Genomic DNA, 71,309 nt, shown 5'->3' with positions numbered 1-71,309 from the left:
GCTCCCCACTCTCTCCCTCTGCTCCCCTCTCCCTCCCTCTGCTCCCCTCTCTCCCTCTGCTCCTCTCACTCCCTCTGCTCCCCTCTCTCTCCCTCTGCTCCTCTCTCTCCCTCTGCGCCCCTCTCTCTCCCTCTGCTCCTCTCTCTCTCCCTCTGCTCCTCTCTCTCTCCCTCTGCTCCCCTCTCTCTCCCTGTGCTCCCCTCTCCCTCCCTCTGCTCTCCTCTCTCTCCCTCTGCTCCTCTCTCTCTCCCTCTGCTCCCCCCCTCTCTCCCTCTGCTCCTCTCTCTCTCCCTCTGCTCTCCTCTCTCTCTCCCTCTGCTCCTCTCTCTCTCCCTCTGCTCCCCTCTCTCTCCCCCTGCTCCCTTCCCTCTCCCTCTGCTCCCCTCTCTCTCCCTCTGCTCCCCTCTCTCTCCCTCTGCTCCTCTCTCTCTCCCTCTGCTCCCCTCCCTCATCTTCCCTCTCTCTCCCTCTGCTCCCCTCTCTCTCCCTCTGCTCCCCTCTCTCTCCCTCTGCTCCCCTCTCTCTCCCCCTGCTCCCTTCTCTCTCCCTCTGCTCCTCTCTCTTCCTCTGCTCCTCTCTCGCTCTCTCTGCTCCTCTCTCTCTCCCTCTGCTCCTCTCTCTCTCCCTCTGCTCCCCTCTCTCTCCCTCTGCTCCCCTCTCTCTCCCTCTGCTCCTCTCTCTCTCCCTCTGCTCCCCTCTCTCCCTCTGCTCCTCTCTCTCTCCCTCTGCTCCCCTCTCTCTCCCTCTGCTCCCCTCTCTCTCCCCCTGCTCCCTTCTCTCTCCCTCTGCTCCTCTCTCTCCCTCTGCTCCTCTCTCGCTCTCTCTGCTCCTCTCTCTCTCCCTCTGCTCCCCTCTCTCTCCCCCTGCTCCCCTCTCTCTCCCTCTGCTCCCCTCTCTCTCCCTCTGCTCCCCCCTCTCTCCCTCTGCTCTCCTCTCTCTCCCTCTGCTCCTCTCTCTCTCTCTCTGCTCCTCTCTCTCTCCCTCTGCTCCGCTCTCTCTCCCTCTGCTCCCCTCTCTCTCCCTCTGCTCCACTCTCTCTCCCTCTGCTCCCCTCTCTCTCCCTCTGCTCCTCTCTCTCTCCTTCTGCTCCTCTCTCTCTCCCTCTGCTCCTCTCTCTCTCCCTCTGCTCCCCTCTCTCTCCCTCTGCTCCTCTCTCTCTCCCTCTGCTCCTCTCTCTCTCCCTCTGCTCCTCTCTCTCCCTCTGCTCCACTCTCTCTCCCTCTGCTCCCCTCTGTATTGATTTCTTTGTGGGTTCAATGATGAGACATTTATGAAAGAAGATGACTTTTAATCTAAAGTCTGTTCAACTCTTTTATGCAGCTTTTGCAGGAGACACGATGCTTGTGATGCATCCAGAATGAAACTGAACTAACTAAACTGCCTTGCTTGTCTCGGTCACATGACCTCTGCTGGTCAGGCACAAGCAATCAATCAGGCAACTATGCTGGTAAGGCATGATAATCAAACAGGCAAAAACCATCACTATTTGCTGATATCATTACATCTCCTTTTCTTAAAACAAAAGTATCTTACTTTTAACTAACAACATGTTTTCTTTGTATTAATCTGCATTTTAACTGTAACACTTAATGAACTTACATTATCATTATCATGATCAAGGTTTTTTAACCTTGCTTTGTGTGTTCACATGAAATATGTCAATACACTAGAACTTGAAGAAAGAATAAGATAACATTACTTCCTTCTATAACAATAGTCCTTAAATTTGCTCAATGAATCTCTCAGGAGGCTTCACGTGTCTTGAGGATTTTCTGATTGATTGCCCTTGAATCTGAGTCGTTGCCTCAGATGATGATTTCTCAGCTGTGTGATCAGGTTGTTCAACAGTATCAGTCTCTTGACCTGCTGTGGCTGGTCCCATGGGAAGATCTCGATGATTTCTTCTCAGAACAGCACCCTCATCTGTCTGAATGGTGTATGATCTTGGTTGAACTTCACTCAGGACAGTTCCCTTCTGAGTCCATGTGTTTGTTTTGTCTTTCAACCTTACTTGGTCACCAGTGTGGAGTTCAGGTAGGTTTTGTGTTCCTCTGTCATAGTAGTACTTTTGCTTTTCTTTCTGTTGCTCTTTGAACTTCCTCACTTTTTCCCCCTCTTTTGTTTTCAGTAGGTTCTCCGGGATGGGTAGGTTTGACCTTAGCCGATGTCCCATCAGGAGTTGGGCTGGTGACATACCACACTCGAGCGGCGTTGTGCGGTATACAAGCATGCTTTGGTAGAAGTCAGTTCCACTGTCTTTTGCCTTGTACTTCAGTCTTTTCACTGTGTTTGCGGGCTCTCCTGGGTCAACAGCTCTGGACAACGTGTCTGCTGTATACATCAGCTTACCCGGTGTGTACGCAACATTCAGTTCATCATAGACTGTCTCTCCTTCGCTTTCCACAACGAGGACTCTCTTTACCAGGTTCAGTCTCTCACAGGCTTTTAAACCTAGTATGGCTTGCACATCCTTTGGCACCACGATTAATGCTAGCGTGTGCTCTCTGCCCTTGTGTGTTACTTTGACAATGCATCTTCCTTTCACTGGTATATCAGTACCTGAGTATCCTGTCACTTTCACTTTGATTCCATGTATCTTTGGTCTGGGTCTAATTTTCTTAAAATCAGTCTCTGATATCACATTAACTTGTGCTCCAGTATCCAATTTAAATGGAATGTGTATGTCATTCACTTTTAGTGTCAACATCCAGTCTCTTTCTTCTTTGTTTTCAGACACAACATCTACATAGAACTCCTCTATGTCGCTTTCATCTACTGCATGGACCTTGCTTTGTTGCATTTGGTTCTTACAGCAACGGGCATAATGGTTGTTTTTGTTGCAACTATTGCATTTTTTACCATATGCTGGACACTCTTTTGGTGGATGCTGTGTACCGCATCGACTACATGTCTTTCGATTGTCCCTTTCATTTTCGTTTGCTGGCCACGCCTCTTTTTTCACATTGGCGCTCTTTTTGTTAACCGGTTTGTGTCCGTTCATTCTCACTGCATCCATGTTGCAGCTATTGTCACTGAACAGCTCCTTTGCCTGCAACTTCACAGTCTCGGTAGCCCTACACAGTGCTATGGCTTTTCCCAGGTCTAGATCTTGCTCTCTTAGCAGTCTTTCCCTTAGACCATTATCTGGAATACCACACACCAGTCTGTCTTTTATCAGCGAGTCTGTCAGTCCCCCAAATTCACACGATTTGCTTCTGTTTATCAGTTCAGTCACATACTGATCAATAGTCTTACCCATTTTCTGTACACATGTGAAAAATCTGTGCCTCTCAAACGTCACGTTACGTTTAGGTATGCAGTAGGCCTCAAACTGTTCCATTATATTATCTAGCTTCATTTTGTCTCCATCAACAGCGAATGTGAAGTTATTATACACCTCCAGCGCTTCATCACCCACAACATGTAAGAACAGTGACGATTTCTTTTTATTACTTTTCTCGTCAGCTCCGATTGCTGATAAATACAACCCCACGCGTTGTTTGAATCTCCTTCAATTTTCAGCCACATTACCTGTCAACTGAAGCGTCGCCGGTGGGTGTAAACCTTCCATTTTTCACTTCGTTAGCTATTCTCCAATGGTAAGCAACGATGTTCTCTTTTGGCTTGCTAATTTGTGGAGAGCTGATTTAACTTCAGATATTTTCTCTTCATCTCTTTCAATCACTTCTGACACCATGTATTGATTTCTTTGTCGGTTCAATGACGAGACATTTATGAAAGAAGATGACTTTTAATCTAAAGTCTGTTCAACTCTTTTACACAGCTTTTACAGGAGACACCATGCTGTGATGCATCTAGAACGAAACTGAAACTAAAGTAAATAAACTGCCTTGCTTGTCTTGGTCACATGACCTCTGCTGGTCAGCACAAGCAATCAATCAGGCAACTATGCTGGTAAGGCATGATAATCAAACAGGCTGATATCATTACACCCTCTCCCTCTGCTCCCCTCTCTCTCCCTCTGCTCCGCTCTCTCTCCCTCTGCTCTTCTGTCTCTCCCTCGGCTCTTCTCTCTCTTCCTCTGCTACCCTCGCTCTCCCTCTGCTCCCCTCCCTCTCCCTCTGCTACCCTCTCTCTCCCTCTGCTCTTCTGTCTCTCCCTCTGCTCTTCTCTCTCTCACACTGCTAACCTCTCTCTCCCTCTGCTCCCCTCCCTCTCCCTCTGCTCCCCTCTCTCTCTCTCTGCTCCTCTCTCTCTCCCTCTGCTCCCCTCTCTCTCCCTCTGCTCCTCTCTCTCCCTCTGCTCCTCTCTCTCTCCCTCTGCTCCCCTCTCTCTCCCTCTGTTCCTCTCTCTCTCCCTCTGCTCCTCTCTCTCTCCCTCTGCTCCCCTCGCTCTCCCTCTGCTCTTCTCTCTCTCCCTCTGCTCCTCTCTCTCTCTCCCTCTGCTCCCCTCTCTCTCCCTCTGCTCCTCTCTCTCTCCCTCTGCTACCCTCTCTCTCCCTCTGCTCCTCTCTCTCTCCCTCTGCTCCCCTCTCTCTCCCTCTGCTCCCCTCTCTCTTCCACTGCTCCACTCTCTCCCTCTGCTCCTCTCTCTCCCTCTGCTCCTCTCTCTCTCTCCCTCTGCTCCTCTCTCTCTCCCTCTGCTCCCCTCTTTCTCCCTCTCTTCCTCTCTCTCTCCCTCTGCTCCACTCTCTCTCCCTCTGCTCCTCTCTCTCCCTCTGCTCCTCTCTCTCTCCCTCTGCTCCCCTCTCTCTCCATCTGCTCCTCTCTCTCTCCCTCTGCTCCCCTCTCTCTCCCTCTGCTCCTCTCTCTCTCCCTCTGCTCCCCTCTCTCTCCCTCTGTTCCTCTCTCTCTCCCTCTCTTCCTCTCTCTCTCCCTCTGCTCCACTCTCTCTCCCTCTGCTCCTCTCTCTCCCTCTGCTACTCTCTCTCTCCCTCTGCTCCCCTCTCTCTCCCTCTGCTCCTCTCTCTCTCCCTCTGCTCCCCTCTCTCTCCGTCTGCTCCACTCTCTCTCCCTCTGCTCCTCTCTCTCTCCCTCTGCTCCTCTCTCTCTCCCTCTGCTCCTCTCTCTCTCCCTCTGCTCCCCTCTCTCTCCCTCTGCTCCCCTCTCCCTCCCTCTGCTCCCCTCTCTCTCCCTCTGCTCCTCTCTCTCTCCCTCTGCTCCCCTCTCTCTCTCTCTGCTCCCCTCTCTCTCCCTCTGCTCCCCTCTCTCTCCCTCTGCGCCTCTCTCTCTCCCGCTGCTCCCCTCTCTCTCCCTCTGCCCCCCTCTCTCTCCCTCTGCTCCTCTCTCTCTCCCTCTGCTCCCCTCTCTCTCCCTCTGCTCCCCTCTCTCTCCCTCTGCTCTTCTCTCTCTCCCTCTGCTCCTCTCTCTCTCCCTCTGCTCGTCTCTCTCTCCCTCTGCTCCTCTCTCTCTCCCCCTGCTCCTCTCTCTCTCCCTCTGCTCCCCTCTCTCTCCCTCTGCTCCCCTCTCTCTCCCTCTGCTCCCCTCTCTCTCCCTCTGCTCCTCTCTCTCTCCCTCTGCTCCTCTCTCTCTCCCTCTGCTCCTCTCTCTCTCCCTCTGCTCCTCTCTCTCTCCCTCTTCTCCCCTCTCTCTCCCTCTGCTCCTCTCTCTCCCTCTGCTCCCCTCTCTCTCCCTCTGCTCCTCTCTCTCCCTCTGCTCCTCTCTCTCTCCCTCTGCTCCCCTCTCTCTCCCTCTGCTCCTCTCTCTCCCTCTGCTCCCCTCTCTCTCCCTCTGCTCCCCTCTCTCTCCCTCTGCTCCTCTCTCTCTCCCTCTGCTCCCCTCTCTCTCCCCCTGCTCCCCTCTCTCTCCCTCTGCTCCTCTCTCTCTCCCTCTGCTCCTCTCTCTCTCCCTCTGCTCCCCTCTCTCTCCCTCTGCTCCTCTCTCTCTCCCTCTGCTCCCCTCTCTCTCCCTCTGTTCCTCTCTCTCTCCCTCTCTTCCTCTCTCTCTCCCTCTGCTCCTCTCTCTCTCCCTCTGCTCCTCTCTCTCCCTCTGCTCCTCTCTCTCTCCCTCTGCTCCCCTCTCTCTCCCTCTGCTCCCCTCTCTCTCCCTCTGCTCCCCTCTCTCTCCCTCTGCTCCATTCTCTCTCCCTCTGCTCCTCTCTCTCTCCATCTGCTCCTCTCTCTCTCCCTCTGCTCCTCTCTCTCTCCCTCTGCTCCCCTCTCTCTCCCTCTGCTCCCCTCTCCCTCCCTCTGCTCCCCTCTCCGTCCCTCTGCTCCCCTCTCTCTCCCTCTGCTCCTCTCTCTCTCCCTCTGCTCCCCTCTCTCTCCCTCTGCTCCCCACTGTCTCCCTCTGCTCCTCTCTCTCTCCCTCTGCTCCTCTCTCTCTCCCTCTGCTCCTCTCTCTCTCCCTCTGCTCCCCTCTCTCTCCCTCTGCTCCCCTCTCTCTCCCTCTGCTCCTCTCTCTCTCCCTCGGCTCCCCTCTCTCTCCCTCTGCTCCTCTCTCTCTCCCTATGCTCCCCTCCCTCTCCCTCTGCTCCCCTCTCTCTCCCTCTGCTCCCCTCTCTCTCCCTCTGCTCCTCTCTCTCTCCCTCTGCTCCTCTCTCTCTCCCTCTGCTCCTCTCTCTCTCCCTCTGCTCCCCCCTCTCTCCCTCTGCTCCTCTCTCTCTCCCTCTGCTCCTCTCTCTCTCCCTCTGCTCCCCTCTCTCTCCCTCTGCTCCCCTCTCTCTCCCTCTGCTCCCCTCTCTCTCCCTCTGCTCCCCTCTCTCTCCTTCTGCTCCTCTCTCTCTCCCTCTGCTCCCCTCTCTCTCCCTCTGCTCACCTCTCTCTCCCTCTGCTACTCTCTCTCTCCCTCTGCTCCCCTCTCTCTCCCTCTGCTCCTCTCTCTCTCCCTCTGCTCCCCTCTCTCTCACTCTGCTCCTCTCTCTCTCCCTCTGCTCCCCTCTCTCTCCCTCTGCTCCTCTCTCTCTCCCTCGGCTCCCCTCTCTCTCCCTCGGCTCCCCTCTCTCTCCCTCTGCTCCCCTCTCTCTCCCTCTGCTCCCCTCTCTCTCTCCCTCTGCTCCCCTCTCTCTCCCTCTGCTCCCCTCTCTCTCCCTCTGCTCCTCTCTCTCTCCCTCTGCTCCTCTCTCTCTCCCTCTGCTCCTCTCTCTCTCCCTCTGCTCCCCTCTCTCTCCCTCTGCTGCCCTCTCTCTCCCTCTGCTCCCCTCTCTCTCCCTCTGCTCCTCTCTCTCTCCCTCTGCTCCCCTCCCTCTCCCTCTGCTACCCTCTCTCTCCCTCTGCTCTTCTGTCTCTCCCTCTGCTCTTCTCTCTCTCACACTGCTAACCTCTCTCTCCCTCTGCTCCCCTCCCTCTCCCTCTGCTCCCCTCTCTCTCTCTCTGCTCCTCTCTCTCTCCCTCTGCTCCCCTCTCTCTCCCTCTGCTCCTCTCTCTCCCTCTGCTCCTCTCTCTCTCCCTCTGCTCCCCTCTCTCTCCCTCTGTTCCTCTCTCTCTCCCTCTGCTCCTCTCTCTCTCCCTCTGCTCCCCTCGCTCTCCCTCTGCTCTTCTCTCTCTCCCTCTGCTCCTCTCTCTCTCTCCCTCTGCTCCCCTCTCTCTCCCTCTGCTCCTCTCTCTCTCCCTCTGCTACCCTCTCTCTCCCTCTGCTCCTCTCTCTCTCCCTCTGCTCCCCTCTCTCTCCCTCTGCTCCCCTCTCTCTTCCACTGCTCCACTCTCTCCCTCTGCTCCTCTCTCTCCCTCTGCTCCTCTCTCTCTCCCTCTGCTCCTCTCTCTCTCCCTCTGCTCCCCTCTTTCTCCCTCTCTTCCTCTCTCTCTCCCTCTGCTCCACTCTCTCTCCCTCTGCTCCTCTCTCTCCCTCTGCTCCTCTCTCTCTCCCTCTGCTCCCCTCTCTCTCCATCTGCTCCTCTCTCTCTCCCTCTGCTCCCCTCTCTCTCCCTCTGCTCCTCTCTCTCTCCCTCTGCTCCACTCTCTCTCCCTCTGTTCCTCTCTCTCTCCCTCTCTTCCTCTCTCTCTCCCTCTGCTCCACTCTCTCTCCCTCTGCTCCTCTCTCTCCCTCTGCTCCTCTCTCTCTCCCTCTGCTCCCCTCTCTCTCCCTCTGCTCCTCTCTCTCTCCCTCTGCTCCCCTCTCTCTCCGTCTGCTCCACTCTCTCTCCCTCTGCTCCTCTCTCTCTCCCTCTGCTCCTCTCTCTCTCCCTCTGCTCCTCTCTCTCTCCCTCTGCTCCCCTCTCTCTCCCTCTGCTCCCCTCTCCCTCCCTCTGCTCCCCTCTCTCTCCCTCTGCTCCTCTCTCTCTCCCTCTGCTCCCCTCTCTCTCTCTCTGCTCCCCTCTCTCTCCCTCTGCTCCCCTCTCTCTCCCTCTGCGCCTCTCTCTCTCCCGCTGCTCCCCTCTCTCTCCCTCTGCCCCCCTCTCTCTCCCTCTGCTCCTCTCTCTCTCCCTCTGCTCCCCTCTCTCTCCCTCTGCTCCCCTCTCTCTCCCTCTGCTCTTCTCTCTCTCCCTCTGCTCCTCTCTCTCTCCCTCTGCTCGTCTCTCTCTCCCTCTGCTCCTCTCTCTCTCCCCCTGCTCCTCTCTCTCTCCCTCTGCTCCCCTCTCTCTCCCTCTGCTCCCCTCTCTCTCCCTCTGCTCCCCTCTCTCTCCCTCTGCTCCTCTCTCTCTCCCTCTGCTCCTCTCTCTCTCCCTCTGCTCCTCTCTCTCTCCCTCTGCTCCTCTCTCTCTCCCTCTTCTCCCCTCTCTCTCCCTCTGCTCCTCTCTCTCCCTCTGCTCCCCTCTCTCTCCCTCTGCTCCTCTCTCTCCCTCTGCTCCTCTCTCTCTCCCTCTGCTCCCCTCTCTCTCCCTCTGCTCCTCTCTCTCCCTCTGCTCCCCTCTCTCTCCCTCTGCTCCCCTCTCTCTCCCTCTGCTCCTCTCTCTCTCCCTCTGCTCCCCTCTCTCTCCCCCTGCTCCCCTCTCTCTCCCTCTGCTCCTCTCTCTCTCCCTCTGCTCCTCTCTCTCTCCCTCTGCTGCCCTCTCTCCTCCCTCTGCTCCTCTCTCTCTCCCTCTGCTCCCCTCTCTCTCCCTCTGTTCCTCTCTCTCTCCCTCTCTTCCTCTCTCTCTCCCTCTGCTCCTCTCTCTCTCCCTCTGCTCCTCTCTCTCCCTCTGCTCCTCTCTCTCTCCCTCTGCTCCCCTCTCTCTCCCTCTGTTCCCCTCTCTCTCCCTCTGCTCCCCTCTCTCTCCCTCTGCTCCATTCTCTCTCCCTCTGCTCCTCTCTCTCTCCATCTGCTCCTCTCTCTCTCCCTCTGCTCCTCTCTCTCTCCCTCTGCTCCCCTCTCTCTCCCTCTGCTCCCCTCTCTCTCCCTCTGCTCCCCTCTCCGTCCCTCTGCTCCCCTCTCTCTCCCTCTGCTCCTCTCTCTCTCCCTCTGCTCCCCTCTCTCTCCCTCTGCTGCTCCCCACTGTCTCCCTCTGCTCCTCTCTCTCTCCCTCTGCTCCTCTCTCTCTCCCTCTGCTCTCTCTCTCTCCCTCTGCTCCCCTCTCTCTCCTCTGCTCCCTCTCTCTCCCTCTGCTCCTCTCTCTCTCCCTCGGCTCCTCTCTCTCCCCTCTGCTCCTCTCTCTCTCCCGATGCTCCCCTCTCTCTCCCTCTGCTCGCTCCCTCTCTCCTCCCTCTGCTCCCCTCTCTCTCCTCTGCTCCTCTCTCTCCCCTCTGCTCCTCTCTCTCTCCCTCTGCTCCTCTCTCTCTCCCTCTGCTCCCCCCCTCTCTCCCTCTGCTCCTCTCTCTCTCCTCTGCTCCTCTCTCTCTCCCTCTGCTCCCCTCTCTCTCCCTCTGCTCCCCTCTCTCTCCCTCTGCTCCCCTCTCTCTCCCTCTGCTCCCCTCTCTCTCCCTCTGCTCCCCTCTCTCTCCTTCTGCTCCTCTCTCTCTCCCTCTGCTCCCCTCTCTCTCCTCTGCTCACCTCTCTCTCCCTCTGCTCACCTCTCTCTCCCTCTGCTACTCTCTCTCTCCCTCTGCTCCCCTCTCTCTCCTCTGCTCTCTCTCTCTCTCCCTCTGCTCCCCTCTCTCTCACTCTGCTCCTCTCTCTCTCCCTCTGCTCCCCTCTCTCTCCCTCTGCTCCTCTCTCTCTCCCTCGGCTCCCCTCTCTCTCCCTCGGCTCCCCCTCTCTCTCCCTCGGCTCCCCTCTCTCTCCCTCTGCTCCCACTCTCTCCTATGCTCCCCTCTCTCTCTCCCTCTGCTTCCCCTCTCTCTCCCTCTGCTCCCCTCTCTCTCCCTCTGCTCCTCTCTCTCTCCCTCTGCTCCTCTCTCTCTCCCTCTGCTCCTCTCTCTCATCCCTCTGCTCCCCTCCTCTCCCCTCTGCATGCCCTCTCTCTCCCTCTGCTCCCTCTCTCTCTCCCTCGGCCTCCCCTCTCTCTCCCTCTGCTCCCCTCTCTCTCCTCTGCACCTCTCTCTCTCCCTCTGCTCCTCTCTCTCTCCCTCTGCACCCCTCTCTCTCCATCTGCTCCCTCTCTCTCTCCCTCTGCTCCTCTCTCTCTCCTCTGCTCCTCTCTCTCGCTCTGCTCCTCTCTCTCTCCCTCTGCACCCCTCTCTCTCCATCTGCTCCTCTCTCTCTCCCTCTGCTCCCTCTCTCTCCATCTGCTCCTCTCTCTCTCCCTCTGCTCCTCTCTCTCTCCCTCTGCTCCTCTCCTCTCCCTCTGCTCCCCTCTCTCTCCATCTGCTCCTCTCTCTCTCCCTCTGCTCCCTCTCTCTCTCCCTCTACACCCCTCTCTCTCTCATCTGCTCCCCTCTCTCTCTCCCTCTGCTACTCTCTCTCTCCCTCTGCCCTCTCTCTCTCCCTCTGCTCCCCTCTCTCCTCTCCCTCTGCTCCCCTCTCTCTCTCCCTCTGCTCCCTCTCTCTCCCTCTGCTCCCCTCTCTCTCCCTCGCTCCCCTCTCTCTCTCCCTCTGCTCCCTCTCTCTCTCCCTCTGCTCCCCTCTCTCTCCCTCTGCTCCCCTCTCTCTCCCTCTGCTCCTCTCTCTCCCTCTGCTCCCCTCTCTCTCCCTCTGCTCCCCTCTCTCTCCCTCTGCTCCTCTCTCTCTCCCTCTGCTCCCCTCTCTCTCCCTCTGCTCCTCTCTCTCCCCCTCTGCTCCCCTCTCTCTCCCTCTGCTCCCTCTCTCTCCCTCTGCTCCCCTCTCTCTCCCTCTGCTCCTCTCTCTCTCCCTCTGCTCCCCTCTCTCTCCCTCTGCTCCCCTCTCTCTCCCTCTGCTCCTCTCTCTCTGCCTCTGCTCCCCTCTCTCTCCCTCTGCTCCCCTCTCTCTCCCTCTGCTCCTCTCTCTCTCCCTCTGCTCCCTCTCTCTCTCCCTCTGTTCCCCTCTCTCTCCCTCTGCTCTTCTCTCTCTCCCTCTGCTCCTCTCTCTCTCCCTCTGTTCCCCTCTCTCTCCCTCTGCTCTCCTCTCTCTCCCTCGCTGCTCCCCTCTCTCTCCCTCTGCTCCTCTCTCTCTCCCTCTGCTCCTCTCTCTCCCTCTGCTCCCTCTCTCTCCCTCTGTTCCCCTCTCTCTCTCTGCTCCCCTCTCTCTCCCTCTGCTCTGCTCTCTCTCCCTCTGCTCCCCTCTCTCTCCCTCTGCTCCCTCTCTCTCCCTCTGCTCCCCTCTCTTCTCCCTCTGCTCCTCTCTCTCTCCCTCTGCTCCTCTCTCTCTCTCCCACTGCTCCTCTCTCTCTCCCTCTGCTCCTCTCTCTCTCCCTCTGCTCCTCTCTCTCTCCTCTGCTCCCCTCTCTCTCCCTCTGCTCCCCTCTCTCTCCCTCTGCTCCCCTCTCTCTCCCTCTGCTCCTCTCTCTCTCCCTCTGCTCCCCTCTCTCTCCCTCTGCTCCTCTCTCTCTCCCTCTGCTCCCCTCTCTCTCCCTCTGCTCCACTCTCTCTCCCTCTGCTCCTCAGTTCAGTTCAGTTCAGTTCAAATGCTTTATTGGCATGAAAGTTTACAGAGAACCATATTGCCAAAGCTTACATTGCAAAAAGGTACAGTTTTCCAACATTTGTTGGGTATATACAATATTACTTTTAAACAATATTAATTTTAAACAGTCTTTCTACTTCATTTGGTACGTTCAATATTCATTTTAAACAGTCTTACTTTTAAACAGTCCTCAGGTTGTGACATGTTGTTACATATTTAGCCCCAAGGTATGGTCTGTCTCCTTCTCCTAGGACTAATCTCAATTTTGACAGATCATCCAATTCCTTGAAATCTGGGTTGTTTGGCTTAGCTTGTTGAATAATATGTTTCTTGATGTGTTGAATTTTTCGCATTTTAGGAGGAAATGCATTTCTGTTTCAACCTCGCCAGCCAGACATTGATCGCATATTCTATTCTCTCTAGGCTGCCAGATTTCTTGTATCTGCCTTTTTCAATTTCCAGTTGGTGGTCGCTTAGTCTGTACCTGGTGAGGGTCTGTCTCTGTTTTGTGTCTCTGATGGTCGTGAGGTAGTCTGCCAGTTTATATTCTCTTTTTAGGGCCCGGTAACATTCTAATCTGCTTTGGCTTTCGGTTATTTTGTTCCAATGTTCCAGGTAGGTTTCTTTGCATTTTTTAATGATTTGGTTCACTCGGATTGGTGTTTGGACGGCTGTGTTGGTCTGGGGCTGGTCAGGGTCCGGTTGAGTACTTAGTTTCAGTAGCAGCTGACTCAGGGGACTCTTTTCTGGGTTTAGCTCTTGGGTCTGAAAGGCTTTGAAATGAAGGGTGTCTGGGGGGAGCTAGATTTGAGGTGATTTAGGAAGTTTAGTGCTCGTTTTTGGATGTTTATTATCAGTGGGTATCTGCCTAGTTCGGCTCTGCATGCATTTGTTGGCGTTTTTCTTTGGGTGCGAAGGATGCTTCGGCAGAATTCTGCATGTAGGGCTTCTATTGTGTGTTTTTCCCATTTAGTGTAGCTTTGGTGATTTAGCGGGCCCCATACTTCACTACCGTACAGTGCAATGGGCAGGATTATGCTGTCAAAAATTTTGAGCCAGATTTTGATTGGGATTTGGATGTTGTAGAATTTTCTTTTTATTGCATATAGGGCTCTTCGGGCTTTTTCTTTTAGTGCATTCACTGCTATGCTGAAGCTCCCTGATGCTGTAATAGTTAGACCAAGGTAGGTGTAGCTCATAGTGTGTCCTATAGTGGTATCACTGAGGGTAAACTGGTATTTGTTTTCCTGACATCTGGGTCTTTTCTGAAAAATCATGATGTTGGTTTTCTTTAGATTTACTGTTAGAGCCCAATTTTGGCAGTATTTGTCGAGTAGGTCTAGTTGTTGCTGTAATCCCTGTTCTGTGGGAGACAGCAGAACCAGGTCGTCCGCATAGAACAGGGACTTCACTTCTCCATCCAGGAGACGGAGACCTGGTGACTCGCTTTGCTCCAGCATGTCTGCTAATTCATTTATGTATATGTTGAACAGGGTCGGGCTCAAATTGCAGCCCTGCCGGACGCCTCTTCTCTGGGTGAAGAAATCGGTGCGTTTGTCTCCAATTTTGACCCCGCATTTGTTTTTCAGATACATTGATTTAATAAGGTCATAGACTTTGCCCCCTATTCCACACTGAAGAAGTTTATAATAGAGCCCTTCGTGCCATATAGAGTCAAAGGCTTTCTTGAAGTCGATGAAACAGGCGAATATTTTCCCATTTTTTGTTTGGTGTTTATGTTTTTCAATGAGGGTGTGAAGGGTATAGATATGGTCGGCGGTGCGGTGTTTTGGAAGAAAGCCTATTTGGTTTTTTCTGAGGATATTATGTTTGTTAAGAAAATCAAGTAATCTACTATTTAGAATACTGCAGAATAACTTCCCTAGACAACTGTTGACACAGATGCCGCGGTAGTTATTTGGGTCTGATTTGTTTCCACTTTTATATATGGGGGAGATTAGTCCTTGGCACCAGATATCGGGAAAACAGCCTGAGCGTAATATGATGTTGAATAGTTTGAGTATCGCACCCTGCATCTCCATATTGCTGAACTTTAGCATTTCATTTTTGATGTTGTCTGGGCCACAGGCTTTCTTTAGGTGGAGAGATTTTGTTTTTGTGGCCAGTTCTTTCCATGTGATTGGGGAGTCTAGAGGGTTTTGGTTGTCTTTAATTGTTGCTTCTAATGTGTGGAGTTTTTCTGTGACCTGATGTTGACTTGTGTTTGTTTTGTTTTTTGGGATGTCTTTGTAGAGGTTTTCAAAATGTGTTCTCCAGATGTCGCCATCTTGGATTGGTAATGCTTGCAATTGTGTTGTACTCAGGTTATTCCACATTTCCCAAAATTGTTTTGGATTGGTGGAGTTTTCAATTTCTTCGAGTATTTTGTGGGTATAGTTTTGTGTTTTGTTCCTAATGGTGTGTTTATATCTTTTGAGGGTTTCGTTGTATCTAGTACGTAGGTCCGGGTTGTTTGGTTGCCGATGCTTTTGGTTTGATATTTTTCTCAGGTCTTTTCTGGCATTTTTGCATTCGTGGTCAAACCATTTCATATTTTTATTTTGTCTTTTGTGATGCTTCCTCTTCTGTTTCACGAGGTCGGCTTTTACAGCTGCCTCATGGAAGATCATATTTATATCCTCTATGGCCGTGTTTACACCATCTCTGGTGATCTCATATAGATTTTCTTTAAATTTTGAAATTTTACTTGTGAGATCAGGTGAATTTAGTGCTGTGATGAATTTATCTCCACTGTCTGGGGCCCATCTGTATGTCTGGTTTATTTTATGTAGCTTACTGTGTTCTTTTTTTGTGTCTGTAGTTTGGGCAGAAAGTTTAAGGTACACATTTATTTGGTTATGGTCTGAGAGGGGGGATTGCTGCCTGACAGTGAATGCGTTGATATCGCAGGGGTCCAGGTCAGTGATTGTATAGTCCACCACACTAGACCCAAGAGTTGAGGAGTATGTGAGTCTCCCTAGGGAGTCCCCTCTGAACCTACCGTTAACTATGTACAGGCCTAAGGCTCGGCAGAGTTGCACTACCTCCCTACCGCTTTTATTTATTTCACGATCAAGGTTGTTCCGATTTGCGATGGCTGGTGTGACATCTAAAGGGGTCTGGCCAAACACATGGTTGTTTCCCTGTGGGTCTATGAAGTCAGGTTCACAACCAGTCCTTGCATTTAGGTCCCCACATATTATCACCTTTCCTTGGGCCTGGAAATGGCTGATTTCCATGTGGAGAGTATCAAATAACTCCTCTTCGAAATATGGCGAATCTATTGGAGGTATGTAGATCGCACATAAGTAAACATCTTTTTTTGCTATTCCTATATTTTTATCTAGTTTTAGCCATACGTGTGATTTCCCCTGTTTTACCGGTGAGATGTGTTTGTCCAGTTCTCCCTTATACCACACCAATATTCCCCCGGAGGTTCTGCCCTTGCGTGTTTTAGTGTTCTTTACTGAGGGCACAATGATTTCATGGTACATTGGAGGACAGTGGGTCGGCATGTCCTTTTGGCACCATGTTTCTGTTAACACAATTATATCAATGTCTTTTATAGCTTTTAGGAATTCAGGGTCTGTACTCTTCATCCCAAAAGTTGAGGAGCGGAGGCCCTGGATATTCCAGCAGCTTATGTGGAAAGAACGCATTTATATAGTTCAATAAAACGAAATAAAATGGACCTATTTTGTGGGATGAGTGTGGAAACACTATTTTCTATAATGCTAAGTGATGATTTAGTATAAATTTCATGAGGCATGCACATATATCTATCTAATAATAGTAATAATACTGATAAGATAACAATAATGATAATGATACATAACAATATTAATAATTTCTCCGGCTTTCTATCAGGCTGTTCAGCATCGTCATGATCTTTCTCAGTTCTTGGTCTACAGTCTGTGGTCTAGAGGGGGGTCTTGGGTCAGGTATAAAAGCACGGTTCTGTTGTCGGTTTTGTAAAGGGGGGTGGGGGACATTGGTGGTCCTGTTTGGGCTCCCAATGGTAGGGGGGGTGGGAGGGCTGCGTCTTTTGGCAGTGTTTATGAGGTTTCTTGCGAAGACCCACATCCGCTGTTCTCTCTCTCCCTCTGCTCCTCTCTCTCCCTCTGCTCCGCTCTCTCTCCCTCTGCTCCTCTCTCTCTCCCTCTGCTCCACTCCCTCTCGCTCTGCTCCTCTCTCTCTTCCTCTGCTCCTCTCTCTCTCCCTCTGCTCCTCTCTCTCTCCCTCTGCTCCTCTCTCTCTCCCTCTGCTCCACTCTCTCTCCTCTGCTCCTCTCTCTCTCCCTCTGCTCCGCTCTCTCTCCCTCTGCTCCCCTCTCTCTCCCTCTGCTCCACTCTCTCTCCCTCTGCTCCTCTCTCTCTCCCTCTGCTCCTCTCTCTCCCTCTGCTCCCCTCACTCTCCCTCTGCTCCGTTCTCTCTCCCTCTGCTCCTCTCTCTCTCCCTCTGCTCCCCTCTCTATCCCTCTGCTCCCCTCTCTCTCCCTCTGCTCCCCTCTCTCTCCCTCTGCTCCTCTCTCTCTCCCTCTGCTCCCCTCTCTCCCTCTGCTCCCCTCTCTCTCCCTCTGCTCCTCTCTCTCTCCCTCTGCTCCGCTCTCTCTCCCTCTGCTCCTCTCTCTCTCCCTCTGCTCCGCTCCCTCTCCCTCTGCTCCTCTCTCTCTCCTCCTCTCTCTCTCCCTCTGCTCCCCTCTCTCTCCCTCTGCTCCTCTCTCTCTCCCTCTGCTCCTCTCTCTCTCCCTCTGCTCCCCTCTCTCTCCCTCGGCTCTCCTCTCTCTCCCTCTGCTCCTCTCTCTCTCCCTCTGCTCCCCTCTCTTTCCCTCTGCTCCTCTCTCTCTCCCTCTGCTCCTCTCTCTCCCTCTGCTCCCTCTCTCCCTCTGCTCCTCTCTCTCTCCCTCTGCTCCTCTCTCTCCCTCGGCTCCCCTCTCTCTCCCTCTGCTCCTCTCTCTCTCCCTCTGCTCCTCTCTCTCTCCCTCTGCTCCTCTCTCTCTCCCTCTGCTCCCCTCTCTCTCCCTCTGCTCCTCTCTCTCTCCCTCTGCTCCTCTCTCTCTCCCTCTGCTCCCCTCTCTCTCTCTCTGCTCCCCTCTCTCTCCCTCTGCTCCTCTCTCTCTCCCTCTGCTCCTCTCTCTCTCCCTCTGCTCCCCTCTCTCTCTCCCTCTGCTCCCCCCTCTCTCCCTCTGCTCCCCTCTCTCTCCCTCTGCTCCTCTCTCTCTCCCTCTGCTCCGCTCTCTCTCCCTCTGCTCCTCTCTCTCTCCTCCTCTCTCTCTCCCTCTGCTCCTCTCTCTCTCTCACTGCCCCTCTCACCCTCTGCCCCCTCTCTCTCCCTCTGCTCCTCTCTCTCTCCCTCTGCTCCTCTCTCTCTCCTCCTCTCTCTCTCCCTCTGCTCCCCCCCTCTCTCACTGCCCCTCTCTCCCTCTGCCCCCTCTCTCTCCCTCTGCTCCTCTCTCTCTCCCTCTGCTCCTCTCTCTCTCCTCCTCTCTCTCTCCCTCTGCTCCCCCCTCTCTCTTTCTCTGCCCCTCTCTCCCCCTCTGCTCCCCTCTCTTTCCCTTTCCCTCTCTCTCTCTCTCTCTCTGCCCCTCCCTCTCTCTCTCACTGACCCCTCTCTCTCTCTCTTTTCTCTCGCTCTCTCTCTGTTCGATGCAGTCGTAACCAAGCAACCAGCAGCCATTCTGATGTGATTTCCCAGCTATGCTTCCTCCCAGGTGCTATGCTGACTGATTCCCACGTCTGCAGCTTTCCGTCTCCCTGGAGGATTTCCCTGGTGGATCATTACACCGTGAGACAGCGGAGGCCGAGGTGAGTGGGTCGTGACAGAGGTCAGCGACGGCCCTGTGTCTTAATCGATGACACTTCTCGGGCCCCTCCTTATCTCCAATCCTGTTGCCGTCTCCCATCTCCAGACCTCCTTTTGTTCAACAAACGACCCATCAGCGCTGAGTCAGAAGGACATGGGTTCGAGTTCCCACTCCAGAGACTCGAGCTCCATAATCAGGGCCGACATTCTGGTGCCCGTACACATCGGGAGCGCTGCACTGTCGGAGCAGCCGTCTTTCGGATGTGACGTTAAAGCGAGGGCCCCGTCTGGCCCCTCAGGTGGATGTGAAAGATCCCACGGTCAATATTGGAAGAATAGCAGGGGGGAGTTCTCCCCGGTGTCCTGGGGCCCAGTTTTTAACCCTCAACCAAGCCAATTAGCTGGTCACTGTCACCTTGCTGTTTGCTGGACCTTGCAAATTGCCTGCCGCATTTCATACATCACAGCAGATTCGTCCTGAGGTTGTGAAAGGCGCGATATAAATGGAAATCGGGAGTGAATCGTTCCCTTTTACCCGCTGTGTACTGTACAGGTACAGGAGCTGACACTGAGACACACACGGGCCGTACAGTACCAGATGGGAGTGAATCGTTCCCTTTTACCCGCTGTGTGCTGTACATGTACAGGAGCTGACACTGAGACACCCATGGGCCGTACAGTACCAGACGGTAGTGAATCGTTCCCTTTTACCCGCTGTGTACTGTACGTGTACAGGAGCTGATACTGAGACACACACGGGCCGTACAGTACCAGACAGGAGTGAATCATTTCCTTTTACCCGCTGTGTACTGTACGTGTACAGGAGCTGACACTGAGACTCACACGGGCCGTACAGTAACAGTCGGGAGGGAATCGATCCCTTTTACCCGCTGTGTACTGTACATGTACAGGAGCTGACACTGAGACACACACGGGCCGTACAGTACCAGACGGGAGTGAATCGTTCCCTTTTACCCACTGTGTACTGTACATGTACAGGAGCTGACACTAAGACACACACGGGCCGTACAGTACCAGACGGGAGTGAATCGTTCCCTTTTACCCACTGTGTACTGTACATGTACAGGAGCTGACACTGAGACACACACGGGCCGTACAGTACCAGACGGGAGTGAATCGTTCCCTTTTACCCACTGTGTGCTGTACATATACAGGAGCTGACGCTGAGACACACACGGGCCGTACAGTACCAGACGGGAGTGAATCGTTCCCTTTTACCCACTGTGTACTGTACAGGAGCTGACACTGAGACACACACGGGCCGTACAGTACCAGATGGGAGTGAATCATTCCCGATTACTCGCTGTGTGCTGTACATGTACAGGAGCTGACACTGAGACACACACGTGCCGTACAGTACCAGACGGGAGCGAATCGTTCCCTTTTACCCGCTGTGTACTGTACATGTACAGGAGCTGACACTGAGACACACACGGGCCGTACAGTACCAGACGGGAGTGAATCGTTCCCTTTTACCCGCTGTGTGCTGTACATGTCCAGGAGCTGACACTGAGACACAGCTGACACTGAGACACACACGGGCCGTACAGTACCAGACAGGAGTGAATCGTTCCCTTTTACCCGCTGTGTACTGTACATGTACAGGAGCTGACACTGAGACACACACAGGCCTTGCAGTACCAGACGGGAGTGAATCATTCCCTTTTACCCGCTGTGTGCTGTACATGTACAGGAGCTGACACTGAGACACACACAGGCCTTACAGTACCAGACGGGAGTGAATCGTTCCCTTTTACCCACTGTGTACTGTACAGGAGCTGACACTGAGACACACACGGGCCGTACAGTACCAGACGGGAGTGAATCGTTCCCTTTTACCCGCTGTGTGCTGTACATGTACAGGAGCTGACACTGAGACACACACGGGCCATACAGTACCAGACGGGAGTGAATCGTTCCCTTTTACCCGCTGTGTGCTGTACGTGTACAGGAGCTGACTCTGAGACACACACAGGCCTTACAGTACCAGACGGGAGTGAATCGTTCCCTTTTACCCACTGTGTGCTGTACATGTACAGGAGCTGACACTGAGACACACACGGGCCGTACAGTACCAGACGGGAGTGATTCGTTCCCTTTTACCCGCTGTGTACGGTACATGTACAGAAGCTGACACTGAAACACACACGGACCGTACAGTACCAGACCGGAGTGAATCGTTCCCCTTTACCCGCTGTGTGCTGTACATGTACAGGAGCTGACACTGAGACACACACGGGCCGTACAGTACCAGACGGGAGTGAATCGTTCCCTTTTACCCACTGTGTGCTGTACATGTACAGGAGCTGACTCTGAGATACATACGGGCCTACATTACCAGTGTTGTGTCGGTACCTTTCTACCTAGGCACAATTTAAGACTCAGAACTCAAAGATTCAAACATGAAGTGCTTTATTGGAAGGAAAGGAAGTTCTGGCAAGTTCCGAACAAAGAGAGCTAAACTTAACAGAGAACACCCAACCATTTATCTCCTGTGACAGCGCCACCACAGGTGGGAGGAGAACACACAATACATAACATTTCCTCCCCTCTTAAATGGAAGGTCCACATTATTCCTCAATAGGTAAGTTTCTTTCAATACACTGAACTAACCTAGGGTAGAGGTAGACTGCCTCAAACCCTGACTTTACCCTGGGGTTTATTCTGCCCCAGTCTTGTGGGTAAGCCACTAAGCCTGCAGATCCAAGCGTCTTGGAGGCCGCCGCTCTCTGACAGGATACCGGTGGTCATCGCTGGCTTCCACAGCAGTAGGCATTGACACAGGCCTGGATGGAGAAGGTGCCTGTGTCAGTCGAAAGTCAGGAGTTTGCACAGGTGGAACAGTCTCTTTGACTTCCTGTGTTGTGTAGTGTATGTACCTTTAAGAGAGAACTACTTTTACAGCTCCTGTATACTGTAGTACCGGCAGTGACCACACCTGTATATAAGCCTTGAGCATGCCTCTGTACCCCAGTCTTGAGATTACCCTACTCCAGTAAATACCTGTTGATTGTTAAGTTACAGCATCCGTGTGGTTATTGAAAAACATCATACTCTCAGAATCACAGATCTAACATGTTGGAGAAGAGCACTGTGGCAAAGGATGCTGGTTTGCGGTATCATCCGGAAACAGTTCAGGCCAACCAGCCGTTGGAGCCTCTGTGGCTGTCTCTGCTCCTAGCAACAGTTGATCTGTGTGTCTTCTCCAGACGACGTCCTCAGCAGTCACAACCGTGTAAGACACAGGGCCCGTCTGCGCGATCACCGTAGCAGGAACCCATTTCGGTCCAGTGTTGTCGTTTCGAGCTAGGACGTGCTCTCCAGGGTGAAACCATCTCTCCTTGGCTCTTTTCTCTCTCTTTTCAACTTGAGCTTGTTGTTGACGATGGACAACCTGCTCTGCCCTTGGAGGTTTGAGTAAGTCAAAACTTGTCCGCAACTGCCTCTTCATCATGAGCGAAGCGGGGGAAGTTTTGGTTGTGGCATGCAGCTCGTTCCTGTAGGACAACAGGAAGCTGTTCAGACGTTGGTGGATTGAGCCCTGACCTTGCGATACCTTCAAGGCATGCGTCAAAGATTGCACAAACCTTTCTGCCTGGCCGTTAGTAGAGGGATGATAGGGCGCAGACCTGATGTGTTGGACACCATTCACATGCAGGAAGGTTGCAAACTCCTGTGATACAAATTGTGGACCATTGTCACTTACGAGTTGTTCCGGTGAGCCATAACGGCTGAACATCTCACCAAGTTTCTCAATTGTTTTCTCTGCCGTGGTAGACCTCATCACAGCGACCTCCGGCCACTTGCTACGAGCGTCCACAACCACCATAAACATCTCTTCGAAAGGACCGGCGAAGTCCACATGTACTCGCTGCCACACTTCTGCAGGCCAATCCCAGGGGTGTAGGGTTGCTAGCTGTGGAACATTCCGGACCCTTTGACATGTGGAACATGTTTTGGCTTTCTCCTCAATATTCCCATCGAGACCTGGCCACCAGAAGTAGCTTCTTGCCATTTCCTTCATCCGAACCATCCCACTGTGGCCTGTATGAAGTTGTTGCAGTATAGGTTCCCTCAGAGGTGGCGGAATGATGACACGGCGTCCCCAAAGAAGACAACCTGCCTGGACGGAGAGCTCATTTCTTTTTGAAACGTAAGGTTTCAAACTAGGAGAATCTCCTATAGCTCTCCCTCGAATGACATCGTCCATTACCTCAGACAGGGCTGGATCGTCGCGGGTGTACCTTCGCACCTGAACTGCAGTGACAGGTGCTCCCTCCACTTGTCTAAAGTAGAAGATGTCTATCTGACGAGGCTCTGGGGGAGTAACAGGCAAGGGTAGCCTCGAGAGACCGTGCAAGTCTGATTTGCGATATTTGATGTCGTATGTGTGTCCTGACAACAGTAAAGCCCACCTTTGCATCCTGCTTGCAGTGAGAGACGGAATTCCGGTGTGGGGCCCGAAGATTGAAGTCAGTGGACGGTGGTCTGTCAGGAGTGTGAACCTTCTCCCAAACAGGTACTGATGAAATTTTCAAATTCCAAAAACGATTCCCAAGGCCTCGCGCTCGATCTGCGCATAGTTACACTCGGCCTTGTTCAAGGTGCATGATGCGAAGGCGATAGGTTTCTCTTCACCCGAAGGCATGATGTGGGATATGACTGCTCCCACACCATATGGTGATGCATCACATGCTAGCTGCACGGGTAGCTTTGGGTCGAAGTATGTCAGGACCTCCGATTTCAGCAATGCTTTCTTTGCTTGGGCGAAAGCTTCGTTGCACAGTTCAGTCCATTTCCATGTTTTGCCTTGACATAGCAACTGATGTAACGGCTTCAGCAATGTTGCTAAGTCTGGAATAAACTTCCCATAATAGTTAAGTAGCCCCAGAAATGAACGTAACTGGCTCACATTCTGGGGTGCTGGGGCCTCCACGATCGCCTTGACCTTTGACGGCGCCTTATGCAGGCCAGTAGCGTCAATCACATGCCCCAGGTACTCAACTGAAGACTGAAAGAATTCACATTTGTCTTTACGAACTCTGAGTCCGTACTCTTTCAGTCGTTGTAGTGTCGCATCCAAGTTCAGAAGATGATCCTCCTCATTTGTCCCAGTGACAAGGATGTCATCCAGGTAGCACTGGACTCCTGGCAGTCCACTCAAAAGCTGATCCATTGCCCTTTGGAATAGAGCAGGGGCCGACGTAATTCCAAGCGGAAGGCGGCAGTACCTGTATAGCCCCTTGTGTGTCACAATTGTCAGCAGCTCCTTTGATTCTGTGATTCTGTGATTTGTCATCGACATGCATTTGTAGATAAGCCTGGCATAAGTCTATTTTGCTGAACTTTTGCCCTCCGGCCAGGCCCGTAAAAAGATCATCAATGAGGGGAAGAGGGTACTGTTCCGCAGACAGCACCGGGTTAATAGTCACTTTAAAATCCCCACAGATTCGAACAGATCCATCCTTTTTCAGGACAGGAACAATGGGTGTGGCCCATTTGCTCATGCTCACAGGCTCCAGGACTCCATTCTCGACTAAGGCCTCCAAGTTAGCCTCAACTTTTGGCCTAATTGCATAGGGTACAGGTCGGGCTTTGTGAAACTTCGGCTTGCTGTCAGGTTTAATGTCCAGTCTCACGCTGATCTTTTTCATGCTCCCAAGTTCCCCATTGAAGAGTTCTGCATGTTTGTTTAACACTGCAGTCAGACCTGACTCCCCTTTTGACATCATGTGGACTGCAGGCCAGTCCAGCGTGATTTTCTCTAGCCACGCACATCCCAGTAGCAATGGGTAATTTCCCTTTACCACATATAGTGGCAGTTTTGCAGCCTGTCCGTTCAATTTAACTGTCACCTCAATGACGTCTCTCATGGCCACAGGTTCGCCGGTATACGTCTTTAGCACAATGTTTGTTGGCTGAAGGGTAAGATGCTTTAGCATTTTGCTGTAGACAGTGTCTGAAACAAGGGACACAGCCGCGCCTGTGTCCACCTCCATCCGCACTGATTGTCCCTCCACCAGTGGTGACACCCAGTAGCCATTTGAACCACCTGCAACCGTCAGTATGTGCACCTCTTCCTCCTCAGAGGTGTCGCTCCCCTCTGTTTTGCTTGTTCCATCATACTGCACTGAATGAACACTCTTTTTCCTCTCTTGTCCAAATACAGACATTTTGCTTCCATGCTTCCCAGCTTTGTCTGTTCTTTTTTTACCTCTACAGGCGCGTTCAATGTGACCCTTTTTGCCACAATTTCGGAATTCCAGCTCCGTACACCAGCAGTCATTAGTGTGATGGCCCGTTTTCCCACAACGGTAACATGTGCCGTTCCGCGCACCTTTAGGCTCAGACGACACCTTGTGAACTCTCCCTGTTGAACTCAACTGGTGAGCCTCCTTTTCCGCCATCTCCATGGAGACAGTAACTTCAATGGCCTTTTCAAGACTAAGGTTGTCCTTAGTAAGAAGGTGCTTCTGTGTGGCTGCATTTTGCAGACCACACACAAGTCTGTCTCTAATGGTGTCATTCAGCACCTCCTTGAACTGGCAGTGTTCTGACAACCTTTTTAAAGCAGCAATAAACATCGTCACTGATTCCCCCTCCTCTTGATTCCGTTTATGAAATCTAAATTTCTCAGCAATAACCAGAGGTTTTGGTGAAAAATGTGCTCCAAGAATTTCCACTCGTTGCTTATATGTTTTAGTTCCTGGCTTATCTGGTTGCACGAGGCTGCAAAGTAAATTGAATGTCTTCGACCCGATTATACTCAAAAAGGAAGGCACGACCTTTGCATTTGCCACCGCATTCGCCAATACAAAATAGTCAAAACGTTCTGTATAAGCACTCCATTGCTCCACGTTTTCATCAAAATCACCGATGTTTCCTAATATAGTAGCCATCTCACGTTTCAAATTAAATTTTCTGATTACTCACTGCACACGTAACGTATGCAGATTCGTCCGCTCCTCGTTGCCACTTGTTGTGTCGGTACCTTTCTACCTATACACAATTTAGGACACAGAACTCAGAGATTCAAACATGAAGTGCTTTATTGGAAGGAAAGGAAGTTCTGGCAAGTTCCGAACAAAGAGAGCTAAACTTAACAGATAACACCCAACCATTTATCTCCTGTGACAGCGCCACCACAGGTGGGAGGAGAACACACAATAGAACACACAATACATAACAACCAGATAGGAGGGAATCGTTCCATTTTACCCGCTGTGTGCTGTACATGTAAAGGAGCTGACACTGAGACACACACGGGCCGTACAGTACCAGACAGGAGTGAATCGTTCCCTTTTACCCGCTGTGTACTGTACATGTACAGGAGCTGACACTGAGACACGCAGGGGCCGTACAGTACCAGACGGGAGTGAATCGTTCCCTTTTACCCGCTGTGTGCTGTACATGTACAGGAGCTGACACTGAGACACACATGGGCCGTACAGTACCAGACAGGAGTGAATCGTTCCCTTTTACCCGCTGTGTGCAATACACGTACTGGAGCTGACACTGAGACACACACGGGCCGTACAGTACCAGACGGGAGTGAATCGTTCCCTTTTACATGCTGTGTGCTGTACATGTACAGGAGCTGACACTGAGACACACACGGCCCGTACAGTGCCAGACGGGAGTGAATCGTTCCCTATTACCCGCTGTGTGCTTTACATGTGCAGGAGCTGACACTGAGACACACACAGGCCGTACAGTACCAGACGGGAGTGAATCGTTCCCTTTTACCCGCTGTGTGCTGTACATGTACAGGAGCTGACACTGAGACACACACGGGCCGTACAGTACCAGATGGGAGTGAATCGTTCCCTTTTACCCGCTGTGTGCTGTACATGTACAGGAGCTGACACTGAGACACACACGGGCCGTACAGTACCAGAGGGGAGTGAATCGTTCCCTTTTACCCGCTGTGTGCTGTACATGTACAGGAACTGACACTGAGACACACACGGGCCGTACAGTACCAGAGGGGAGTGAATCGTTCCCTTTTACCCACTGTGTACTCTGTACATGTACAGGAGCTGACACTGAGACACACACGGGCCGTACAGTACCAGACAGGAGTGAATCGTTCCCTTTTACCCACTGTGTACTCTGTACATGTACAGGAGCTGACACTGAGACACACACGGGCCGTACAGTACCAGACGGGAGTGATTCATTCCCTTTTACCCACTGTGTACTCTACATGTACAGGAGCTGACACTGAGACACACACGGGCCGTACAGTACCAGACGGGAGTGAATCGTTCCCTTTTACCCGCTGTGTGCTGTACATGTGCAGGGGCTGACACTGAGACACACACGGGCAATACAGTACCAGACGGGAGTGAATCGTTCCCTTTTATCCGCTGTGTACTGTACATGTACAGGAGCTGACACTGAGACACACACGGGCCGTACAGTAACAGATGGGAGTGAATCGTTCCCTTTTACCGGCTGTGTGCTGCACATGTACAGGAGCTGACACTGACACACGCACGGGCCGTACAGTAGCAGACGGGAGTGAATCGTTCCCTTTTACCCGCTGTGTGCTGTACATGTACAGGAGCTGACACTGAGACACACACGGGCCATACAGTACCAGACGGGAGTGAATCGTTCCCTTTTACCCGCTGTGTACTGTACATGTGCAGGAGCTGACACTGAGACACACACGGGCCATACAGTACCAGACGGGAGTGAATCGTTCCCTTTTACCCGCTGTGTGCTGTACATGTACAGGAGCTGACACTGAGACACACACGTCGTACAGTACCAGACCAGAGTGAATCATTCCCTTTTACCCACTGTGTACTTTACATGTACAGGAGCTGACACTGAGACACACACGCGCCGTACAGTACCAGACGGGAGTGAATCGTTCCGTATTACCCGCTGTGTTCTGTACATGTACAGGTGCTGAGACTGAGACACACACGGGCCGTACAGTACCAGACAGAAGTGAATCGTTCCCTTTTACCCGCTGTGTGCTGTACATGTACAGGAGCTGACACTGAGACACACACAGGCCGTACAGTACCAGACAGAAGTGAATCGTTCCCTTTTACCCGCTGTGTACTGTACATGTACAGGTGCGGTCACTGAGACACACAGTGGCCGTACAGTACCAGACGGGAGTAAATCGTTCCCTTTCACCCACTGTGTACTGTACATGTACAGGAGCTGTCACTGAGACACACACGGGCCATACAGTACCAGATGGGAGTGAATCGTTCCCTTTTACCCACTGTGTACTGTACATGTACAGGAGCTGTCACTGAGACACACACGGGCCATACAGTACCAGGCGGGAGTGAATCGTTCCCTTTTACCCGCTGTGTACTGTACATGTTCAGGAGCTGACACTGAAACACACACGGCCCGTACATTTCCAGACGGGAGTGAATCGTTCCCTTTTACCCGCTGTGTGCTGTACATCTGCAGGAGCTGACACTGAGACACACATGGGCCGTACAGTTCCAGACGGGAGTGAATCGTTCCCTTTTACCCGCTTTGTGCTGTACATGTTCAGGAGCTGACACTGAAACACACACCACCCGTACAGTTCTAGACTGGAGTGAATCATTCACTTTTACCCGCTGTGTGCTGTACATGTACAAGAGCGACACTGAGACACACACGGGCTGTACAGTACCAGACGGGAGTGAATCGTTCCCTTTTACCCACTGTGTACTGTACATGTACAGGAGCGACACTGAGACACACACGGGTTGTAGAGTACCAGACTGGAGAGAATCGTTCCATTTTACCCGCTGTGTGCTGCACATGTACAGGAGCTGACACTGAGACACACATGAGCCGTACAGTACCAGACGGGAGTGAATCATTTCCTTTTACCCGCTGTGTGCTGTACATGTACAGGAGCTGACACTGAGACACACACGGGCCGTACAGTACCAGACGGGAGTGAATCGTTCTGTATTACCCGCTGTGTTCTGTACATGTACAGCTACTGAGACTGAGACACACACGGGCCGTACAGTAACAGATGGGAGGGAATCGATCCCTTTTACCCGCTGTGTGCTGTACATGTACAGGAGCTGACACTGAGGCACACACGTCGTACAGTACCAGACCAGAGTGAACCGTTCCCTTTTACCCACCGAGTTCTGTACATGCACTGGTGCTGAGAGTGAGACACACACGGGCCGTACAGTACCAGACGGGAGTGAATCGTTCCCTTTTACCCGCTGTGTGCTGTACATGTACAGGGGCTGCCACTGAGACACACACAGGCCGTACAGTACCAGACGGGAGTGAATCGTTCCCTTTTACCCACTGTATACTGTACCTGTACAGGAGCTAACACTGAGACACACACGGGCCGTACAGTACCAGACTGGAGTGAATCGTTCCCTTTTACCCGCTGTGTACTGCACATGTGCAGGAGCTGACACTGAGACACACACGGGCCATACAGTACCAGACGGGAGTGAATTGTTCCCTTTTACCCGCTGTGTGCTGTACATGTACAGGAGCTGACACTGAGACACACACGGGCCGTACAGTACCAGACGGGAGTGAATCGTTCCCTTTTACCCGCTGTGTGCTGTACATGTACCGGAGCTGACACTGAGACACACACGGGCCGTACAGTACCAGACGGGAGTGAATCGTTCCCTTTTATCCGCTGTGTGCTGTACATGTACAGGAGCTGACACTGAGACACACACGGGCCGTACAGTACCAGACGGGAGTGAATCGTTCCCTTTTACCCGCTGTGTGCTGTACATGTACAGGAGCTGACACTGAGACACACACGGGCCGTACAGTACCAGACGGAAGTGAATCATTCCCTTTTACCCGCTGTGTGCTGTACATGTACAGGAGCTGACACTGAGACACACACGTCGTACAGTACCAGACCAGAGTGAATCATTCCCTTTTACCCACTGTGTGCTGTACACGCACAGGAGCTGACACTGAGACACACACGGGCAATACAGTACCAGACGGGAGTGAATCGTTCCCTTTTACCCACTGTGTGCTGTACACGCACAGGAGCTGACACTGAGACACACACGGTCCGTACAGTACTAGAGGGGAGTGAATCGTTCCCGTTTATCCGCTGTGTGCGGTACATGTACAGGTGCTGTCACTGAGACACACAGTGGTCGTACAGTAACAGATGGGAGGGAATCGATCCCTTTTACCCGCTGTGTGCTGCACAGGTACAGGAGCTGGACCTGAGACACACACGGGCTGTACAGTACCAGACGGGAGTGAATCGTTCCCTTTTACCCGCTGTGTGCTGTACATGTACAGGAGCTGACACTGAGACACACGGGCCGTACTGTACCAGACGGGAGTGAATCGTTCCCTATTACCCGCTGTGCACTGTACATGTACAGGAGCTGACACTGAGACACACGGGCCGTACTGTACCAGACGGGAGTGAATCGTTCCCTATTACCCGCTGTGCACTGTACATGTACAGGAGCTGACACTGAGACACACACGGGCTGTACAGTACCAGACGGGAGTGAATCATTCCCTTTTAACCGCTGTGTGCTGTACATGTACAGGAGCTGACACTGAGACACACACGGGCCGTACAGTACCAGACCAGAGTGAATTGTTCCCTTTTACCCACTGTGTACTTTACATGTACAGGAGCTGATACTGAGACACACACGGGCTGCAGAACACTAGAGCGGAGTGAATCGTTCCCTTTTATCCGCTGTGTGCGGTACATGTACAGGTGCTGTCACTGAGACACACACGAGCCATACAGTAGCAGACGGGAGTGAATCGTTCCCTTTTACCTGCTGTGTACTGTACATGTACAGGAGCTGACACTGAGACACACACGGGCCGTACAGTACCAGACGGGACTGAATCATTCCCTATTACCCGCTGTGTGCTGTACATGTACAGGAGCTGACACTGAGACACACACGGGCCGTACAGTACCAGACTGGAGTGAATCGTTCCCTTTTACCCGCTGCGTACTGTACATGTACAGGAGCTGACACTGAGACACACACGGGCCGTACAGTACCAGACGGGAGTGAATCGTTCCCTTTTACCCGCTGTGTGCTGTACATGTACCGGAGCTGACACTGAGACACACACGGGCCGTACAGTACCAGACGGGAGTGAATCGTTCCCTTTTATCCGCTGTGTGCTGTACATGTACAGGAGCTGACACTGAGACACACACGGGCCGTACAGTACCAGACGGGAGTGAATCGTTCCCTTTTACCCGCTGTGTGCTGTACATGTACAGGAGCTGACACTGAGACACACACGGGCCGTACAGTACCAGACGGAAGTGAATCATTCCCTTTTACCCGCTGTGTGCTGTACATGTACAGGAGCTGACACTGAGACACACACGTCGTACAGTACCAGACCAGAGTGAATCGTTCCCTTTTACCCGCTGTGTACTGTACATGTACAGGAGCTGACACTGAGACACACACGGGCAATACAGTACCAGACGGGAGTGAATCGTTCCCTTTTACCCGCTGTGTACTGTACATGTACAGGAGCTGACACTGAGACACACACGGGCAATACAGTACCAGACGGAAGTGAATCATTCCCTTTTACCCGCTGTGTGCTGTACATGTACAGGAGCTGACACTGAGACACACACGTCGTACAGTACCAGACCAGAGTGAATCGTTCCCTTTTACCCGCTGTGTACTGTACATGTACAGGAGCTGACACTGAGACACACACGGGCCGTACAGTACCAGACTGGAGTGAATCATTCCCTTTTACCCACTGTGTGCTGTACACGCACAGGAGCTGACACTGAGACACACACGGGCAATACAGTACCAGACGGGAGTGAATCGTTCCCTTTTACCCACTGTGTGCTGTACACGCACAGGAGCTGACACTGAGACACACACGGTCCGTACAGTACTAGAGGGGAGTGAATCGTTCCCGTTTATCCGCTGTGTGCGGTACATGTACAGGTGCTGTCACTGAGACACACAGTGGTCGTACAGTAACAGATGGGAGGGAATCGATCCCTTTTACCCGCTGTGTGCTGCACAGGTACAGGAGCTGGACCTGAGACACACACGGGCTGTACAGTACCAGACGGGAGTGAATCGTTCCCTTTTACCCGCTGTGTGCTGTACATGTACAGGAGCTGACACTGAGACACACGGGCCGTACTGTACCAGACGGGAGTGAATCGTTCCCTATTACCCGCTGTGCACTGTACATGTACAGGAGCTGACACTGAGACACACACAGGCCGTACAGTACCAGACGGGAGTGAATCATTCCCTTTTAACCGCTGTGTGCTGTACATGTACAGGAGCTGACACTGAGACACACACGGGCCGTACAGTACCAGACGGAAGTGAATCATTCCCTTTTACCCGCTGTGTGCCGTACATGTACAGGAGCTGACACTGAGACACACACGGGCCGTACAGTACCAGACCAGAGTGAATTGTTCCCTTTTACCCACTGTGTACTTTACATGTACAGGAGCTGATACTGAGACACACACGGGCTGCAGAATACTAGAGCGGAGTGAATCGTTCCCTTTTATCCGCTGTGTGCGGTACATGTACAGGTGCTGTCACTGAGACACACACGAGCCATACAGTAGCAGACGGGAGTGAATCGATCCATTTTACCCGCTGTCTGCTGCACAGGTACAGGAGCTGAACCTGAGACACACACGGGCCGTACAGTACCAGAAGGGAGTGAATCGTTCCCTTTTACCCACTGTGTGCTGTACATGTACAGGAGCTGACACTGAGACACACACGGGCCGTACAGTACCAGACGGGAGTGAATCGTTCCCTTTTACCCACTGTGTGCTGTACATGTACAGGAGCTGACACTGAGACACACACGAGCCATACAGTAGCAGACGGGAGTGAATCGTTCCCTTTTACCTGCTGTGTACTGTACATGTACAGGAGCTGACACTGAGACACACACGGGCCGTACAGTACCAGACGGGACTGAATCATTCCCTATTACCCGCTGTGTGCTGTACATGTACAGGAGCTGACACTGAGACACACACGGGCCGTACAGTACCAGACGGGAGTGAATCGTTCCCTATTACCCGCTGTGCACTGTACATGTACAGGAGCTGACACTGAGACACACACAGGCCGTACAGTACTAGAGGGAAGTGAATCGTTCCCTTTTATCCGCTGTGTGCGGTACATGTACAGGTGCTGTCACTGAGACACACAGTGGTCGTACAGTAACAGATGGGAGGGAATCGATCCCTTTTACCCGCTGTGTGCTGCACAGGTACAGGAGCTGAACCTGAGACACACACGGGCCGTACAGTACCAGACGGGAGTGAATCGTTCCCTTTTACCCACTGTGTGCTGTACATGTACAGAAGCTGACACTGAGACACACACGGGCCGTACAGTACCAGACGGGAGTGAATGGTATCCTTTTACCCGCTGTGTGCTGTACATGTACAGGAGCTGACACTGAGACACACACGGGCCGTACAGTACCAGACGGGAGTGAATCGTTCCCTTTTACCCGCTGTGTACTGTACATGTACAGGAGCTGAAACTGAGACACACACGGGCCGTACAGTACCAGACAGGAGTGAATGGTATCGTTTTACCCTTGTGTGCTGTACATGTACGGGAGCTGACACTGAGACACACACGGGCCGCACAGTACCAGACGGGAGTGAATGGTATCCTTTCACCCGCTGTGTGCTGTACATGTACAGGAGCTGACACTGAGACACACACGGGCCGTACAGCACCAGACGGGAGTGAATGGTATCCTTTTACCCACTGTGTACTGTACATGTACAGGAGCTGAAACTGAGACACACACGGGCCGCACAGTACCAGACGGGAGTGAATCGTTCCCTTTTACCCGCTGTGTGCTGTACATGTACAGGAGCTGACACTGAGACACACATGGGCCGTACAGTACCAGACGGGAGTGAATCATTCCCTTTTACCCGCTGTGTACTGTACATGTACAGGAGCTGACACTGAGACACACATGGGCCGTACAGTACCAGACGGGAGTGAATCGTTCCCTTTTACCCGCTGTGTGCTGTACATGTACCGCAGCTGACACTGAGTCACACACGGGCCGTACAGTACCAGACGGGAGTGAATCGTTCCCTTTTACCCGCTGTGTGCTGTACATGTACAGGAGCTGACACTGAGACACACACGGGCCGTACAGTACCAGACGGGAGTGAATTGTTCCCTTTTACCCTCTGTGTGCTGGAGATGTACAGGAGCTGACACTGAGACACACACGGGCTGTACAGTACTAGATGGTGTGAATCGTTCCCTTTAACCCGCTGTGTGCTGTACATGTACAGGAGCTGACACTGAGACACACACGGGCCGTACAGTACCAGACGGAAGTGAATCATTCCCTTTTACCCGCTGTGTGCTGTACATGTACAGGAGCTGACACTGAGACACACACAGGCCGTACAGTACCAGACGGGAGTGAATCATTCCCTTTTACCCGCTGTGTGCTGTACATGTACAGGAGCTGATACTGAGACACACACGGGCCGCAGAGTACTAGAGCGGAGTGAATCGTTCCCTTTTATCCGCTGTGTGCGGTACATGTACAGGTGCTGTCACTGAGACACACAGTGGTCGTACAGTAACAGATGGGAGGGAATCGATCCATTTTACCCGCTGTCTGCTGCACAGGTACAGGAGCTGAACCTGAGACACACACGGGCCGTACAGTACCAGAAGGGAGTGAATCGTTCCCTTTTACCCGCTGTGTGCTGTACCTGTACAGGAGCTGACACTGAGACACATACGGGTCGTACAGTACCAGACGGGAGTGATTCGTTCCCTTTTACCCGCTGTGTGCTGTACATGTACAGGAGCTGACACTGAGACACACACGGGCCGTACAGTACCAGATGGGAGTGAATCGTTCCCTTTTACCCACTGTGTGCTGTACATGTACAGGAGCTGTCACTGAGACACACACGGGCCGTACTGTACCAGACGGGAGTGAATCGTTCCCTTTTACCCACTGTGTGCTGTACATGTACAGGAGCTGACACTGAGACACACACGGGCCGTACAGTACCAGACGGGAGTGAATCACTCCCTTTTACCCGCTGTGTGCTGTACATGTACAGGAGCTGACACTGAGACACACACGGGCCGTACAGTACCAGACGGGAGTGAATCGCTCCCTTTTACCCGCTGTGTGCTGTACATGTACAGGAGCTGACACTGAGACACACACAGGCCGTACAGTACCAGACGGGAGTGAATCGTTCACGTTTACCCGCTGTGCACTGTACATGTACAGGAGCTGACACTGAGACACACACGGGCCGTACAGTACCAGACGGGAGTGAATCATTCCCTTTTACCCGCTGTGTGCTGTACATGTACAGGAGCTGACACTGAGACACACACGGGCCGTACAGTACCAGATGGGAGTGAATCGTTCCCTTTTACCCGCTGTGTGCGGTACATGTACAGGTGCTGTCACTGAGACACACACGGGCCGTACAGTACCAGACGGGAGTGAATCATTCCCTTTTACCCGCTGTGTGCTGTACATGTACAGGAGCTGACACTGAGACACACAGTGGTCGTACAGTAACAGATGGGAGGGAATCGATCCCTTTTACCCGCTGTGTGCTGCACAGGTACAGGAGCTGAACCTGAGACACACACGGGCCGTACAGTACCAGACGGGAGTGAATCGTTCCCTTTTACCCACTGTGTGCTGTACATGTACAGAAGCTGACACTGAGACACACACGGGCCGTACAGTACCAGACGGGAGTGAATCGTTCCCTTTTACCCACTGTGTGCTGTACATGTACAGAAGCTGACACTGAGACACACACGGGCCGTACAGTACCAGACGGGAGTGAATCGCTCCCTTTTACCCGCTGTGTGCTGTACATGTACAGGAGCTGACACTGAGACACACACAGGCCGTACAGTACCAGACGGGAGTGAATCGTTCACGTTTACCCGCTGTGCACTGTACATGTACAGGAGCTGACACTGAGACACACACGGGCCGTACAGTACCAGACGGGAGTGAATCGCTCCCTTTTACCCGCTGTGTGCTGTACATGTACAGGAGCTGACACTGAGACACACACGGGCCGTACAGTACCAGATGGGAGTGAATCGTTCCCTTTTACCCGCTGTGTTCGGTACATGTACAGGTGCTGTCACTGAGACACACAGTGGTCGTACAGTAACAGATGGGAGGGAATCGATCCCTTTTACCCGCTGTATGCTGCACAGGTACAGGAGCTGAACCTGAGACACACACGGGCCGTACAGTACCAGACGGGAGTGAATCGTTCCCTTTTACCCACTGTGTGCTGTACATGTACAGAAGCTGACACTGAGACACACGCGGGCCGTACAGTACCAGACAGGAGTGAATGGTATTGTTTTACCCTTGTGTGCTGTACATGTACGGGAGCTGACACTGAGACACACACGGGCCGTACAGTACCAGACGGGAGTGAATCGTTCCCTTTTACCCACTGTGTGCTGTACATGTACAGGAGCTGACACTGAGACACACACGGGCCGTACAGTACCAGACGGGAGTGAATGGTATCCTTTTACCAGCTGTGTGCTGTACATGTACAGGAGCTGACACTGAGACACACACGGGCCGTACAGTACCAGACGGGAGTGAATGGTATCCCTTTACCCACTGTGTACTGTACATGTACAGGAGCTGAAACTGAGACACACACGGGCCGTACAGTACCAGACGGGAGTGAATGGTATCCTTTTACCCGCTGTGTGCTGTACGTGTACAGGAGCTGACACTGAGACACACATGGGCCTTACAGTACCAGACGGGAGTGAATCGTTCCCTTTTACCCGCTATGTACTGTACATGTACAGGAGCTGACACTGAGACACACACGGGCCGTACAGTACCAGACGTGAGTGAACCGTTCCCTTTTACCCTCTGTGTGCTGTACATGTACAGGAGCTGACACTGAGACACACACGGGCCGTACAGTACCAGACGGGAGTGAATCGTTCCCTTTTACCCGCTGTGTACTGTACATGTACAGGAGCTGACATTGAGACACACACGGGCCATACAGTACCAGACGGGAGTGAATCGTTCCCTTTTACCCGTTGTGTGCTGTACATGTACAGGAGCTGACACTGAGGCACACACGGGCCGTACAGTACCAGACGGGAGTGAATTGTTCCCTTTTACCCGCAGTGTACTGTACATGTACAGGAGCTGACACTGAGACACACACGGGCCGCACAGTACCAGACGGGAGTGGATCGTTCCCTTTTACCCGTTGTGTGCTGTACATGTACAGGAGCTAACACTGAGACACACACGGGCCGTACTGTACCAGACGGGAGTGAATCTTTCCCTTTTACCCGCTGTGTACTGTACAGATACAGGAGCTGACACTGAGACACACACGGGCCGCACAGTACCAGACGGGAGTGAATCGTTCCCTTTTACCCGTTGTGTGCTGTACATGTACAGGAGCTAACACTGAGACACACACGGGCCGTACTGTACCAGACGGGAGTGAATCATTCCCTTTTACCCGCTGTGTACTGTACAGATACAGGAGCTGACACTGAGACACACACGGGCTGTACAGTACTAGATGGTGTGAATCGTTCCCTTTAACCCGCTGTGTGCTGTACATGTACAGGAGCTGACACTGAGACACACACGGGCTGTACAGTACTAGAGGGTGTGAATCGTTCCCTTTTACCCGTTGTGTGCTGTACATGTACAGGAGCTAACACTGAGACACACACGGGCCGTACTGTACCAGACGGGAGTGAATCATTCCCTTTTACCCGCTGTGTACTGTACAGATACAGGAGCTGACACTGAGACACACACGGGCCGTACTGTACCAGACGGGAGTGAATCGTTCCCTTTTACCCGCTGTGCACTGTACATGTACAGGAGCTGACACTGAGACACACACGGGCCGTACAGTACCAGACAGGAGTGAATCATTCCCTTTTACCCACTGTGTACTGTACATGTACAGGTGCTGAGACTGAGACACACACGAGCCGTACAGTACTAGACAGAAGTGAATCGTTCCCTTTTATCCGCTGTGTGCTGTACATGTACAGGGGCTATCACTGGGACACACACATGGGCCATACAGTACCAGACGGGAGTGAATCGTTCCCTTTTACCCGCTGTGCGCTGTCCATGTACAGGTGCTGTCACTGAGACACACAGTGGTCGTACAGTAACAGACGGGAGGGAATCGATCCCTTTTAGCCGCTGTGTGCTGTACAGGTACAGGAGCTGACACTGAGACACACATGGGCCGTAGAGTACCAGACGGGAGTGAATGCTATCCTTTTACCCTTGTGTGTTGTACATGTACAGGAGCTGACACTGAGATGCACACGAGTTGCAAACCACAACCTAGTTGTCAATTAACCAGTGTCTCATCACTTTCGATTTAGGCTCTGGGCCTAGTCAGCCATGGCGATGCTGCTGCGGAAGATCGGTTTGAACACTGCGCTGGATCGGGGGATGGGCAGCCCGAAGGGGTCCCGCAGAGCGATAAAACCCGGCCGGCCTTTCGCTGAGAGGAAGACGCGGCCAGAGCCTGCAGTCAAGGCCGGGGAGGCAGACAAGGCCAGCGGGCAGCAGTTGCAAGAGCCTGAGCTGAAGTCCACGTCGCCGGGGCGACGGTGCGCCCAGGTGCGCAGCAAGCGCCTGATGAAGGAGCTGCGCGAGATCCACAAGATGGCGGACGGTTTCATCAGGGCCGAGCTGGTCGAGGACAATCTGTACGAGTGGAACGTGAAGCTGTTCCAAGTCGACAAGGACTCAGCGCTCTGGGAGGACATGAAGGAGACGGCGACGGAGTACATTATGGTCAACCTGACCTTCCCTGAGACCTTCCCCTTCTCGCCCCCCTTCATGAGGGTCCTGAGCCCCGCCATCGAGGACGGCTTCGTGCTGGATGGGGGTGCCATCTGCATGGAACTCCTGACCCCGCGGGGCTGGTCAAGTGCCTACACGGTCGAGGCCCTGCTCAGGCAGTTCGCCGTGAGCCTGGTGAAAGGACAGGTGGGTATCCAAACTCCCATCTCGCCTCGTCCTCTCCTCCTCCCCTCCTTCCCTCCTCCCTCCAACCATATTCCTCCAGCCTCAAGCTCCTCACCTCCCCTCCTCCGCTCCTCCCCTCCCCTTCTGCTATCAACTCCTCCCCTACTCCTGCCTCCTCCCCTCCCATCTCCTCCCCTTCCCTAAACTCCCCTATTCGCCTCCCCTCACCATCTCGACTCCCACCGCCCCTCCCCACCCCTCACATCCCCTCCCATCCTGTCCTCCGCTCCTCTCCCCCTCCTCATCTCCCCTCCTCCCCTCCACCAAATCCCCTCCCCTCCCCACCACCCCTCCCCTCCACACCTCCCCTCCACCCAATCCCCTCCTCTCCCGTCCACCCCTCCCTTCCTTCCCCTCTCCACCACTCCCTTCCTTCCCTCCCCACCCCTTACTTCCCCTCCTCGCCTCGCCTCCCTTCCCCTCCACCCCTCCCGTCCTCCCCTCGCCTCGCCTCCCCTCCGCCCCTCCCCTCCGCCCCTCCCCTCCTCCCCTCCCATCTCTCCTCACCTCCCCTCCCCTCCCCCTCCCCCTCCCTCTCCTCCTCGACTTCCCTCCTCCCCTCCCATCTCTCCTCACCTTCCCTCCCCTTCCCTCCTCCCCTCCCATCCTTTCCTTGCCTCCCCTCGCCTCCCCTCCCCTCCGCCCCTCTGCCCCTTCCATCTCTCCTCACCTCCCCTTGCCTCCACTCCCCTCCCCTCCTCCCCTCCCACCCTTTCCTTGCCTCCCCTCACCTCCCCTCCCCTCCCCTCCTCTCCTCCCCTCCCCTCCTCCCCACCCCTCCCCTCCTCTCCTCCCCTCCCCTCCTACCCACCCCTCCCCTCCTCCCCTCCCATCTCTCCTCGCCTCCCCTCCTCCCCTCCCCTCCCATCCTCTCCTCACCTCCCCTCACCTTCTCTCCTCCCCTCCCCTCCTTCCCCTCCCCGCTCCTCCCCTCCCTTCCTCTCCCCTCCTCCACTCCTAACCCTCCTCTACTCCCCTCCCTACCCCTCCGATCCCATCGTCATCAACCCTCCTCCCGTCCCATCCACTCCCCCTCCGCTCCCCGCCTCCCCAGCCACCTCTCCCCTCCCCTCCCATCCCCTCCTCCCCTCTTTCTCACCACATACCCTCCGCTCCACCCCACATCTTCACTCTGCTCTTTCTCCCACCGTTATCCATCCTCCCCATGGCCCTACCACCACCGCATCACCCCACCCGCTCCCACACCTCCCCATCTCAGGTCTTCCCCCCTCTCCTAATTCTCCCCCTTCTCCAGGCTGGAATGTAATCGAAGGTTTCAGGGTTGTTTATATATAGAATAACAGACACCCGGGAGTGAGTTACAGGCTGGAATCTAATCGAAGGTTTCAGGGTTGTTTATATATATAGAATAACAGACACCCGGGAGTGAGTTACAGGCTGAAATATAATCAAGGGGTTCGGGTGGTTTATATCTAGAAAAACAGATACCCGGGAGTGAGTTATAGGCTGGAATCTAATCGAGGGGTTCGGGTGGTTTATATATAGAATAACAGATACCCGGCAGTGAGTTACAGGCTGGAATCTAATCGTGGGGTTCGGGTGGTTTATATATAGAATAACAGATACCCAGGAGTGAGTTATAGGCTGGAATCTAATCGAGGGGTTCGGGTGGTTTATATATAGAATAACAGATACCCAGGAGTGAGTTACAGTCTGGAATCTAATCGAGGGGCTCGGGGGGTTTATATATAGAATAACAGATACCCGGGAGTGAGTTACAGGCTGGAAACTAATCGAGGGGTTCGGGGTGGTTTGTATATAGAATAACAGATACCCGGGATTGAGTTACAGGCTGGAATCTAATCGAGGGGTTCGGGTGGTTTATATATAGAATAACAGATACCCAGGAGTGAGTTACAGGCTGGAATCTAATCGAGGGGTTCGGGTGATTTATATATAGAATAACAGATACCCAGGAGTGAGTTACAGGCTGGAAACTAATCGAGGGGTTCGGGGGATTTATATATGGAATAACAGATACCCGGGAGTGAGTTACAGGCTGGAAACTAATCGAGGGGTTCGGGGGATTTATATATGGAATAACAGATACCCGGGAGTGAGTTACAGGCTGGAAACTAATCGAGGAGTTCAGGGTTGTTTATATATAGAATAACAGATACCCGGGAGTGTGTTACAGGCTGGAATCTAATTGAGGGGTTTGGGTGGTTTATATATAGAATAACAGATACCCAGGAGTGAGTTACAGGCTGGAATCTAATCGAGGGGTTCGGGTGGTTTATATATAGAATAACAGATACCCGGGAGTGAGTTACAGGCTGGAATCTAATCGAGGGGTTCGGTGTGGTTTATATATAGAATAACAGATACCAGGGAGTGAGTTACAGGCTGGAATCTAATCGAGGGGTTCGGGTGGTTTCTACATAGAATAACAGATACCCGGCAGTGAGTTACAGGCTGCAATCTAATCGAGGGGTTCGGGTGGTTTATATATAGAATAGCAGATACCCAGCAGTGAGTTACAGGCTGGAATCTAATCGAGGGGTTCGGGTGGTTTATATATAGACTAGCTGGGGAGCCCCGCGTTGCGAGGGCAATTTTGGGGCGCGAGGGCAATTTTGGGGCGTTTGGTCTCCCTGCCCCTGTGTGTCCCCCCTCTCCCTGTCATGTCCTCTCCCTGTCCTATCCCACCCTCCCCTCTCTCCCTCCCCTCCCCTCTCTCCCTCCCTCCCCTCCCTCCCTCCCCTCCCCTCTCTCCCTCCCTCCCCTCCCCTCTCTCCCTCCCCTCCCCTCCCCTGTCTCCCCCTCCCCCCCCACCCCTCCCCTGTCTCCCTCTCCCCCCCACCCCTCCCCCACTCCCCCGCTCCCCTCTGTCCCTCTCTCCGGCCCCTCCCCCTGCCTGGCGAGCCCCGCATTGCGAGGGCAATTTGGGGGCGCGAGGGCAATTTGGGGGCGTTTGGTCTCCCTGCCCCTGTTTGTCCCCCCTCTCCCTGTCATGTCCTCTCCCTGTCCTATCCCTCCCTCCCCCCTCCTCCCCCCCTCCCTCCCCTCCCTCCCTCCCCTGTCTCCCTCCCTCCCCTGTCTCCCTCTCCCCCCCCCACCCCTCCCCTCCCCCGCTCCCCCACTCCCCTCTGTCCCTCTCTCCGGCCCCTCCCCCTGCCTAGCGCCTGAGGTCCGGTGCCGTTGCTGAGGTCCCCCGCGTATCGCGCGGCTGATGGACGGCCGTTGCGGGCGGGCGGGCGGCGCATGCGCGGTGAGTGCGGGCGGCGCATGCGCAGTGAGTGCGGGCGGCGCATCCGCGGTGAGTGCGGGCGGCACATGCGCGGTGAGTGCGGGCGGCGCATGCGCGGTGAGTGCGGGCGGCGCATGCGCGGTGAGTGCGGGCGGCACATGCGCGGTGAGTGCGGGCGGCGCATGCGTGGTCAGTGCGAGCGGCCCGCGGGAGCCGGCAAGGCCATTAGCGAGCGGGAAACTTCGGGCGGCGCGCCCGCGCTCCGTCCGCGACACCTGAGAGGGGGAAGTAGAGAGAGACAGAGAGGGAAGAGGAAAAGGAGAGAGAGGGAAGAGGAGGAGAGAGAGAGAGGGAAGAAAGAGAGAGAGAGAGAGAAATTTTTTCAGCTTCAGGCCCCGAGTCCCCCCTGCGCGAGGGTGAGGAGGAGGGGGGGGGGTTGCTAAACACAATATAAAACTCAAATAAATTGTTAATTAATTGCCTAACACATAATTGAAATATTTACCTTAGTTCCCTAACACACAGAAAGTGTGGGGGAAAATATCGTGGAAAATCAAGATGGCGGCCACTCACCTCGGTTCAGAAGGATAAGGCCCGCCCACACACGCACCGATTGGTCGACCGGTCAGGTCACCGAAGCGTAGGATTGGTCAATCGTCGAGTCACTCGACACTCAACTGTAGGAAGACCTCGACGTCACACGGTCGCTAATGAGATGCTAATGAGCGGAACGCTGAACGTTTTTGGGATACCGCGGGCGGGATTTTTGTCCGGCCGAAACGGAAATACGCCTATGACCGGTCCGGAATCGCAAGCTTTCTTTTGAGGCGACGCGCGCGTCGGTACGCTCTGTAACTTCCAAACGTATAGAGACCAGGCGGACAGACAGACAGACAGAAGAGCCGCTTTATATATATAGATTGACAGATACCCGGGAGTGTGTTACAGGCTGGAATCTAATCGAGGGGTTCAGGGGGTTTTATATATAGAATAACAGATATCCAGGAGTGTGTTACAGGCTGGAATCTAATCGAGGGGTTCGGGTGGTTTATATATAGAATAGCAGATACTCAGGAATGAGTTACAGGCTGGAATCTAATCGAGGGGTTCGGGTGGTTTATATATAGATTGACAGATACCCGGGAGTGTGTTACTGGCTGGAATCTAATCGAGGGGTTCAGGGTGGTTTATATATAGAATAACAGATACCCGGGAGTGTGTTACAGGCTGGAATCTAATCGAGGGGTTCGTGTGGTTTATATATAGATTGACAGATACCCGGGAGTGTGTTACAGGCTGGAATTTAATCGAGGGGTTCGGGTGGTTTATATATAGATTGACAGATACCCGGGAGTGTGTTACAGGCTGGAATCTATTCGAGGGGATCGGGGGGTTTATATATAGAATATGTAAGGGGTTTTGGTTTTTAGTTTAGGGTTTTTTGCCTGGTCAGTCAGCCGTGTGTCTGAGCTGTTCTGGCCCCGTGCGGTTCAAATAGTTTCCCAGTTTGGTTCTGACCGCCGGACTTATTTCAGTAGCGATATAGACAAAACGAGACCAGTGGTTTGGGTGCAAAGAAATCCAGAGTTTTATTGAAATAAAGAATAAATTGCTATACAATGAAAATAATTATGCATACATCAAACTTTTACTTAATGGGGAGGAGAGAAGACAGACACATCAAGGGAAAATTGACTACAATGACAATTTAACAAGATTCCCCTTTAGTTCCCACCCCTTATACCTATCTAGGTTGCCTTGTAATGGGCCAGAAAGTTTATGCTCACCAGTAAACGCCTGCTCCATGCCCCTGCGGTCTGCCTTGGATTTTTCACCGCCCGAAGTAGAGATACCCCAGTAATTCAAAAGTAACTGCTGGTATTCCACTTCTTTGTGCGGGCTGTGACGGTCCTCTTGAAGGCAGTACACCGGAGGCGAGGCGGTAGGGAGAGAGAGAATGGCTTCCTGAGGGGCTATCTTTATACCCCATTGGGAGCCCTTATCTTCGTGCCCAAATCTGGACGTATCTGGGTTACACAAAGGGACCGATCTGTCCCCATTGACCATAATGGGTTTGAATGCATTGCCCATTCATTTAACTGGTTTGAATGGAGCTGTCCCAGTTTGAAAAATGTCCCGCTGGTTTCTTGAGTGCTCAGTAAACAGTACTTAAGTGTCAGTGTAAACAATCCTTTGTGCTGTGGTTACATTTCAACCACAACTAGATTGACAGCAACCACTTAAGCCCTTGAGTCAACACTGCTAAGGACTTGTGTAAACAGAGTTCCTTTGTTCCGTGTTGAAACTTCCTAACCGCAGTTGATTGACAGCTTCAAGTATTTAAGTACTTCAGAAGCTGGTTTCTTTCAATCCTTTGGTCAGCCAGTGCTATGATATCCTTCTTTCATATTCATAGGCTGTCTTTCTCTTTTGCCACGGGGCCGGCTACAGCCATCTTTGGTGTCCTGGGTTTTTAAAGTACATTCCAACCAGGTTTTCTTTAATCAAATAATCTTCGGGGGCTGCTGAAATTTTGCGAACCTTACACTCCGCCCTTGGATACTAAAACTTGCTTGCAGTATCCTATTAAAGGTGAGCAAAGATTTCTGACCCCCCCACAAACAACCTTCCCTTATACATGTCGCTATCTATCTCTGATCCGCCGACACCTCCATCCCCCTTTCTCAGAGAGAATCGCAGTGCACAGTAGGCATCTATTGATAGAAAAACATGATTATGTACAATAATTCCAGCACGGAGGGGGTCCAACACCCCTGCACCACTTGTGACCTCATAGAGCTTTATCACGATACATCATCTTTAATGAGATTAACACCAAGCCAAAACATATTTGTTAAAAATACAAACGAATCTGCTATCACTCATGATTAGTTACAATTCGGTCTTATTGACCTCCGAAAAGTCAAATTTACAGAATTTCCGAAACATCTTTTCCTTGGGGTGACGATTCGTATCCTCGGGCACCGGAAGGAGGCCTCCCCATACGTGAAGCCGGTCTCTCTAGAATACTGGGTTGAATTGGATCCCAGTCATCCTGGCCAGCTCCCCTCATGGGCATCTGCCTCCCGCAGACCCCTCCCGCAGTGGGCTAGGGGTGCTCCCTTCCCCGAGCATCCAAAGGCACGATGGTCCTCCCTTCCGAAACTCTGAAAAAAACTTTAAAAAACATCTAGCCAGGTTCCCTGGCTCGGGGGAATGTGATCGGGTCCCGCGACCTCGGCTCACATAGACAACACTCTGGAACGGTTCCATACTTAAAACTTGTACTTTAATACTTAAAACTACCGATTGCAATATAAAATTAAAATTAACACACTCTAACTTAATCCTCTATACACATTACTTAAAATTATACTACTTAAACTATATACATCCGCCGCCCGCCTCCGGGCGGCCAGCCTAATCCCTGTTTGGGCTGCTACAGGCTGCTCCCTGCGGCGTGGCTGCACTGATCTCTACTCCTGGTCCCTCGCAGCTTATGGCTGCTGGCTGGCGACCTCTGTCTCTTGGCTTCTCCCTGACTCGGGAGACCGCCCTTTTTAACTGGAAAGCTGGTGACCATACTTTCCTGGGCTGGGGTACCCGAAGAGACCTCCTAGGGAGTGTCGCTGGTGGGGCTACCCTGGCGAGCGGACCATTAGCTCAGGTCACACTCCTTGCTGGCTGGGGACCTTCTCCCTCGGGTCCCTCCCTTCCCAAACCTGGGCTGGGGACAGGCAATCCCTTGCCACCAGCTGCCGGTGGCTGAGAGTTTTCCCCTTCAGGTTTAAAACCTGGTTCAGGCTCCTCCCCGGAGTCCCACAAGAGAGGGGGAATCGCTCGGGCCAAATGCTGGGGAACTTCTCCCTTCACGCACGCGACTGCGCCTGCGTGTGCAGTCTGTGTGTGTGTACGTGCTGCAGGCTGAGGATTTCTAATCTCAGGTACAATCCCAGCTGCCTGTTTCCCTGCCTCCGGCTTAAACAACTTACATTGTTTAATATAACTAGCAGCCTGCCAGTAACCCTGTCTCCTTACCAGGGCAGCCTTTAAGGCGGAATCTTGGGCTTGGACCTGCTTTTGGTCCGGGGCCAAAGCTATCCCCTGTGTGCCTCCCTTGTCCCAGATTGCTGCTACCGGACCTGCTCTACAGGGGTCCCAGAACTCTCCTTCCCTGTCCCCCTGCATGGCCGCCTCGTTGGTCTTGTGGTTACCCTCCCACATGGTATGGAGGGATCCTAAACCTATGGCCAAAGGTTTTGACCTTTCCCCACCCTGCTCGTGCCCTGTGGGTCCCATTAAGCTAAATGGGGCCTTGTTAGACTGGGGTGAATTGGTCAGGTCCTCTGAATGGACCACCGTGCTGGAAGCTCCAGTGTCCACTGAATATCTCCCCTGCACCGTCTTCACCCCCATCCTAACATAGGGCCTGCTCCCCTCAGCATTTTCGCGGAGACACAGGTCGACAGGCTGCGCTGGCTCTAGTCATTGCTGGGAGTGGGATGGGGCAGACGGGGTCAAAGCACCGGTGGTGGCTGCTATTCTCCCCTGGCCAGTCAGAAGAGACCGCATTGCCTCCAATAGTGACTCGACCGAGGCGGGGGGAATTCCTGTCTCTACCTTTTGGACTGAGGCTGTGGGATTCTTTCCCTGGTTATCTTTCCAGGGATTCTTACAGTCTTTTCTCCAGTGACCGTCTTTCCCGCACCCATAACAATTTAACTTAGCCTGGGAGGGACGGGTCCCCTCCTGGTGCCACTCTTTCTTATTCTGGCCTCCAGGATTAACCTCATGGACTTTCCCCTTGGGTTGGGGTGTCTCGATACCCCTCATGTTTCTAAATGCTACTGTGAGCTGGTGGATCACCGCTTCTTCGGTGGTCTGGGGGTTTCGGGGGTCAAACCAAGCCGCGACCTGGGCTTGGATCTGGGGTAGGCTGTTTGTCATAAGACAACGGAGCCAGTGAGTCAACTGGACTGGGTTCAGTGCTGCCCGCCCTGGCATTCCCGGGCATGCACTCCGGTAGACTGGCCACAGCCTGTCTGCGAACGCCTGCGGGGACTCCCCTGGGAGCTGTACCGTTCTTTCTACCCGGGCGAACGGACTGCCATCATTGAGTCCCATGGCCTCTAATATCTCGTTCCTCAAATCCTCGTATTCTTTCTGCCCCCTTTTGTACTCGCCAGATAGGGCCTGGAGGAGATCACCTCCCAGGGAAAACAGCAGCATTTTCGCTTGCTCTGCATCATCGCAGTCATTAACACAAGCTGCTTGTTCTATCTCACTGAAGTGCAGAGAGGGGTCTCCCTTTTTAGTGAGCTTGGGGATGTGGCTAACCATGTCTCTGAGCTGGTGGGTGCCATACGGCACCACAAATTGATCCTGGATGGCCCCTGGGTCATCGTCATCAACGGGCGGACCGTACCTCCGTTGTCGGAGGGGGTACACTGGTCCTGGTCCTGGACTATCTAGCGGGGCCTGCTGTGCTTCCTCTACCACCTCATCCTCCACAACCCCCTTGCTGCCAGAGCTCCTGAAAGCTCAGAGCTGTGGGTGGCGGTCGTGGGACCTCTAATTCCCTAACCAACTTTGTTCTGGGTGTTGCCTGTGGGACGGTTCTATTTGGGTTGCTGGTAAAGTTCGACTGGCCTATCTGCGGGCTGATAAGACATATCATCCCCTTTGCCCTCTTTAAAGCCATATTCAAGCTTTCTATCTCTTCCCTACAGGGGCCATGATCTGCTTCCTTGAACCCTTGGTCGCAGGCCAGCTTATACGCTGCCTTTACCTCCCTAACCTTTTCCTCCTGCTCTCTTACTTCTTGTATGAGGCGGGCGTTCTCCTCCCACACCCTCATCTCATTACTCTTGGCCTCTGTAACTAGGCACTTCAGGTACTCTAATTCGTACCTCGGGTGGCTTTTGCCCTCACTAAACTGGTCCACCGGGCGCTCTATCTTGGCCTGGTATTCTTCAATCTCCATTTCCTTATCCCAACCCTCTGCTTTAACTTCCCTAAGCTTGCGGGTACCTAACCACAAACAGATCAGTGGTGTGATAAAAAGAAAACCAATAACTGCTGCTCTCTCCAGACCCAGACCACCGTCTGCTACATCGCATACTGTCGCCGACAGTCCTGCCGCAGTCGCCATTGTAAGGGGTTTGGGTTTTTGGTTTTGGGGTTTTTGCCTGGTCAGTCAGCCATGTGTCTGAGCTGTTCCAGCCCCGTGCGGTTCGAATCGCTTCCCCTTAGGATCTGACCACCGGACTTATTTCAGTAGCGATATAGACAAAACGAGACCAGTGGTTGGGTGCAAAGGAAACCAGAGTTTTATTGAAGTAAAGAATAAATTGCTATACAATGAAAATAATTATGAATACAGCACACTTTTACTTAACGGGGAGGAGAAAAGATGGACACATCGAGGGAAAATTGAATAAAATGGCAATATAACAAGATTCCCCTTTAGTTCCCACCCCTTATACCTATCTAGGTTGCCTTGTAATGGGCCAGAAAGTTTATGCTCACCAGTAAACGCCTGCTCCGTGCCCCTGCGGTCTGCCTTGGATTTTTCACCGCCCGAAGTAGAGATACCCCAGTAATTCAAAAGTAACTGCTGGTATTCCACTTCTTTGGGTGGGCTGTGACGGTCCTCTTGAAGGCAGGGCACCGGAGGCGAGGTGGTAGAGAGAGAGAGAATGGCTTCCTGAGGGGCTATCTTTATATCCCATTGGGAGCCCTTATCTTAAGTGATAGTGTAAACAATCCTTTGTGCTGTGGTTACATTTCAACCACAACTAGATTGACAGCAACCACTTAAGCCCTTGAGTCAACACTGCTAAGGACTTGTATAAACAGAGTTCCTCTGTTCCGTGTTGAAACTTCCTAACCGCAGATGATTGACAGCTTCAAGTATTTAAGTACTTCAGAAACTGGTTTCTTTCAATCCTTAGGTCAGCCAGTGCTATGATATCCTTCTTTCATATTCATAGGCTGTCTTTCACTTTTGCCACGGGGTCGGCTACAGCCATTTTTGAAGTCCTGGGTTTTTAAAATACATTCCAACCAGGTTTTCTTTAATCAAATAATCTTCGGGGGCTGCCGAAATTTTGCGAACCTTACAAATAACAGATACCCAGGAGTGAGTTACAGGCGGGAATCTAATCGAGGAGTTCAGGGTTGTTTATATATAGAATAACAGATACCCGGGTGTGTGTTACAGGCTGCAATCTAATCGAGGGGTTCGGGTGGTTCATATTTAGAATAACAGTTACCCGGGAGTGAGTTACAGGCTGGAATCTAAACAAGGGGTTCGGGTGGTTTATATATAGAATAACAGATCCCCGGGAGTGAGTTACAGGCTGGAACCTAATCGAGGGGTTCGGGTGGTTTATATACAGAATAATAGATTCCCGGCAGTGAGTTACAGGCTGGAATCTAATCGAGGGGTTTGGGTGGTTTATATACAGAATAACATAACCGGGAGTGAGTTACAGGCTGGAATCTAATCAAGGGGTTCAGGGTGGTTTATATATAGAATAACAGATATCCGGGAGTGTGTTACAGGCTGGTATCTAATCGAGGGGTTCGGGTGGTTTATATATAGAATAGCAGATACCCAGGAGTGAGTTACTGGCTTGAATCTAATCGAGGGGTTCGGGTGGTTTATATATAAATTGACAGATACCCGGGAGTGTGTTACAGGCTGGAATCTAATTGAGGGGTTCAGGGGGGTTTATATATAGAATAACAGATACCCGGGAGTGAGTTACAGGCTGGAATCTAATCGGGGGGTTCAGGGGGGTTTTTATTTAGAATAACAGATGTCCGGGAGTGTGTTACAGGCTGGAATCTAATCGAGGGGTTCGAGTGGTTTATATATAGAATAGCAGGTACCCAGGAGTGAGTTGCAGGCTGGAATCTAATCGAGGGGTTTGGGTGGTTTATATATAGAATAACAGATACCCGGGAGTATGTTACAGGCTGGAATCTAATCGAGGGGTTTGGGTGGTTTATAAATAGAGTAACAAATACCCGGGAGTGAGTTACAGGCTGGAATCTAATCGAGAGGTTCGAGTGGTTTATATATAGAATAGCAGATACCCGGGAGTGAGTTACAGGCTGGAATCTAATCGAGGGGTTCGGGGTGGTTTATATATAGAATAACAGATACCCAGGAGTGAGTTACAGGCTGGAATCTAATCGAGGGGTTCGAGGGGTTTATATATAGAGTAACAGATACCCGGGAGTGAGTTACAGGCTGCAATCTAATCGAGGGGTTCGAGGGGTTTATATATAGAATAACAGATACCCAGGAGTGAGTTACAGGCTGGAATCTAATCGAGTGGTTCGGGTGGTTTATATATAGAGTAACAGATACCCGGGAGTGAGTTACAGGCTGCAATCTAATCGAGGGGTTCTGGGTGGTTTATATATAGAATAACAGATACCCAGGAATGAGTTACAGGCTGGAATCTAATCGATGGGTTCGGGTGGTTTATATATAGAATAACAGATACTCGGGAGTGAGTTACAGGCTTGAATCTAATCGAGGGGTTCGGGTGGTTTATCTATAGAATAACAGATACCCGGGAATGAGTTACAGGCTGGAATCTAATCGAGGGGTTCGGGTGGTTTATACATAGAATAACAGATACCCGGGAGTGATTTACAGGCTGGAATCTAATCGAGGGATTTGGGTGGTTTATATATAGAATAACAGATACCCAGGAGTGAGTTACAGGCTGGAATCTAATCGAGGGGTTCAGGTGGTTTATATATAGAATAACAGATACCCAGGAGTGAGTTACAGGTTGGAATCTAATCGAGGGGTTCGGGGGGTTTATATACAGAATAACAGATACCCGGGAGTGAGTTACAGTCTGGAATCTAATCGAGGGGTTCGGGGGGTTTATATATAGAATAACAGATACCCGGGAGTGAGTTACAGTCTGGAATCTAATCGAGGGGTTCAGGTGGTTTATATATAGAATAACAGATACCCGGGAGTGAGTTACAGGCTGGAATCTAATCGAGGGGTTCGGGTGGTTTATATATAGAATAACAGATACCCAAGAGTGAGTTACAGGCTGGAATCTAATCGAGAGGTTCGGGTGGTTTATATATAGAATAACAGATACCCGAGAGTGAGTTACAGGCTGGAATCTAATCGAGAGGTTCGGGGGGTTTATATATAGAATAACAGATACCCAGGAGTGAGTTACAGGCTGGAATCTAATCTAGGTGTTCGGGTGGTTTATATATAGAATAACAGATACCCGGGAATGAGTTACAGCCGGGAATCTAATCGAGGGTTTCGGGTGCATTTTACCCAATTAAACGCTTTCATAATTTTAAGGAATATTAGGTCACCTCTCAGTCTCATCTGGGAAAGATTCACAGCCTGTTCAACCTTTCCCGATAGGTATAACCTCTATTCCCCTGACCAAAATGTACCAGCTGCCACTGATCTATATTGAAGTTTTCATTTGCCAACCACACATCCATTCTGCAAGTTTATTAATGTCTTCTTTATTCTCGGGTGCGGGGTCAGGGAGGTACAGGCTGGCCTTGTCTGTCACTTGTCCTCCCTCCCTCTGTCGCTTACTCCCAGTGTCTCTTCTTTCCTCTGTTTCCCCCAGGGTCGGATCCATGATATGCCGGCAAAGAATAAGAAGGTTTTCAGCCGGAAGGAGGCTGAGGCCACCTTCAGGAACCTGGTGAAAACACACGAGAAGTACGGTTGGGTGACACCGCCCAGCGCTGACGGATAGACTGGGGGGTGGGGGAGAGGGAGAGAGGGCAGAGAGCAAGAGGGGGAGAGGGCAGAGAGAGAGAGGGATAGAAACAGGTAGGGACAGCGAGAGGGAGAGACAGAGGGTAGGAGAGAGAGAAATAAGGAAAGAGCGAAGGAGAAGGGAGGGAAAGAAGGAAGGAGAGAGGAAGAGCGAGAGAGAGGAAGAGAGTGACAGTGAGAGAGAGACAGAGCGAGAAAGAGAGAGAGAGACAGAGGGGGAGGGGAGAGACAGAGAGGGAGAAAGCAAAAGAGTGGGAAAGAAACAGAGGGCGAGAGAGAGACAGAGAGGGAGGGAGAGATGGAGGGAGAGAGACAGAGCAAGAGGGAGAGAGGGGGAGGGACAAAGGGAGAGAGGGAGGGAGAGAACGGGGATAGGGAGAGAGAATGAGAGAGTGAGGGAGAAGGAGGGAGAGAATTAGGGGGACAGAGAGACAGAGGGAGGGAGGAAGAGAGCAACAGAGAGTGAGAGTGATGGGGAGAGACAGAGTGAGAGAGAGACAGAGGGACGAGACAGGTAGGGAAAAACAGAGAGAGAAAGACAGAGAGAGATAGAGCGAGAGAGACGGAGAGAGGGGGAGAGAGGGGAGAAAGTGAGAGGGAGAAAAAGAGTGACGGAGAGGGAGAGACAGGGTGATGGAAAGAGAGCGAGGGAGAAAGGGAGAGAGGGAGGTGCGAGAGAAAAGGAAAGAGGGGGAGAGAGAGAGTGAGAGGGAGAGGGAGAGTCAGAGTGAGAGGGAGGGTGAGTGAGGAGGAGAGAAAGGGAGAGAGGGAAGGAGAGAGGGAGGGAGATGGCTAGAGAGAGGGAGGGAGCGGGAGAGAGAGAGATGAAGGGAGAGAGAGAGGTGGTGAGAGAGGTTGCTCATCGATAAGTGCCCTGCCCCGCTATCTGCCAGACCTGTTCTATCTGAAGATCCACCTGTTTCTCCCCCCCTCCGAACCCCCCCCCACCCTCTCGCCCCTGCTACCTGATCCCTGATCCCTGAGGAAGGACCTCGTTGTTCCGGGGGAGACAGAAGGACTGCCCCCTCCCCCCTTTCCTTGCAGGCGGTGCTCCTTGACTACTCTCCCTCCCCCCGCCCGCCGAAGGCCCTTCCTTGCTCCGGGGTTAGGCTCACCTGGCATCCCTGCGAGCCCAGAGACGGTGTGTCGTCAGGCAATTCGACCATGGGGAGGTAGCATCACAGACAAGCCCTGATTCTCGGACTTCCCCAACAAGGAGTCACTGGGCAGTGATCAGGAACCCTGGCTGATTTTAACCCCCTCCCTAACTCGGGGTGGCGGGGGGGGGGTGCAGGTGGGGAGTGTGCTGGCATCAACTCACTCAGCACAGACCAGAGGGGATAGAACTTGGGCCCTTCCTGCTCTGTGTGTGGAGCTCAGTACCAACTGCAGCCCCCCGCCACCCCCACCGCTCCCGCCCCCCCCACCCCGCCACCAGCTGGGATCAACTCACTCAGCACAGACTGCAGGGCGGTGATGGAACCTGGGATCCAATCCAAGGGTGGGATTTGCTCCACTGAGACATCAGGAGGCCCTCTTGAAATCTTTATTGATGTTTTTCCTTTGACAAATCTTGATTTGGATTTTTTTTTTGAAGCAGTCCTGGGGGGCGGGGGGGAGGCGGGGGGTGAGGCGGGTGGAGAGGAGGGGTGGGGGGCAGAGAAAAAAAACAGGCAAACGGAGGGACAACTAAGTAAGTGCAGAAAGAGCACCTGGGACCATCTGGGCGTAGCATCGGATGTCCCGTGATCCGGGAAGAACCGCCGAGTGCGCCTTCGTGTCAGCATTGACCGCTCCGGGAGCCACGTCTGGGCAGATACGACGCATGTGATGCCATCGCCAAGTGGGACCTAGCTTGCGGTGTCCCGTGCGCGGGCCTCATCGTCTTCACGTGTACGAGGAACAGATTAATAAAGAGCTTTCCAAAGAAATTTGTGTTAAGTCTGTGAATGATTGAGACACGGACTAGCAGGAGAGAAACAAAGAGATCTTTACTGGTGAAAGGCACAAACGAAACTAACCAACAGAGGCTCTCTAGCGCCTTTTATACAGGGGTGGTCACTGCCGGTACTGCAGTCTGAGACCAGTTATTCTCTTAAAGGTACATACACAACAATTCCTCCCCTTTTAGATAAACAGTACATAACATTCATTTAACAACTAATGATAATGAATTACAATCACAATTACTGTTGCTAGATACATTGGTTAAGTTTAAGCAATTATAAGTTCAGTCTTTGAGGAGGCTTCCTGATTCTGTCTGGATAACGCCTCTTTGGGGTATCAGGTTCTTCTGGCAATGTTGAGTCGGGATCAATGTCGTTGTTTGGTTCATCTGCTTCCAATATTACCGGTTCTGCGGTAGCTGCAATTGGAACGTCGATTTCATTACCAGGTGTATCAGATCGTGGTGTGGAGTTGACGTTTTCCAGTGACTCTAGAATCTGGTCAGCATGGCGTCTTACAATGCTCTTGCTGGCTGGGGACCTTCTCCCTCGGGTCCCTCCCTTCCCAAACCTGGGCTGGGGACAGGCAATCCCTCACCACCGGCTGCCGATGGCTGAGAGTTTTCCCCTTCAGGTTTAAAACCTGGTTCAGGCTCCTCCCCGGAGTCCCACAAGAGAGGGGGAATCGCTCGGGCCAAGTGCTGGGGAACTTCTCCCTTCACGCACGCGACTGCGCCTGCATGTGCAGTCTGTGTGTGTGTACGTGCTGCAGGCTGAGGATTTCTAATCTCAGGTACAATCCCAGCTGCCTGTTTCCCTGCCTCCGGCTTAAACAACTTACATTGTTTAATATAACTAGCAGCCTGCCAGTAACCCTGTCTCCTTACCAGGGCGGCCTTAAAGGCGGGATCTTGGGCTTGGACCTGCTTTTGTTCCGGGGCCAAAGCTATCCCCTGTGTGCCTCCCTTGTCCCAGATTGCTGCTACCGGACCTGCTCTACAGGGGTCCCAGAACTCTCCTTCCCTGTCCCCCTGCATGGCCACCTCGTTGGTCTTGTGGTTACCCTCCCACATGGTATGGAGGGATCCTAAACCTATGGTCAAAGGTTTTGACCTTTCCCCACCCTGCTCGTGCCCTGTGGGTCCCATTAAGCTAAATGGGGCCTTGTTAGACTGGGGTGAATTGGTCAGGTCCTCTGAATGGACCACCATGCTGGAAGCTCCAGTGTCCACTGAATATCTCCCCTGCACCGTCTTCACCCCCATCCTAACATAGGGCCTGCTCCCCTCAGCATTTTCGCGGAGACACAGGTCGACAGGCTGTGCTGGCTCTAGTCATTGCTGGGAGTGGGATGGGGCAGACGGGGTCAAAGCACCGGTGGTGGCTGCTATTCTCCCCTGGCCAGTCAGAAGAGACCGCATTGCCTCCAATAGTGACTCGACCGAGGCGGGGGGAATTCCTGTCTCTACCTTTTGGACTGCGGCTGTGGGATTCTTTCCCTGGTTATCTTTCCAGGGATTCTTACAGTCTTTTCTCCAGTGACCGTCTTTCCCGCACCCATAACAATTTAACTTAGTCTGGGAGGGACGGTTCCCCTCCTGGTGCCACTCTTTCTTATTCTGGCCTCCAGGTTTAACCTCATGGACTTTTCCCTTGGGTTGGGGTGTCTCGATGCCCCTCATGTTTCTAAATGCTACTGTGAGCCGGCGGATCACCGCTTCTTCGGTGGTCTGGGGGTTTCGGGGGTCAAACCAAGCCGCGACCTGGGCTTGGATCTGGGGTAGGCTGTTTGTAATGAGACGACGAAGCCAGTGAGTCAACTGGACTGGGTTCAGTGCTGCCCGCCCTGGCATTCCCGGGCATGCTCTCCAGTAGACTGGCCACAGCCTGTCTGCGAACGCCTGCGGAGATTCCCCTGGGAGCTGCACCGTTCTTTCTACCCAGGCGAACGGACTACCATCATTGAGTCCCATGGCCTCCAATATCTCGTTCCTCAAATCCTCGTATTCTTTCTGCCCCCTTTTGTACTCGCCAGATAGGGCCTGGAGGAGATCACCTCCCAGGGAAAACAGCAGCATTTTCGCTTGCTCTGCATCATCGCAGTCATTAACACAAGCTGCTTGTTCTATCTCACTGAAGTGCAGAGAGGGGTCTCCCTTTTTAGTGAGCTTGGGGATGTGGCTAACCATGTCTCTGAGCTGGTGGGTGCCATACGGCACCACAAACTGATTCTGGATGGCCCCTGGGTCATCGTCATCAACGGGCGGGCCGTACCTCCGTTGTCGGAGGGGGTACACTGGTCCTGGTCCTGGACTATCTAGCGGGGCCTGCTGTGCTTCCTCTACCACCTCATCCTCCACAACCCCCTTGCTGCCAGAGCTCCTGAAAGCTCAGAGCTGTGGGTGGCGGTCGTGGGACCTCTAATTCCCTAACCAACTTTGTTCTGGGTGTTGCCTGTGGGACGGTTCTATTTGGGTTGCTGGTAAAGTTCGACTGGCCTATCTGTGGGCTGATAAGACATATCATCCCCTTTGCCCTCTTTAAAGCCATATTCAAGCTTTCTATCTCTTCCCTACAGGGGCCACGATCTGCTTCCTTGAACCCTTGGTCGCAGGCCAGCTTATACGCTGCCTTTACCTCCCTAACCTTTTCCTCCTGCTCTCTTACTTCTTGTATGAGGCGGGCGTTCTCCTCCCACACCCTCATCTCATTACTCTTGGCCTCTGTAACTAGGCACTTCAGGTACTCTAATTCGTACCTCGGGTGGCTTTTGCCCTCACTAAACTGGTCCACCGGGCGCTCTATCTTGGCCTGGTATTCTTCAATCTCCATTTCCTTATCCCAACCCTCTGCTTTAACTTCCCTAAGCTTGCGGGTACCTAACCACAAACAGATCAGTGGTGTGATAAAAAGAAAACCAATAACTGCTGCTCTCTCCAGACCCAGACCACCGTCTGCTGCATCGCATACTGTCGCCGACAGTCCTGCCGCAGTCGCCATTGTAAGGGGTTTGGGTTTTTGGTTTTGGGGTTTTTGCCTGGTCAATCAGCCATGTGTCTGAGCTGTACCAGCCCCGTGCGGTTCGAATCGCTTCCCCTTAGGATCTGACCACTGGACTTATTTCAGTAGCGATATAGACAAAACGAGACCAGTGGTTGGGTGCAAAGGAAACCAGAGTTTTATTGAAGTAAAGAATAAATTGCTATACAATGAAAATAATTATGAATACAGCACACTTTTACTTAACGGGGAGGAGAAAAGACGGACACTTCGAGGGAAAATTGACTAAAATGGCAATATAACAAGATTCCCCTTTAGTTCCCAACCCTTATACTGATCTAGGTTGCCTTGTAATGGGCCAGAAAGTTTATGCTCACCAGTAAATGCCTGCTCCGTGCCCCTGCGGTCTGCCTTGGATTTTTCACCGCCCGAAGTAGAGATACCCCAGTAATTCAAAAGTAACTGCTGGTATTCCACTTCTTTGGGTGGGCTGTGACGGTCCTCTTGAAGGCAGGGCACCGGAGGCGAGGTGGTAGAGAGAGAGAGAATGGCTTCCTGAGGGGCTATCTTTATATCCCATTGGGAGCCCTTATCTTAAGTGTTAGTGTAAACAATCCTTTGTGCTGTGGTTACATTTCAACCACAACTAGATTGACAGCAACCACTTAAGCCCTTGAGTCAACACTGCTAAGGACTTGTATAAACAGAGTTCCTCTGTTCCATGTTGAAACTTCCTAACCGCAGATGATTGACAGCTTCAAGTATTTAAGTACTTCAGAAACTGGTTTCTTTCAATCCTTAGGTCAGCCAGTGCTATGATATCCTTCTTTCATATTCATAGGCTGTCTTTCACTTTTGCCACGGGGTCGGCTACAGCCATCTTTGAAGTCCTGGGTTTTTAAAATACATTCCAACCAGGTTTTCTTTCATCAAATAATCTTCGGGGGCTGCCGAAATTTTGCGAACCTTACAAATAACAGATACCCAGGAGTGAGTTACAGGCGGGAATCAAATCGAGGAGTTCAGGGTTGTTTATATATAGAATAACAGATACCCGGGTGTGTGTTACAGGCTGCAATCTAATCGAGGGGTTCGGGTGGTTCATATTTAGAATAACAGTTACCCGGGAGTGAGTTACAGGCTGGAATCTAAACAAGGGGTTCGGGTGGTTTATATATAGAATAACAGATCCCCGGGAGTGAGTTACAGGCTGGAATCTAATCGAGGGGTTCGGGTGGTTTATATATAGAGTAACAAATACCCGGGAGTGAGTTACAGGCTGGAATCTAATCGAGGGGTTCAGGTGGTTTATATATAGAATAACAGATACCCAGGAGTGAGTTACAGGCTGGAATCTAATCGACGTGTTCGGGGGGTTTATATATAGAATAACAGATACCCGAGAGTGAGTTACAGGCTGGAATCTAATCGAGGGGCTCGGGGGGTTTATATATAGAATAACAGATACCCGGGAGTGAGTTACAGGCTGGAAACTAATCGAGGAGTTCAGGGTTGTTTATATATAGAATAACAGATACCCAGCAGTGAGTTACAGGCTGGAATCTAATCGAGGGGTTCGGGGTGGTTTATATGTAGAATAACAGATATCCGGGAGTGAGTTACAGGCTGGAATCTAATCAAGGGGTTTGGGTGCTTTATATATACAATAACAGACACCCGGGAGTGAGTTACAGGCTGGACTCTAATCGAGGGGTTCGGGTGGTTTATATATAGAATAACAGATACCCGGGAGTGTGTTACAGGCTGGAATCTAATCGAGGGGTTCGGGTGGTTTATATATAGAGTAACAAATACCCGGGAGTGAGTTACAGGCTGGAATCTAATCGAGGGGTTCGGGTGGTTTATATATAGAATAGCAGATACCCGGGAGTGAGTTACAGGCTGGAATCTAATCGAGGAGTTCGGGTGGTTTATATATAGAATAGCAGATACCCGGGAGTGAGTTACAGGCTGGAATCTAATCGAGGAGTTCGGGTGGTTTATATATAGAATAACAGATACCCAGGAGTGAGTTACAGGCTGGAATCTAATCGAGAGATTCGGGGTGGTTTATATATAGAATAACAGATACCCGGGAGTGAGTTACAGGCTGGAATCTAATCGAGGGGTTCGGGTGGTTTATATATAGAATAACAGATACCCAGAAACCCAGAAACCCAGAAACCCCACAATGCAGATAGAGGCCATTTCGGCCCATCGAGCCTGCACCGACACATATCCCACCCGATCCCCGTAACCCCTGCACCAACACATATCCCACCCTATCCCCGTAACCCCACGTATATTTAATCCCCCTAACACTAAGGGTCAATTTATCATAGCCAATCAACCTAACCCGCACATCTTTGGACTGTGGGAGGAAACCGGAGCACCCGGAGGAAACACACGCAAACACGGGGAGAATGTGCAAACTCCACACAGACAGTCACCCGAGGCCGGATTCGAACCCGGGTCCCTGGCGCTGTGAGGCAACAGTGCTAACCACTATGCCACCATGCTGCCCGGGAGTGAGTTACAGGCTGGAATCTAATCGATGGGTTCGGGTGGTTTATATATAGAGTAACAGATACCCGGGAGTGAGTTACAGGCTGCAATGTAATCGAGGGGTTCTGGGTGGTTTATATATAGAATAACAGATACCCAGGAATGAGTTACAGGCTGGAATCTAATCGAGGGTTTCGGGTGGTTTATATATAGAATAACAGATAACCCGGGAGTGAGTTACAGGCGGGAATCTAATTGAGGGTTTCGGGTGGTTTATATATAGAATAACAGATACCCGGGAGTGAGTTACAGGCGGGAATCTAATCGAGGGGTTCGGGTGGTTTATATATAGAATAACAGATACTCGGGAGTGAGTTACAGGCGTGAATCTAATCGAGGGGTTCGGGTGGTTTATATATAGAATAACAGATACCTGGGAATGAGTTACAGGCTTGAATCCAATCGAGGGGTTCGGGTGGTTTATATATAGAATAACAGATACCCGGGAATGAGTTACAGTCTGGAATCTAATCGAGGGGTTCGGGTGGTTTATATATAGAATAACAGATACCCAAGAGTGAGTTACAGGCTGGAATCTAATCGAGAGGTTCGGGGGGTTTATATATAGAATAACAGATACCCAGGAGTGAGTTACAGGCTGGAATCTAATCTAGGTGTTCGGGTGGTTTATATATAGAATAACAGATACCCGGGAATGAGTTACAGCCGGGAATCTAATCGAGGGGTTCGGGTGCATTTTACCCAATTAAACGCTTTCATAATTTTAAGGAATATTAGGTCACCTCTCAATCTCATCTGGGAAAGATTCACAGCCTGTTCAACCTTTCCCGATAGGTATAACCTCTATTCCCCTGACCAAAATGTACCAGCTGCCACTGATCTATATTGAAGTTTTCATTTGCCAACCACACATCCATTCTGCAAGTTTATTAATGTCTTCTTTATTCTCGGGTGCGGGGTCAGGGAGGTACAGGCTGGCCTTGTCTGTCACTTGTCCTCCCTCCCTCTGTCGCTTACTCCCAGTGTCTCTTCTTTCCTCTGTTTCCCCCAGGGTCGGATCCATGATATGCCGGCAAAGAATAAGAAGGTTTTCAGCCGGAAGGAGGCTGAGGCCACCTTAAGGAACCTGGTGAAAACACACGAGAAGTACGGTTGGGTGACACCGCCCAGCGCTGACGGATAGACTGGGGGGTGGGGGAGAGGGAGAGAGGGCAGAGAGCAAGAGGGGGAGAGGGCAGAGAGAGAGAGGGATAGAAACAGGTAGGGACAGCGAGAGGGAGAGACAGAGGGTAGGAGAGAGAGAAATAAGGAAAGAGCGAAGGAGAAGGGAGGGAAAGAAGGAAGGAGAGAGGAAGAGCGAGAGAGAGGAAGAGAGTGACAGTGAGAGAGAGACAGAGCGAGAAAGAGAGAGAGAGACAGAGGGGGAGGGGAGAGACAGAGAGGGAGAAAGCAAAAGAGTGGGAAAGAAACAGAGAGCGAGAGAGAGACAGAGAGGGAGGGAGAGATGGAGGGAGAGAGACAGAGCAAGAGGGAGAGAGGGGGAGGGACAAAGGGAGAGAGGGAGGGAGAGAACGGGGATAGGGAGAGAGAATGACAGAGTGAGGGAGAAGGAGAGAGAGAATTAGGGGGACAGAGAGACAGAGGGAGGGAGGAAGAGAGCAACAGAGAGTGAGAGTGATGGGGAGAGACAGAGTGAGAGAGAGACAGAGGGACGAGACAGGTAGGGAAAAACAGAGAGAGAAAGACAGAGAGAGATAGAGCGAGAGAGACGGAGAGAGGGGGAGAGAGGGGAGAAAGTGAGAGGGAGAAAAAGAGTGACGGAGAGGGAGAGACAGGGTGATGGAAAGAGAGCGAGGGAGAAAGGGAGAGAGGGAGGTGCGAGAGAAAAGGAAAGAGGGGGAGAGAGAGAGTGAGAGGGAGAGGGAGAGTCAGAGTGAGAGGCAGGGTGAGCGAGGAGGAGAGAAAGGGAGAGAGGGAAGGAGAGAGGGAGGGAGATGGCTAGAGAGAGGGAGGGAGCGGGAGAGAGAGAGAGAGGTGGTGAGAGAGGTTGCTCATCGATAAGTGCCCTGCCCCGCTATCTGTCAGACCTGTTCTATCTGAAGATCCACCTGTTTCTCCCCCCCCGAACCCCCCCCACCGCTCCCCCCCCCCCCACCCTCTCGCCCCTGCTGCCTGATCCCTGATCCCTGAGGAAGGACCTCGTTGTTCCGGGGGAGACAGAAGGACTGCCCCCTCCCCCCTTTCCTTGCAGGCAGTGCTCCTTGACTATTCTCCCTCCCCCCGCCCGCCGAAGGCCCTTCCTTGCTCCGGGGTTAGGCTCACCTGGCGTCCCTGCGAGCCCAGAGACGGTGTGTCATCAGGCAATTCGACCATGGGGAGGGAGCATCACAGACAAGCCCTGATTCTCGGACTTCCCCAACAAGGAGTCGCTGGGCAGTGATCAGGAACCCTGGCTGATTTTAATCCCCTCCCTAACTCGGGGTGGCGGGGGGGGTGCAGGTGGGGAGTGTGCTGGCATCAACTCACTCAGCACAGACCAGAGGGGATAGAACTTGGGCCCTTCCTGCTCTGTGTGTGGAGCTCAGTACCAATTGCAGCCCCCCGCCACCCCCACCGCTCCCGCCCCCACCGCTCCCGCCCCCCCCACCCCGCCACCAGCTGGGATCAACTCACTCAGCACAGACTGCGGGGCGGTGATGGAACCTGGGATCCAATCCAAGGGTGGGATTTGCTCCACTGAGACATCAGGAGGCCCTCTTGAAATCTTTATTGATGTTTTTCCTTTGACAAATCTTGATTTGGATTTTTTTTTGGAAGCAGTCCTGGGGGGCGGGGGGGAGGCGGGGGGTGAGGCGGGTGGAGAGGAGGGGTGGGGGGCAGAGAAAAAAAACAGGCAAACGGAGGGACAACTAAGTAAGTGCAGAAAGAGCACCTGGGACCATCTGGGCGTAGCATCGGATGTCCCGTGATCCGGGAAGAACCGCCGAGTGCGCCTTCATGTCAGCATTGACCGCTCCGGGAGCCACGTCTGGGCAGATACGACGCATGTGATGCCATCGCCAAGTGGGACCTAGCTTGCGGTGTCCCGTGCGCGGGCCTCATCGTCTTCACGTGTACGAGGAACAGATTAATAAAGAGCTTTCCAAAGAAATTTGTGTTAAGTCTGTGAATGATTGAGACACGGAATAGCAGGAGAGAAACAAAGGGATCTTTACTGGTGAAAGGCACAAACGAAACGAACCAACAGAGGCTCTCTAGCGCCTTTTATACAGGGGTGGTCACTGCCGGTACTGCAGTCTGAGACCAGTTATTCTCTTAAAGGTACATACACAACAATTCCTCCCCTTTTAGATAAACAGTACATAACATTCATTTAACAACTAATGATAATGAATTACAATCACAATTACTGTTGCTAGATACATTGGTTAAGTTTAAGCAATTATAAGTTCAGTCTTTGAGGAGGCTTCCTGATTCTGTCTGGATAACGCCTCTTTGGGGTATCAGGTTCTTCTGGCAATGTTGAGTTGGGATCAATGTCGTTGTTTGGTTCATCTGCTTCCAATATTACCGGTTCTGCGGTAGCTGCAATTGGAACGTCGATTTCATTACCAGGTGTATCAGATCGTGGTGTGGAGTTGACGTTTTCCAGTGACTCTAGAATCTGGTCAGCATGGCGTCTTACAATGCTCTTGCTGGCTGGGGACCTTCTCCCTCGGGTCCCTCCCTTCCCAAACCTGGGCTGGGGACAGGCAATCCCTCACCACCGGCTGCCGATGGCTGAGAGTTTTCCCCTTCAGGTTTAAAACCTGGTTCAGGCTCCTCCCCGGAGTCCCACAAGAGAGGGGGAATCGCTCGGGCCGAGTGCTGGGGAACTTCTCCCTTCACGCACGCGACTGCGCCTGCATGTGCAGTCTGTGTGTGTGTACGTGCTGCAGGCTGAGGATTTCTAATCTCAGGTACAATCCCAGCTGCCTGTTTCCCTGCCTCCGGCTTAAACAACTTACATTGTTTAATATAACTAGCAGCCTGCCAGTAACCCTGTCTCCTTACCAGGGCGGCCTTAAAGGCGGGATCTTGGGCTTGGACCTGCTTTTGTTCCGGGGCCAAAGCTATCCCCTGTGTGCCTCCCTTGTCCCAGATTGCTGCTACCGGGCCTGCTCTACAGGGGTCCCAGAACTCTCCTTCCCTGTCCCCCTGCATGGCCACCTCATTGGTCTTGTGGTTACCCTCCCACATGGTATGGAGGGATCTTAAACCTATGGTCAAAGGTTTTGACCTTTCCCCACCCTGCTCGTGCCCTGTGGGTCCCATTAAGCTAAATGGGGCCTTGTTAGACTGGGGTGAATTGGTCAGGTCCTCTGAATGGACCACCGTGCTGGAAGCTCCAGTGTCCACTGAATATCTCCCCTGCACCGTCTTCACCCCCATCCTAACATAGGGCCTGCTCCCCTCAGCATTTTCGCGGAGACACAGGTCGACAGGCTGTGCTGGCTCTAGTCATTGCTGGGAGTGGGATGGGGCAGACGGGGTCAAAGCACCGGTGGTGGCTGCTATTCTCCCCTGGCCAGTCAGAAGAGACCGCATTGCCTCCAATAGTGACTCGACCGAGGCGGGGGGAATTCCTGTCTCTACCTTTTGGACTGCGGCTGTGGGATTCTTTCCCTGGTTATCTTTCCAGGGATTCTTACAGTCTTTTCTCCAGTGACCGTCTTTCCCGCACCCATAACAATTTAACTTAGTCTGGGAGGGACGGTTCCCCTCCTGGTGCCACTCTTTCTTATTCTGGCCTCCAGGTTTAACCTCATGGACTTTTCCCTTGGGTTGGGGTGTCTCGATGCCCCTCATGTTTCTAAATGCTACTGTGAGCCGGCGGATCACCGCTTCTTCGGTGGTCTGGGGGTTTCGGGGGTCAAACCAAGCCGCGACCTGGGCTTGGATCTGGGGTAGGCTGTTTGTAATGAGACGACGAAGCCAGTGAGTCAACTGGACTGGGTTCAGTGCTGCCCGCCCTGGCATTCCCGGGCATGCTCTCCAGTAGACTGGCCACAGCCTGTCTGCGAACGCCTGCGGGGATTCCCCTGGGAGCTGCACCGTTCTTTCTACCCAGGCGAACGGACTACCATCATTGAGTCCCATGGCCTCCAATATCTCGTTCCTCAAATCCTCGTATTCTTTCTGCCCCCTTTTGTACTCGCCAGATAGGGCCTGGAGGAGATCACCTCCCAGGGAAAACAGCAGCATTTTCGCTTGCTCTGCATCATCGCAGTCATTAACACAAGCTGCTTGTTCTATCTCACTGAAGTGCAGAGAGGGGTCTCCCTTTTTAGTGAGCTTGGGGATGTGGCTAACCATGTCTCTGAGCTGGTGGGTGCCATACGGCACCACAAACTGATTCTGGATGGCCCCTGGGTCATCGTCATCAACGGGCGGGCCGTACCTCCGTTGTCGGAGGGGGTACACTGGTCCTGGTCCTGGACTATCTAGCGGGGCCTGCTGTGCTTCCTCTACCACCTCATCCTCCACAACCCCCTTGCTGCCAGAGCTCCTGAAAGCTCAGAGCTGTGGGTGGCGGTCGTGGGACCTCTAATTCCCTAACCAACTTTGTTCTGGGTGTTGCCTGTGGGACGGTTCTATTTGGGTTGCTGGTAAAGTTCGACTGGCCTATCTGTGGGCTGATAAGACATATCATCCCCTTTGCCCTCTTTAAAGCCATATTCAAGCTTTCTATCTCTTCCCTACAGGGGCCACGATCTGCTTCCTTGAACCCTTGGTCGCAGGCCAGCTTATACGCTGCCTTTACCTCCCTAACCTTTTCCTCCTGCTCTCTTACTTCTTGTATGAGGCGGGCGTTCTCCTCCCACACCCTCATCTCATTACTCTTGGCCTCTGTAACTAGGCACTTCAGGTACTCTAATTCGTACCTCGGGTGGCTTTTGCCCTCACTAAACTGGTCCACCGGGCGCTCTATCTTGGCCTGGTATTCTTCAATCTCCATTTCCTTATCCCAACCCTCTGCTTTAACTTCCCTAAGCTTGCGGGTACCTAACCACAAACAGATCAGTGGTGTGATAAAAAGAAAACCAATAACTGCTGCTCTCTCCAGACCCAGACCACCGTCTGCTGCATCGCATACTGTCGCCGACAGTCCTGCCGCAGTCGCCATTGTAAGGGGTTTGGGTTTTTGGTTTTGGGGCTTTTGCCTGGTCAGTCAGCCATGTGTCTGAGCTGTACCAGCCCCGTGCGGTTCGAATCGCTTCCCCTTAGGATCTGACCACCGGACTTATTTCAGTAGCGATATAGACAAAACGAGACCAGTGGTTGGGTGCAAAGGAAACCAGAGTTTTATTGAAGTAAAGAATAAATTGCTATACAATGAAAATAATTATGAATACAGCACACTTTTACTTAACGGGGAGGAGAAAAGACGGACACTTCGAGGGAAAATTGACTAAAATGGCAATATAACAAGATTCCCCTTTAGTTCCCAACCCTTATACTGATCTAGGTTGCCTTGTAATGGGCCAGAAAGTTTATGCTCACCAGTAAATGCCTGCTCCGTGCCCCTGCGGTCTGCCTTGGATTTTTCACCGCCCGAAGTAGAGATACCCCAGTAATTCAAAAGTAACTGCTGGTATTCCACTTCTTTGGGTGGGCTGTGACGGTCCTCTTGAAGGCAGGGCACCGGAGGCGAGGTGGTAGAGAGAGAGAGAATGGCTTCCTGAGGGGCTATCTTTATATCCCATTGGGAGCCCTTATCTTAAGTGTTAGTGTAAACAATCCTTTGTGCTGTGGTTACATTTCAACCACAACTAGATTGACAGCAACCACTTAAGCCCTTGAGTCAACACTGCTAAGGACTTGTATAAACAGAGTTCCTCTGTTCCATGTTGAAACTTCCTAACCGCAGATGATTGACAGCTTCAAGTATTTAAGTACTTCAGAAACTGGTTTCTTTCAATCCTTAGGTCAGCCAGTGCTATGATATCCTTCTTTCATATTCATAGGCTGTCTTTCACTTTTGCCACGGGGTCGGCTACAGCCATCTTTGAAGTCCTGGGTTTTTAAAATACATTCCAACCAGGTTTTCTTTCATCAAATAATCTTCGAGGGCTGCCGAAATTTTGCGAACCTTACAAATAACAGATACCCAGGAGTGAGTTACAGGCGGGAATCAAATCGAGGAGTTCAGGGTTGTTTATATATAGAATAACAGATACCCGGGTGTGTGTTACAGGCTGCAATCTAATCGAGGGGTTCGGGTGGTTCATATTTAGAATAACAGTTACCCGGGAGTGAGTTACAGGCTGGAATCTAAACAAGGGGTTCGGGTGGTTTATATATAGAATAACAGATCCCCGGGAGTGAGTTACAGGCTGGAATCTAATCGAGGGGTTCGGGTGGTTTATATATAGAGTAACAAATACCCGGGAGTGAGTTACAGGCTGGAATCTAATCGAGGGGTTCAGGTGGTTTATATATAGAATAACAGATACCCAGGAGTGAGTTACAGGCTGGAATCTAATCGACGTGTTCGGGGGGTTTATATATAGAATAACAGATACCCGAGAGTGAGTTACAGGCTGGAATCTAATCGAGGGGCTCGGGGGGTTTATATATAGAATAACAGATACCCGGGAGTGAGTTACAGGCTGGAAACTAATCGAGGAGTTCAGGGTTGTTTATATATAGAATAACAGATACCCAGCAGTGAGTTACAGGCTGGAATCTAATCGAGGGGTTCGGGGTGGTTTATATGTAGAATAACAGATATCCGGGAGTGAGTTACAGGCTGGAATCTAATCAAGGGGTTTGGGTGGTTTATATATAGAATAACAGACACCCGGGAGTGAGTTACAGGCTGGACTCTAATCGAGGGGTTCGGGTGGTTTATATATAGAATAACAGATACCCGGGAGTGTGTTACAGGCTGGAATCTAATCGAGGGGTTCGGGTGGTTTATATATAGAGTAACAAATACCCGGGAGTGAGTTACAGGCTGGAATCTAATCGAGGGGTTCGGGTGGTTTATATATAGAATAGCAGATACCCGGGAGTGAGTTACAGGCTGGAATCTAATCGAGGTGTTCGGGTGGTTTATATATAGAATAGCAGATACCCGGGAGTGAGTTACAGGCTGGAATCTAATCGAGGAGTTCGGGTGGTTTATATATAGAATAACAGATACCCAGGAGTGAGTTACAGGCTGGAATCTAATCGAGAGGTTCGGGGTGGTTTATATATAGAATAACAGATACCCGGGAGTGAGTTACAGGCTGGAATCTAATCGAGGGGTTCGGGTGGTTTATATATAGAATAACAGATACCCAGAAAACCAGAAACCCAGAAACCCCACAATGCAGATAGAGGCCATTTCGGCCCATCGAGCCTGCACCGACACATATCCCACCCGATCCCCGTAACCCCTGCACCAACACATATCCCACCCTATCCCCGTAACCCCACGTATATTTAATCCCCCTAACACTAAGGGTCAATTTATCATAGCCAATCAACCTAACCCGCACATCTTTGGACTGTGGGAGGAAACCGGAGCACCCGGAGGAAACCCACGCAAACACGGGGAGAATGTGCAAACTCCACACAGACAGTCACCCGAGGCCGGATTCGAACCCGGGTCCCTGGCGCTGTGAGGCAACAGTGCTAACCACTATGCCACCATGCTGCCCGGGAGTGAGTTACAGGCTGGAATCTAATCGATGGGTTCGGGTGGTTTATATATAGAGTAACAGATACCCGGGAGTGAGTTACAGGCTGCAATGTAATCGAGGGGTTCTGGGTGGTTTATATGTAGAATAACAGATACCCAGGAATGAGTTACAGGCTGGAATCTAATCGAGGGTTTCGGGTGGTTTATATATAGAATAACAGATAACCCGGGAGTGAGTTACAGGCGGGAATCTAATTGAGGGTTTCGGGTGGTTTATATATAGAATAACAGATACCCGGGAGTGAGTTACAGGCGGGAATCTAATCGAGGGGTTCGGGTGGTTTATATATAGAATAGCAGATACTCGGGAGTGAGTTACAGGCGTGAATCTAATCGAGGGGTTCGGGTGCTTTATATATAGAATAACAGATACCTGGGAATGAGTTACAGGCTTGAATCTAATCGAGGGGTTCGGGTGGTTTATATATAGAATAACAGATACCCGGGAATGAGTTACAGTCTGGAATCTAATCGAGGGGTTCGGGGGGTTTATATATAGAATAACAGATACCCGGGAGTGAGTTACAGGCTGGAATCTAATCGAGGGGTTCAGGTTGTTTATATATAGAATAACAGATACCCAAGAGTGAGTTACAGGCTGGAATCTAATCGAGGGGTTCGGGTGGTTTATATATAGAATAACAGATACCCAAGAGTGAGTTACAGGCTGGAATCTAATCGAGAGGTTCGGGGGGTTTATATATAGAATAACAGATACCCAGGAGTGAGTTACAGGCTGGGATCTAATCTAGGTGTTCGGGTGGTTTATATATAGAATAACAGATACCCGGGAATGAGTTACAGCCGGGAATCTAATCGAGGGGTTCGGGTGCATTTTACCCAATTAAACGCTTTCATAATTTTAAGGAATATTAGGTCACCTCTCAGTCTCATCTGGGAAAGATTCACAGCCTGTTCAACCTTTCCCGATAGGTATAACCTCTATTCCCCTGACCAAAATGTACCAGCTGCCACTGATCTATATTGAAGTTTTCATTTGCCAACCACACATCCATTCTGCAAGTTTATTAATGTCTTCTTTATTCTCGGGTGCGGGGTCAGGGAGGTACAGGCTGGCCTTGTCTGTCACTTGTCCTCCCTCCCTCTGTCGCTTACTCCCAGTGTCTCTTCTTTCCTCTGTTTCCCCCAGGGTCGGATCCATGATATGCCGGCAAAGAATAAGAAGGTTTTCAGCCGGAAGGAGGCTGAGGCCACCTTAAGGAACCTGGTGAAAACACACGAGAAGTACGGTTGGGTGACACCGCCCAGTGCTGACGGATAGACTGGGGGGTGGGGGAGAGGGAGAGAGGGCAGAGAGCAAGAGGGGGAGAGGGCAGAGAGAGAGAGGGATAGAAACAGGTAGGGACAGCGAGAGGGAGAGACAGAGGGTAGGAGAGAGAGAAATAAGGAAAGAGCGAAGGAGAAGGGAGGGAAAGAAGGAAGGAGAGAGGAAGAGCGAGAGAGAGGAAGAGAGTGACAGTGAGAGAGAGACAGAGCGAGAAAGAGAGAGAGAGACAGAGGGGGAGGGGAGAGACAGAGAGGGAGAAAGCAAAAGAGTGGGAAAGAAACAGAGAGCGAGAGAGAGACAGAGAGGGAGGGAGAGATGGAGGGAGAGAGACAGAGCAAGAGGGAGAGAGGGGGAGGGACAAAGGGAGAGAGGGAGGGAGAGAACGGGGATAGGGAGAGAGAATGACAGAGTGAGGGAGAAGGAGAGAGAGAATTAGGGGGACAGAGAGACAGAGGGAGGGAGGAAGAGAGCAACAGAGAGTGAGAGTGATGGGGAGAGACAGAGTGAGAGAGAGACAGAGGGACGAGACAGGTGGGGAAAAACAGAGAGAGAAAGACAGAGAGAGATAGAGCGAGAGAGACGGAGAGAGGGGGAGAGAGGGGAGAAAGTGAGAGGGAGAAAAAGAGTGACGGAGAGGGAGAGACAGGGCGATGGAAAGAGCGAGGGAGAAAGGGAGAGAGGGAGGTGCGAGAGAAAAGGAAAGAGGGGGAGAGAGAGAGAGGGAGAGGGAGAGTCAGAGTGAGAGGGAGGGTGAGTGAGGAGGAGAGAAAGGGAGAGAGGGAAGGAGAGAGGGAGGGAGATGGCTAGAGAGAGGGAGGGAGCGGGAGAGAGAGAGATGAAGGGAGAGAGAGAGGTGGTGAGAGAGGTTGCTCATCGATAAGTGCCCTGCCCCGGTATCTGTCAGACCTGTTCTATCTGAAGATCCATCTGTTTCTCCCCCCCCCGAACCCCCCCCACCGCTCCCCCCCCCCACCCTCTCGCCCCTGCTGCCTGATCCCTGATCCCTGAGGAAGGACCTCGTTGTTCCGGGGGAGACAGAAGGACTGCCCCCTCCCCCCTTTCCTTGCAGGCAGTGCTCCTTGACTATTCTCCCTCCCCCCGCCCGCCGAAGGCCCTTCCTTGCTCCGGGGTTAGGCTCACCTGGCGTCCCTGCGAGCCCAGAGACGGTGTGTCGTCAGGCAATTCGACCATGGGGAGGGAGCATCACAGACAAGCCCTGATTCTCGGACTTCCCCAACAAGGAGTCGCTGGGCAGTGATCAGGAACCCTGGCTGATTTTAACCCCCTCCCTAACTCGGGGTGGCGGGGGGGGGTGCAGGTGGGGAGTGTGCTGGCATCAACTCACTCAGCACAGACCAGAGGGGAAAGAACTTGGGCCCTTCCTGCTCTGTGTGTGGAGCTCAGTACCAATTGCAGCCCCCCGCCACCCCCACCGCTCCCGCCCCCACCGCTCCCGCCCCCCCCACCCCGCCACCAGCTGGGATCAACTCACTCAGCACAGACTGCGGGGCGGTGATGGAACCTGGGATCCAATCCAAGGGTGGGATTTGCTCCACTGAGACATCAGGAGGCCCTCTTGAAATCTTTATTGATGTTTTTCCTTTGACAAATCTTGATTTGGATTTTTTTTTTGAAGCAGTCCTGGGGGGCGGGGGGGAGGCGGGGGGTGAGGTGGGTGGAGAGGAGGGGTGGGGGGCAGAGAAAAAAAACAGGCAAACGGAGGGACAACTAAGTAAGTGCAGAAAGAGCACCTGGGACCATCTGGGTGTAGCATCGGATGTCCCGTGATCCGGGAAGAACCGCCGAGTGCGCCTTCGTGTCAGCATTGACCGCTCCGGGAGCCACGTCTGGGCAGATACGACGCATGTGATGCCATCGCCAAGTGGGACCTAGCTTGCGGTGTCCCGTGCGCGGGCCTCATCGTCTTCACGTGTACGAGGAACAGATTAATAAAGAGCTTTCCAAAGAAATTTGTGTTAAGTCTGTGAATGATTGAGACACGGACTAGCAGGAGAGAAACAAAGAGATCTTTACTGGTGAAAGGCATAAATGAAACTAACCAACAGAGGCTCTCTAGCGCCTTTTATACAGGGGTGGTCACTGCCGGTACTGCAGTCTGAGACCAGTTATTCTCTTAAAGGTACATACACAACAATTCCTCCCCTTTTAGATAAACAGTACATAACATTCATTTAACAACTAATGATAACGAATTACAATCACAATTACTGTTGCTAGATACATTGGTTAAGTTTAAGCAATTATAAGTTCAGTCTTTGAGGAGGCTTCCTGATTCTGTCTGGATAACGCCTCTTTGGGGTATCAGGTTCTTCTGGCAATGTTGAGTCGGAATCAATGTCGTTGTTTGGTTCATCTGCTTCCAATATTACCGGTTCTGCGGTAGCTGCAATTGGAACGTCGATTTCATTACCAGGTGTATCAGATCGTGGTGTGGAGTTGACGTTTTCCAGTGACTCTAGAATCTGGTCAGCATGGCGTCTTACAATGCTCTCCCCAACGTCCACGGTATACATGAGAGGTCCTTGTCGTGTACAAATCGTTCCTGGCTGCCATTTCTCAGTGCGGTAGTCCCAGGCCAAAACTGGTTGACCTATCTTAAAACTCCTGGTCGGCCTTTCATTCATATTCTGAAACTGCCTGTTCTCCACATCTCTTCGGACGTTTGGCTTAACCAAATCCAAGCGGCATCGTAGCCTTCGATTGAAGAACATCATGGCTGGAGTTTGGTTGGTAACCGCATGTGTCGCATTCCAGTAGGAAAACAAGAAGTTGTCCACCTTGTGTTGTAGGGGTATATCTTCATTACACATTGCCTTGATAGCCTTCTTGAATGTTTGGACAAACTTCTCGGCCAATCCATTAGTGGCTGGATGATATGGGGCAGATGTGTAATGCTTAACACCATTGTTCTTTAAGAACCTCCGGAACTCTTCAGACACAAACTGTGGTCCATTGTCAGAGCAAATCTGTTCAGGCAGCCCATTTCTGGCGAATATGGTTCGTAAAACTGTGATAGTTTTTTCCGTGGTGCTTGAGGACATTTTTATTACCTCTGGCCAATTTGAATGTGCATCCACCGCAATTAAAAACATCGAG

The 71,309-nt window shown here is 52.1% G+C and overlaps 1 protein-coding gene across 1 annotated transcript; it reads left to right on the top strand.

Annotated features, from left to right (window-relative positions):
• Window positions 1-17,262: 17,262 nt before the first annotated feature.
• Window positions 17,263-52,621, top strand: LOC147119506 (ubiquitin-conjugating enzyme E2Q-like protein 1). The gene is made up of 3 exons (XM_085985058.1): window positions 17,263-17,575; window positions 37,043-37,655; window positions 50,547-52,621. Exons 2-3 carry the CDS (start codon window positions 37,062-37,064, stop codon window positions 50,676-50,678), a joined length of 726 nt encoding a protein of 241 aa, XP_085841184.1. The 5' UTR covers window positions 17,263-17,575; window positions 37,043-37,061; the 3' UTR covers window positions 50,679-52,621.
• The last annotated feature ends 18,688 nt before the right edge of the window (window positions 52,622-71,309 follow it).

The sequence above is a fragment of the Somniosus microcephalus genome, chromosome 4 (assembly GCF_052327205.1).
Source record: "Somniosus microcephalus isolate GS21.2 chromosome 4, FLI_Smic_1.0, whole genome shotgun sequence".
NCBI lineage: Eukaryota > Metazoa > Chordata > Chondrichthyes > Squaliformes > Somniosidae > Somniosus > Somniosus microcephalus.
The sequence above is the reverse complement of the archived record's forward strand: the minus strand, read 5'-3'. Positions and strand labels throughout refer to the sequence as shown.

Bases quoted from the DNA above. Each gene is read 5' to 3' on its own strand.
- LOC147119506 (XM_085985058.1), top strand. From the start codon at position 37,062: ATGGCGATGCTGCTGCGGAAGATCGGTTTGAACACTGCGCTGGATCGG. The intron at 37,656-50,546 runs GTGGGTATCCAA...TGTTTCCCCCAG, and splicing joins TGAGCCTGGTGAAAGGACAG to GGTCGGATCCATGATATGCC.